Source organism: Perna viridis, chromosome 1 (genome assembly GCF_037379345.1).
Source record: "Perna viridis isolate PV_CMFRI_1.1 ecotype Kerala chromosome 1, ASM3737934v1, whole genome shotgun sequence".
Lineage (NCBI taxonomy): Eukaryota > Metazoa > Mollusca > Bivalvia > Mytilida > Mytilidae > Perna > Perna viridis.
In genome coordinates this window covers 30,847,301-30,906,994 of record NC_142445.1, presented here as the reverse complement: position 1 = coordinate 30,906,994, position 59,694 = coordinate 30,847,301, and the positions used below count along the sequence as shown (strand labels likewise).

At 31.3% G+C, this 59,694-nt stretch overlaps 5 protein-coding genes across 8 annotated transcripts; 2 read left to right on the top strand and 3 right to left on the bottom strand.

The window, feature by feature from the left end:
• Positions 1 to 5,011: 5,011 nt before the first annotated feature.
• LOC148628335 (uncharacterized) lies at positions 5,012 to 12,359 on the top strand. 3 transcript variants are annotated; one of them, XR_015922926.1, is made up of 9 exons: positions 5,012 to 5,127; positions 6,316 to 6,425; positions 6,726 to 6,813; positions 7,629 to 7,786; positions 8,507 to 8,546; positions 8,928 to 9,017; positions 9,414 to 9,461; positions 9,931 to 10,020; positions 12,099 to 12,359. XR_015922926.1 is itself a non-coding variant. In XM_088586059.1 (8 exons), the coding sequence occupies exons 1-8, from the start codon at positions 5,077 to 5,079 to the stop codon at positions 12,162 to 12,164; spliced, it is 651 nt and encodes a 216-aa protein (XP_088442185.1). In that variant the 5' UTR covers positions 5,012 to 5,076; the 3' UTR covers positions 12,165 to 12,359. The 3 variants fall into 3 exon arrangements, 2 of the variants coding, with proteins under 2 accessions (XP_088442185.1, XP_088442186.1); XM_088586059.1 differs by lacking the exon at positions 9,931 to 10,020; XM_088586060.1 differs by lacking the exon at positions 9,931 to 10,020 and having other exon boundaries at positions 5,014 to 5,131.
• A 7,070-nt stretch (positions 12,360 to 19,429) lies between these two features.
• Positions 19,430 to 30,700, bottom strand: LOC148628334 (uncharacterized). 2 transcript variants are annotated; one of them, XM_088564722.1, is made up of 10 exons: positions 30,653 to 30,700; positions 29,454 to 29,481; positions 27,815 to 27,892; positions 26,380 to 26,498; positions 24,293 to 24,548; positions 23,733 to 23,831; positions 22,924 to 23,019; positions 20,187 to 20,282; positions 19,835 to 19,897; positions 19,430 to 19,509 (listed from the first exon to the last, which is right to left on the bottom strand). In XM_088564722.1, the coding sequence occupies exons 3-9, from the start codon at positions 27,882 to 27,884 to the stop codon at positions 19,857 to 19,859; spliced, it is 777 nt and encodes a 258-aa protein (XP_088420848.1). In that variant the 5' UTR covers positions 27,885 to 27,892; positions 29,454 to 29,481; positions 30,653 to 30,700; the 3' UTR covers positions 19,430 to 19,509; positions 19,835 to 19,856. The 2 variants fall into 2 exon arrangements, with proteins under 2 accessions (XP_088420848.1, XP_088420850.1); XM_088564724.1 differs by lacking the exon at positions 30,653 to 30,700 and having other exon boundaries at positions 29,454 to 29,605.
• Positions 30,701 to 34,861: 4,161 nt separating this feature from the next.
• Positions 34,862 to 36,478, bottom strand: LOC148628333 (cholecystokinin receptor-like). The gene has a single exon (XM_088564721.1). The coding sequence runs from the start codon at positions 36,417 to 36,419 to the stop codon at positions 35,259 to 35,261; it is 1,161 nt and encodes a 386-aa protein (XP_088420847.1). The 5' UTR covers positions 36,420 to 36,478; the 3' UTR covers positions 34,862 to 35,258.
• Positions 36,479 to 39,127: 2,649 nt separating this feature from the next.
• LOC148628332 (uncharacterized) lies at positions 39,128 to 40,599 on the bottom strand. Its single transcript, XM_088565780.1, has 2 exons — positions 40,116 to 40,599; positions 39,128 to 39,713 (listed from the first exon to the last, which is right to left on the bottom strand). The coding sequence occupies exons 1-2, from the start codon at positions 40,449 to 40,451 to the stop codon at positions 39,390 to 39,392; spliced, it is 660 nt and encodes a 219-aa protein (XP_088421906.1). The 5' UTR covers positions 40,452 to 40,599; the 3' UTR covers positions 39,128 to 39,389.
• Positions 40,600 to 57,470: 16,871 nt separating this feature from the next.
• Positions 57,471 to 58,884, top strand: LOC148628331 (cholecystokinin receptor-like). Its single transcript, XM_088564720.1, has one exon. The coding sequence runs from the start codon at positions 57,596 to 57,598 to the stop codon at positions 58,763 to 58,765; it is 1,170 nt and encodes a 389-aa protein (XP_088420846.1). The 5' UTR covers positions 57,471 to 57,595; the 3' UTR covers positions 58,766 to 58,884.
• The last annotated feature ends 810 nt before the right edge of the window (positions 58,885 to 59,694 follow it).

Here is a 59,694-nt window from a genome sequence, read left to right as displayed (position 1 = left end):
GCATAAAATGACAGTTGGGATTTATGATCCTTGAAAAAACATTGCGGACATTACTGAAAATATAACTTAGGGGTCTGAAGGCAGTTTTTTGCAAATCCCGTATCTTAAGCGATATTATGGCGGAGGGTATTATTTTTCAGCATCAAAAGCCCGATCTATGCCGAAATTTCAAAACGATTTATCAACTGATGTTATTGCCCCTGAAACAGTTTTTTGGCATTTTTTGCATGTGAAACTTTTACAAAAACCATTTTACAAAATTCAATAAAAGTAGACATATTTGTTTCTCAGGATATCTTACGCAAATAACTTCGGATTTCTGATCTATGAAAAATCATGGCCCTGTTACTAAAAATAGAACATGGGGTCAGAAAGCAGTCTTTTTTTGGGCAAAAGTTGTTGCCTTTAGCATAATTCTCTCAAAAGTTGTTGCCTTAAGCATAATTCTGGAAGCATCATATTGTTCAGTGTAATGAGAAAAACTATGCCCAAGTTTTCAGAACGATTCATCATTTGATGCAGGAGTTACGCCCCCCTTTTTTTGCCATTTTTGCATGTACAACTTTAAAACTCCTCTTCTCAAAAACCATTTTACACAATGCAATTAAAATTGGCATATTTGCACCTTAAACTATTCCACAAAAAAATTTGATCTATGAAAAAACATGGCTGCCTTTACTTAAAATAGAACATAAGTGGTCGGAAGGCAGTTGATTTTTTTTGCAATTAACTCAAGAAGCGTTCCCTTTAGCGAAATTCTGACAAAGATATATAATTTATCATAATTAGATGGACATACGCTGAAATGTTCAAAATAATTCGTCGTCCGATGTAGGAGATATGGCCCCTGAAGAATTTTTTTCACATGTACGCCTTTGAAAATCTTTTTCTTAAATACCATTTAAGATCATTCAATGAAAATATTCTTAGTTGTTCTATAAGGTATGTGCTCAAAATGACTTTTATGCTTTTTAATCAATGAATAGATATAGCTACCATTACTAAAAATGGAACATAGGGGAATTTGTTTCTGTTTTTGTTTTTGTTTTTTTTTTTGTGGCAAATAATTCAAAAACTGTTGCCTTTAGCAGCAAATTGACATTGTTCAGCCACATGAGACGAACTTATGTTGAAATTACCAAAACAATAAATCGACTGAAATAGAATTTTCTGCCCTTGGAAGCATTACGGCAGAGGTTATCGTTGTTCAGAAATATGAGTCGGACGTATACAATGTATTAGGAATTAAAAATAAAGATTTGACAACCAACATAAGAGTTATGTCCTTGAAATTTGTTTTGTTGTTATCGTTTTATTCATTTGAAAATATTTGTATCTGAAACAATTTAAATTCATGAAATGAAAATTAGCCTATTTGTTCCTAAAACTTTCAGATGTAACAATAGTTTTTTCCATATCAATAGATAACATTCTTTTGACATTTAAAAATTTACATATCTGTAGTTTTGAAATTGTGTACAGTTGTGAAATTATTAAAAAAATTTGTACATATTCTGTATTGTTCAGATTCAAAGATTCCAGAATATATACCATTGTCATGATTATTTGTTCTTTCTGAAAGTATGACCATTAAACAGATTTAATATGTTCTAATCATAGAGCTTTTTCATATATTGAATAATGTAAGACAATGCCGGTTTTGTATCATTAATTCAGCAACTCCTTGTTTTCTTTATGTGCTGTTTATTTCCACTCTCTTTGATATCCCCTCTGGAAAGAACTTGCCAAATAATTTTACTGCACTGGTTCAGTTGATATTTCTTGACGAAAATTGCCCCGTGCAGGTCCGGGTGTTAAAAGAATAGGCCTGCAGCAGCGCTAGGCTTGTCGTAAAAGGCGACTAAATAGTGCTCAGAAACCTAGCCGGGGGCTAGGCGCTCTGCCCACAGAGCAACTGGGATGCGTGCCCCAGGAGGTGGAATGGGGTACCCCTGGCGTGTTACGTGCTGGGGTTGTCAGGCTGTAATGCGGGAAACCTGACCGCAAACCATAGTGGTGCACCATGTTGGGAAATATGCCACGTTCTTCGCACGTTAAAGAACCCTGCTGTGGTATTCGATAGGTGTAGGAACCTTTGCGCTCCGCCACAGGAGGCTAAATTGCCCGACCCTACCCATCCCTCCCTTTTATCTTGTGGCAATCAAAATTTGTCGACCCTTTGTCGACCCTATTATCCTTGTGTCCCATTCCTTTTTTCATTCCATCATCATCATTTCATGTTCATTATATCATCCCTTTCATGTTCATTGCCTGAATATAGCTGCAATATTGCTGCTCGGGCGTTAAACCCCAATAATCAATCAATCAATTAAACAATCTTGACGACAATTTTAAAAAAGTAAAGGGATGCCGCACCCTGTCCCTATGAAAATCATTTTCCTAATGCAATACGGAAGTACACATAGAATGTTTTACACCATCAGTGTCGAATCAGGCGAACTTTTGAAATGCAAAATAGGGAATTTATTGGGAACTTAAAATATTTTATAAGGGCATTAACATCGGGGTCGAAAGACAGTTTTTCTAAAAATTATTCAAAAACTGTTGCCAGTAGCAACATTCTGGTTTAAAAATGCTATGAAAACCAGTTCCTGAAATTGACTATTCATTCAATTTTAACGTAGCCTGTCTCATTCCTCAAATAGGCAAATGGAAAACAGGTGAACGATTCAGGCTCTCTTGAGCCTCCAGTTTTTTGGTCGTCATTATGAACCCATGGATCGTTGCGGTGTATCCATCTGCACCACGAAAACTGATTTTTTCAACGTGTCATAGGATTCCTCATTCCTTTCGCCTTCCCTGGACTTGACTTTTTATGAGCAACTCGGCGGATTTTTCTAGAAAAGCAGAGGACGCTTATCTTACCGGTGTACCTGGTCCATGCTCACAGTTATTAGTGGAGTCCGAGTTGCCTATTTGCTTTTGTTACTTTGTATGTATGATTTTAGTTACTTTATGTTCTTTGTTGTGTATGTCTGTTTTCCATGTTTGGTCTTTGTCCCTGGATTACATTCTTTTGATTACCGCTATAACCTTGGTTCTCTTGATTACTCTCTAACAGAAATTACAATTTTACAAGATGTAATGAGTCTTCAGTCTTGTAGAAACATAATCTCGTTATAAAAGCCTGATTGTACGAAATCTAGCGCGATACAAAAGTCTGCGTAGTTACGGCAAGCTCTGGCATAATATATGAGTTGTGAAATGAAAACGTCATACGCAGTTGCTTAAGAGATCTTGCCACAGAGATTAAAGGAAAGTTGACAATACTGAATGAAAAGTCATCGCATTTGTCGTATAGTTTTTTCAATAGTTTTCCTTTACTATCGATCTCTAAATGAAGGTCAAGATATGAGGCTGATTTCACAGTGTCTGTAGTATTCTTTTGGGGGAGATGCGATGTATCAAATCCCCGAAATTAGGATTGTATAACGATAATATATAGTGGAACCTGAGATTAAATGATCTAGATAAACCATGTTCCTCCTTTTGGATCAGATCAGTTATAAGTCAGCCTCATTAGATTGAAGAAATAGGTCAACAAGTAGAAGAGCACAATTACAAATGAAGTTCCCATTGGATTGCCGACCGTTTATTAAAAAGTATATTTGACATTTATTAGACCAATCTCAGAATATGATATTATCGATAATTGTGAATATAAGAATACTATTATGTAAATTCTAATATATTGGAAAACAAAACAACTGGAGGCATCTCGTATCAATGTTGTTCTATCTTCTTACGTTCGTATTGATTCAATCTATAAAAAGCTAGAAAAAAAATGACAGTCCAACGTCATGTTAGAAATGGTGTACTAATTGGCTCCCGATTACTTGTGTGTCTGCTATAATACATCAATTTCGATTCATCGAATATCTATTTATCAACATTTGTATTTTTCCATCAAGCATATCCTTGTGAAACTCTGTCGATATAGGCATACGTCAAAGCCTCTCATTATCTATATTAAACTAAAAAACATATTAGAAAATACTTTCATTTAAAGCACCACCAACATACCATAATTACGCTATTAGATCACGTATTAGTATACACGGAAGGTAACGGAACTAATATGGCATATTGAGTTATGATTAATATAAAGCAATCTTGATTCATAATGCTACAAGTGCATGTAAATTTAAAACTTAAAGTTCTGAGAACTTTTGTCTGATACTGTAAGAGATTTGATTTGCAAAGAAGAGATTTATTTAATTATTTGTTTTTTTAAGCTCCTGTAACTTTGAAATTATTGCTTTGTGGTCATGAACATCTCAGCATTGATGAAAATAAATTAATCTTTGAAGAAGTGTATATAAAAAGTACAAACAAGGTTTACTTTAAAATATAATTTATGTATTCTTAAGATGTAGTTTTTTTTTACATTACATTGATTAATTCCCACCTTATCTTTGTCACTGTAGGTGCATGTCGCCTCTTGTTGTATTTCGGGTTTAATCAATTGAATCATAACTAACAACCTTCTGTAAAAGTGAAGAGAAAAAAAGTTAATAAACTAACAATTACCTATAAATTTTACCATTCGAATGGCTTCTAGTATTCATTGTAGTAATGACTATTGTTTTGTTACAATTTTTTTTCATTTTCATTTTTTAATTTATTTGAGGGATAGGCCTTCACTAAGTAAAAGAAATATAAGTAGTATGCATGGTACACTGGTCACACTGACTGCTATTTAGTCAAAAACACAAAACAAAAGGAAACTATTAACAGAAAGCAAGTTCGTTTCAAAGGTTATTCAGTTGCAAAATTTGCAATTACGAAACGTTTTCAATATCTTAATAACGAATTCTTTTCAGATCAGATTGTGGTAAGTACTAAGTGAATATCAAATTCCAACACTTAAGATCTATAAATGTTTCTGTTTTCAACACACAATATGAATTTTACATGTGAACTATATTTACTTTTGAATATTTCAATGGTTTTAAATTGGACATGTTAGTGTAACTTGGTTATACAGATATCCCCCTGACTTAAATACACAATTTTATCTTTTGACAATGAAATCAATTTTTACTGATATTATTTATGTTAGGTCAATATGATATGATGGATTTAGTTTTGATATGGTTAACTTTTGTGAGTATGTATTTACAGATATTTTGTCTTAAAGATGATAAATACATTATTGCATTTCATTATATATTGCCATTTGTTTTATGGGCCTCCTTTATAAACTATCATCTCGGTAGTTTTGTTATAACCCTTCATTAAACCCAAAGATACGGATATCGGAAGGGAACATTTTTTGTGATAGTACACACTCGTTTTTTTCCTGACTAGCCGGTTGATTATATAGTATAAAATATTCTGTTCATTTACTTGATATCAGGAGCGGTCGGTATGAAAATATCAGACAATGTTTCATGCATATATAAAACCCACCGAATTCAATTTACTTTTTTTATTATAAACAGTTACAGAACACATAAAGTCATAGGTTTTCATTTCGTTTTGAAGATTATACAGATTGGTCATGAAATTGACACTTTGCAAGAGTTATCATTCTTGTTTTGGTTTAATTCAGTTGATATGAGTGAGATATGAATGTAAAGTTTTTTAAAGATGCAGATCTGATCTGAATACACAAACTATCGTTACGTAAAGATATAGCATATACACAGAAAAAGCATTATTTGTGCTTTGGGTTTTTCTACATAAATAATCACCTTTACCATACATGATGTCTAAATTTTATACTTATTGGTATTTAATATCTATAAAAATCAAAAAAACAAAGAAAAGGACTTAATCGGTATTTTAGCACGTCTCAGTTTATTGTTCAATTTATCAGTTAACCACTAATGATCTCTTGACCCAAAATAAGAAATTTGCAAAAAGGTAGCATTCTTTATCACGGTGATATCTAAATATACTTCTGCAAATAATGATTGAGTTCTATTCTTTTTATTTAACAAATTTATGTTTGTAATCTTCATACAAATCTTTGAAAACAAATATTTGTCTACAAACAACAAAGTATTAAATTGCAATGGTTGGTCAAGAAGAATCGAGGGCGTGTTTAATGCATGTGAAGAAGATATTTTTCTTCCAAATTTCACTATTCGAGATAAAAAAAGTAATAATAGATAATTTTAAAATGTTTACTATCATTCTGTTTGTTTGATTTTGTTTTCGATGTGGCACATTAAAAATAACTTTTGTAGAAGTTTTGTAATACAAACAGTATATTAATAACAACACATTCCACCTTATTCTGTTTGTTTATAAATAAAGAGAAAATTTGATCGTCATTCGTTTTTGTAGGTAGCCATGTCAACCAGTGCTCCCATGCTCCGATTTAAAGTCCGATCAGCGTATTGCCCAACGTCGTCGTCATGTGAAAACGTGACAATAGAATTATGTACAGCAAGTGGGTGAGGCAACTTTTCAGGATCAATTAAAATTACGGAAACAAGTTTAAGGCAATTTTATTATTTGATATAGAATGATTCATACTGACTAACTAGAGAAGTGGATATGATACAAATGTATATTATGGTGTTCAGCGGGGGGAGGGGGTATTTTTGTAAAACCAATATCATTCAAGTTTTTTTTTCTGGTTTCTGTTTTAATCATGCAGCTTTTTTATCTACAATATTAAGAATTATGTAGGAGGTTCGATTATGCTGTTTCAATTCAATTTAGTAATGAAACACCTATTTTATTTTGTGTAGATGTAATGCCAGTGTATTGAAATGTCATCAGCCTACGTTATATATGAAAGAAGCCGCTAACAAGTTTCAAGAATACAATTGTAATGATGTAAGTTTGTATGTTTGCTGTTGTCAACCTCCCTTTTATTTAATCGAAGTACCGCTCAATAAAAACATAAAAAATAGTTAAAATTTATCATCAGTCCAACGGCGATAATAGTAAAAAAACCTTAAATGCAAAGATATTCAAGCAAGTTCAGCCAACATTAGAATAAAAATCTAATTAAATTGGTATTGTTGACATCAATACATATTAATTTGTTGTTTTCTCTTTGGTTTGATTTGGGTTTTTTTGCTGTTAATTTTGTATGATAACAGATTCTTCCTGTTTTCCAAGTACATTAAAAAAAACAAAAGTCCACTCTCTAGTTGCTATCATATGTGTACCAAAAGAATAAAAGAGGTTTTAGATGTCTACAAAAAATGTTCATGGTGAAGAATTTTTTTTTTTTTTTTTTTTTTTTTGGGGGGGGGGGGGTTGTCATGATCACGTCAACATATTTTAACCCTGTCGCAATTTTTACACCTATCTCAAGTCAGAAATTGGTCTCTGTATTCTTTGTTTCATTTTCATTTTCAGTTTACTTTTTTGTTGCAGGAGTATATGGGTGAGACTATTTCGTTGTACCAGTGTATAATATTGATTTCAGGCAATCTGCTGCCTGCCCTTTGGTGTGAGGCTTTCCTCATCACTCATTGAAAACCAATGGGTGGCCTTGAGCTGACAGTTTTTGTCCCGTTTAAATTGTTGTCTTTTGACATATTTGCCACATTTGACACATTCTTGTAAAATAGGTATGAATGTATCCGTTAGACTTTATTTTTTTTTATTTTAAAACTGTATTGTACTAGTTTCTCATTTAGTTTCCTTCAGGGAATATAGTTATAGCAAATGTTTCCATTGAAAACACCACCCATACTCTATGTGAATCTGGAAGAAACGGAACAATGAATTGTCTTGTAAACCACAGTATACCATGTGAACTCAGTTACCTTTACAATGATAAAAGTGCTGATAATAAGTAAGTAATTGTGACTATAAATAGTGTTATGGGATTAAATAATCTGGAGAAAAATGAATTACGTTACACAAAATACTTTGATTGTCAAAGATATTTTAGTACGGTGGTAAAATGTAAAGATAGAAAACAAAGATTAATGTAGCAAAAAAGACCCAACAAAACCTTGACCAGTGAAGTATATTACCCTTTGCTTCATAAATGTATAAGACACTCATCTTCATGGTATTTTGTTTCAATCTTTATCACTGTATTTCAAAATATTAATTTACGGCAATTTCACTACATAGTATTAGTAATAAAATGACGAATGATGGCGAAAGAATTCTAAACCAATTGAAAAATGAATTTTGAATTAAATAAATATTTTCTTTTTTTCTTATCAATTTTCAACAATTTTATATAAATGCAAGTCATATCTATCAAAATGCAAGATTTGCTTATTAATGGCAACATTTGTTTTATTTATATCATAGACTTTTCATTGAATTATTCAAAAAGACCCTTTCCTGATTATCAATTCAAAAACATATCATTTCAATATAAATGAAATCTTGTGTCAATTTAGCGGAGTCTTAGTCATTCATTCTCTTTTTACGTGTTATTATGGTTATTTCATGCCTTTTGTTCAGAAGCAATATGGGTTATACTACGTAACAGATTATTATCATATATTTTTTTTACATCTAGTGCCGTTATAGATTATTTTTTGTATACTTTTAGTTACACTATTGTGCTCGACATAGACAAGTCATGCATTCAGGTGCGTTTCAAAACATTGGATTCCTTTTTTGGATCTATTGTATATATCCAATACTACACACATTTTTTTCAGTATACAATCATCAAATATTTTGATTAGTTCAATAACTTGGAATAAACAACTCATTAGTTATTTATTATTTTATGTTGAAGTATTAAAATATTGGAATTGTACTTCTTTATTATTACTTTGAATGTAGAAAATTTTGCTAAATTCTCGGCCACGAAATATCCGCTCAAATAAACCCACATGCAAAATGGCCTTATTCAATTTCTTTCAGCCATTACGACGTTTCGGGAAAAACACAAAGCTTCAAGGAAATCCCCATGTTTACAGTTAGATAAACAATGTGAAGCCTAAACAATATTTCTTTTTTTTCAGACAAAAACGAAAATAATGCAAATTGTCTTAACAATAATTGGAATAATAGCTCTGTTCCTTTTAGTTGTTATAGTTTGGATAAATGTTAAGGTATGTCGATTATATCATTTATATGAACATTTGTTTGCCTTACAAAGAGGTCTGGAATTCAAAATAGCAAAATTTCATTGGAATAAAAGAAAGTCCCAACTTCTTAGGCTATGAATAAACTTACATAGCATATTTATAACACAGTAATGAAAAAGTACTGTTGTAATGAAGCTGCTTACAAAAAACATGTATTCAAAATTCAAAGAAAATTCGTCATTTTAGTAAGTATGAAAATATGGTACAATGGTAATTTAAGTGAAACTGACGGTAACAAGCATCCGTATATTTAAAAACCATGAATATCTATTAAACTGTTCAAAACATTTTAATCGTAGCAGTTTTGTGTATAATTTGATTTAGGTATTTTTAATCTTTGTTTTCACATTTCCGCCTTAGATAATTAGCTTTATTAGATGTTGTGAACAGGACTTTCGATGTTATAAAGTAAGTATGACTTCAATATTAGATAAAATATTTAATTGTTTATAAGAATAATAGAGCACTCCATAAGGAAAAGTACAACTTGTATAACACTATGAACATTTTGCAAAGTTAATCTTGAGAGGCAAACTGGTTTGTTTTTCGATCAATTAATTATTTGTATACTGCTGAATGCATTTGTAAATATTTCTAATACAATGGTATTGACAAGAAAAATAATGCAGTGAAACGTGAATTTTTATAACATGTACCGAGTGTCTAGTAGAGATTTCCATTAATTTGACGGAACTCGCCGTAAACGTACGTAACTCAAATCAACTCGCCCTAACAGAACCTTATGCGACAGATAATGAAGGACGGGGGTAAATTATTTATAGTTAGTGCAGATGAAAATCGTGGGACCATTCATATCTATTTCATAGTTCACATCTTTATTAGAGATCAACAATATTAAATGTCATATTTTGTGCAGTTCTTCCGATAAGCAGACAATTGCGACAGTAGGGGCATTTCCAGTGATTAAGAAATGGAAGGATGAACGGGAGAAAAAGCGGGATACAAGGTCATTAATAGCTTGTTTTGTCTTAATTATGCATTAATTTAGCAAACCTTTCCTATAATAAAGGGTTTCCAAACTCCGGACTCCTTCCGACTCCGCCTCTGTGAAAGTAAATGCAAAATGCATATTTTAAGTCACATATATTTAGTTATAGTCTAGAATTAGCCATTTATCAACCCGAAGTATCGTTCTAATGCATACAGGCTTTAATGCGTTTCATATACACATAATTTATATAAATATCCAAGTTTTGGATAAGTGTCATAATTTAAAAGATTTTGTTGTTAATTGGTTATGCTGTATGGAATAAAAATCCCTTTTTATGAAGCACGGGATAATTTGTCCCATTCAGTGACCTTATTCAAATTCTAAATTGCCGTTAAATCAATTTACTTGTTGTATCACCTTTTAAACGTCCAATTGCAAGGCAATCGCCCAACATCATATCTTGAGATTTAAGATATAGTATTGAAAAATAAATGTTTGTCTAAAGTATTGTTTGTAATACATTTCAACAATAAGATTGGAATTGAAGTATGGTATTTTTACTGTTCCTGCATGTACAAAAAAAACCCACAAAATTATAATTTGACGTATGACAAAGTAAACGCACAATTAGCTAGCTCTCCCCAAAATCAAATGAACGTTCAATGCCATGTTTAAAGTGAAAACTATTCTATGTTTTGTTATTTGATTAACGGCGCTTTATGTTACACTATTTCCTCTTTACAGTTTTGTTTCATTTGCACTTGCTACTTTCCTATAAGTACGACATATACACGTTTGTTAGTATAAATTCCTAGTTTCCTAAATATTGTTTAAATGAAATGTTGTTTTTTGCAACTATTGTGCAAACAATAACAATTCACTGTTGATAAATTCAAAATAAATTTAGTTTATTTATTTTACTCTTGTTATGTAATAAAATAGAAGAAATATTATATTAATTTTAGTATAATTGAGGTCATTCAACATAATAAAACAGACGATCCCTATTAGTACGCCCGTTCGTTCGTCCATTTAATGGAAATCTCTAGTAGTGCAATCACGGGGAGAATGGTTATGAGTGTCCTTTTTTCATAAATACTTAAGTCGTATAATCCCGACAATATCTATAGATATTTGACGAGTTATGAATAAAGTTGGTAATTAGTGTATTCTTTTGGATTGTTCGTCAATGTCTGCTGTTTACAAAAATCTCACTGATAAAAAACAAAATGAAACGTGATATAAGCAAATAATGCATCAAATAATTTTCAGTATTTGTTAAAATTTGATGTTGGAAATTAAATATACTATCCTCAGACATGTAAAACCAATTAATGTTATTTTATGTGTGTAAATTTGCATCATATGCATATCTACAATTTGTCGAAGCAGATTGAAAATTAAATTAACATTTGCACTTACCGGAAACGTATCTAAGTTGGTTTTGCAAAATGTTATTTACATGTTGACGGAAAGTGTAATTTACACACATCCAATTTTCGAAAAAAAGTGCCAGAGTTCAACTTAGAATACACATACTAGTATTGAAAGGTAACTAAAGGAAACAAGGTTCTAACAAAAATTACAAAAATGTAGTCCAGTGACAAAGACCAAACATAGAAAACAAACAAACAGAACAAAGACTACAAAGTAACTAAAATAATACAAACAAAGTAACAAAAGTTAATGCGCTACTCGGACTCCACTAATAACTGGAAACATCGTCCAGGTCCACTGGTAGGGTAAGCGTCCTCTGCTTTTCTAGAAACACCCGCCAAGGTGCTCATAGAAGTCGTCATGGATAGACAAAAGAGGAAAGGAAAGAGACTAGAAAGCGGATGAAATATCTTTTCTGTCATCTGTGATGAGGCACAAAACCTGGATATATGAATTAAATACCAAATAATAGCAGTCAAACAATTGGTATTATTGACCGTAAATGTTCATTGGTTTATTTTATTTGTTCTGTATTTATATTATTTTTTGTATTTGTATTGTACTGATGTATATTACAATCTACATTTCATAGAAACGGGCGAAATGAAGCAAGCACATTTATTAGATTTTCTTTTTTATATATTTTCTTGCTTTAGAGAACAAATAGAACAAATCCAGTCAATAGAAACTACAATAGACGTATTGCCTGGGTGGAAAGATAAAGCAATTTGCCTTTGACAAACATTATCACCTGGGATTTTAAAATGCTAAAATACCCTGAAAATTATACTTGTATATTTCTCACTTTGAAATATATTCTTCTTTATTAATTATTACTATGATATTTAACATCATTCTATTATAACTTTTTACTCTTCAAAGACCATAAGCTATAATAAATTTGTGTTTCTTTCGTAGCATGATTTATTATTATTTGACTTTGCGTGATTGTTACAGATTCCAACACTTAATTATGAAGCAAATACAATAAGATTAGTTACATACAAACAACTGAAGATAGGATAAAAAAGACGTCATACAAACAAAAAATCCAAAAAAAAAAGCACTTGCGATATGAACATCCACATAAACCAGAAATGATAAAATATAGGAATGTCCCTTTCCGCCTCTGTCAAATTGAAAGTGTGTAAAATCCGGTAAGAGTCTGGCTTCAATAATGCAACTCCCAGCACGCTGTCAAGACAGCGTCAGATAGTGGTCCCATTATTAATTTCCCAATTTTGTCATTCCTTAGTTGAACATTTTCCTGCTTTTTTGCTCTAATGATATGAATTAGAATTGTTTTGTGGCATCAGATTGCACTATTTTAATAATGAACATTTACCCATGTAATTGAGTAAATATTATTGTCCAAAATTTTCCGAATTAAAACTTGAAACATCAAAAATTGAAAACAATTATATTGATTATAAAAAAAAGATACAGAATTTTCATAAAAACATCTCATGATTTAAAAATCTGATTTATCTCAGTGAAGATATTCCGTGTGTTTTCGAAAGAAATTTTGATATTTTTTTCAAAGATCGATAAAGCGTTGAAAAATTACGAACATTGAAATGTTTGTACTGTGTAATTGGCAGTTCCCTGAAAATGGATAAAAATCGTCTGCAAAAAGGGTTGACGATAAAGTAGGTTTTCAGTCATCTGGACATGATTTTTATGAGCTGGTGTTTTTAGAATAGAAAAATAGAAAAGCAGGTTACGCTTACCCTACCGGTGAACCTGATCCATGCTTCTAGTTTTTTTAGAAGTTCGAGTTGCTCATTTACGTTTGCGTTACTTTATATGTATTATTTTGGTTAATTTATGTTTTGTTGTGTGTGTGTGTGTGTGTGTGTATTTTCCATGACTATTTCAATAAAATAATTGGTAAACTGTAAAAAAAGAACCTGTCGGTTTGACGAAACGTCCATCGTTAGCCTGACATGCAATGTTCGGTATAAATGTATTTGTTGTCGTTTTATTCGGTTTCATATTTCAACTCAAATCAAATGGAATCATCGACTACATTTATAGTGTAGAAGCAATATACTAAATGATTTAGTCAGTAAAACAACTGATACTTTACAGCCATTAGAAACCAAATTATCTTTTTTATATTATTATAATAACAGTTTTTGAATAATTTATATCGAAAACTCGTCGACGAGTTTTAGAAAACGGACCTTCTCACTATAGACACAATCAGGATTCAAAGATGGTCAAAAACTTTGCTCAAGCTGTCACTAAACCTTTAGTAAACATAATATTTTGATCAATTAACACGCATTATATAACATTCGCGTTATTTACCTAGCGATATTTATCGATAATGAATATGTATGTGTATTCTTTATTATTAATAAAGTTATTGCTAAATAAGGATTCATACTAATGAAAACTCAATTTTTTTGTTTACACAATGATCGGGATTGTGTCAATTCATTATTCAGGTTGTACGGTCAGAAGTGTATGGAAACGACCATAAACAACTGATGACGACAAAAAAGCTTTACACAATATAATTATTTGACATTCCTGCACACAACATAAATACATGACTCAATAAACATAGATGTGGTATTGAAATTGCATTTTGTATGTAATTATCCCCTGTAATACAATAATGTAAGTTTTATAAAGCCAGTATTAACGCTGGAAAAGACAACGATAACTAGTATTTCAATTGTTTGAAAAAGAAAACACGCTGAGGCATTTTTTTTATATATAACAAGCCAACCTTTGACATTAAATTTATTTTTTAAACTTGATGATCTTTTTAAATACAATCAACGAGGTTTTATTTAACATAATTGCAGTGTTCACTAAATTACTTTTTGTTTGATATGAAGCAACACTACTTTTTACGCGTTGAGCATTTTTTTCGTTCATAAAACACAAATTCTTATTCGGTAAAATAAAATTGATATTTCGGATACACAAAGCCATAGAAGCCCTTTTAATTTTTGCTGTTATTGATCCCACGAAACACATTTTTTGAGGAACAAAACAAGCATATCTTGGAAGCTCGCTTCAGAAACTTTCATTTAATATGCGACAATCAAGCCTTCTGTTTCATACTTTCACTAAATGACCATCTCTTCACATGTATAGAATATTGAGTTTTCAAATGTGCTCATTTAGACATTCAAAATGTTATATCACAATGAACCCCTCCGACAAACTTTATAAAAATGATGAGATATCATTTCTATAAATAGGGACTTATAAATTAAACAAAATAATTGTAAAAAATTGATATTTTCAAACTATTGTAGTTGCCTTGTTTTTTTATGATTGGACCTCGGTATTGTGTTAACTTAATGTACTTAAGTAAATCTTTTATTAGGTGCATTTTGTTTGTATATCTGTTTTTAGATTTGAAATATATACCCCCGCTTTTCAATTTATATAAAATAAGACAACATATCTAAAATCTGTTAGAACAAGTTCAATAAAAAGATCAAGTGCAGGCAATTTCACAGCTCATTTTGGGTATAAGAAATGAAATATGATACAATTTCAAATTTAAGAACAAAAAGTTGTAATGACAAAGGACTATCATCATTCAAATCAAATTAACTTGACTTTGAAAAGGTAGCAAAGACAAGGTAACACAATAATGTCAATATCACAATAAGAATGCGTTAAACAATTAATTGGCCATAGGTTTTGAATAGACAGTCGGAGCTCAAAATGTATATCTTATCAAGAGGGTCTTTCTACGTTCTATTTTCTTTTGATTTTCCAAATATAAAAGCCATAAGTTAAGTTTCAATGGAAATTGTTCTTGCACTCTGTGTTCTTAGTCCTTGGTTGTAAATGAAAAGTCAATGGGAGCAAAAATTATTACTGAGAGTCCCATGTCTCTACGAAATATGGTTCTCGGAATAAAAATATTCAAATATTAAGTATATTTCAAGGGTTATTACTCCAAAAAATTTGATAACAACTGACATTTATATGTTTGTTGTTTCATGTGTTCTTGTATATACAACAATTTTCAGATTGATTCTTACTATAATGGATTTGACGATAGGGCAGTTAAAATCTTCTTCCCATGACAAATGTCATTTCATGGGATAGGGACCTTCACTGTTGACCTATGAACCTTATAATAAGTATAAGTATAAGTATCTCTCATCATCAGCACTTAAACTTCAACCTAAATTGTATTTAGAAAGTCCATGATTGTATCAATGATCTAAACCAAACATATCAAAATAGGAAGCAAAATCCAGCACGTAGAGTTTCTACGAAATGTATTACAAGGACAGCTTCGGTGTCTGAGGTATTTCGATTTTTGTGCTACTGCATACTACGGTATGTAGTCGATAATATATTTCGAGTCATATAAGTTTTTGAAAGACGAAGAAATAATTCAATTTTATCAACATTGAAAGCTATAGCAATCACAAAAATATCAATCGTAAGCAAAACAGCAAAATATAAATAACAAAAATACTTACATTTTAGAAAAATTATACGTAATCAATTATACAATGTTTTTTTGTACATGTGATAAACTTCCTTTTGCCCTATTGCTCATGCATCATTCGCCATGATCTATTTTTGAGAGGGGGATTATTGGCGTATTAAAATCCGTCAAAGTAGTTCCAATAAAATTTCAATCTGAAAACCGATATATTTCACTGCTTTTTGTCCTATTCAATCGTTACAGCATACAAGTACATACTTTTCGTCAATTGTCAATGGCCAACTAAAAACAAATGTGTAAAATTCCTTCTAGTTAACAAATACACACCATTCAATCAGTGCTGAGCTTCCATAGATCCGGATCGCATCTACATACACTACGAAGTCTTCTGTCACATTGTACCTTTTATGTGTAGATGATAATTTAAAAGATTTTAGCGGATAACAAAAGAATGTAATTCAGAGACAAAGACTTAATTTGTTTGCTCTATTGTACTGCCTGTATATACATATATAACATTTATTTTGTAGTTCTGAAGTAGTAAACAGTTCGAAGAGTAAGTGTCTTTTTGACTTAAGAATATATCAATGACAATAACGTTGATATAGATAAAAGTTTAATATCATATAAATAGTGAAAGAGGTAACATGAAAGTATAAAGTAGCATATGATTCTAGTTACAAAGTAATTTAATGCCTTTTACCAGTATGAAAAGTGAACCACATTACTGTTAGTTTTTTTTGTATAAAAGCGAAAATTTGTGTGTGCAAAAAAGTACATTATATGGTATATGTTCTTTTAAAAAGAAGCCAAGATGTAATGACCCAAATTTGTCCTCATGACCCCATTGTCTGCCACGTATGCCATTATTTAGTCGATCAATTCTAAAGTTACATATGTGTTTTATCTGGCAATTTAACATTTAATATTAAAAACTACTTGCTGGTTTTTATTAGTTGTACTGGCTTTTGACATGATAAACTTTAGATTTATGATAAATTTACATTTGTAATCACTGATCAGCTATTTAGACATCATTATATTAATCAAAATTGCCGTTATCATTAGTAAGTGTCATTTTATAAATTACTACAGTCGCGCTGTTAAAGCGTACCAACACAGTATCACTTAACAAAATGGTGCAATTTAGAAATTTATGTTTAAATTGTAAAGTTATATGTCGCGAAAATATGTATATTTACAACAGAATGCTTTCAATTATACATGGTCATTTCTGATAATCTCAAAAATTTTGTACAATAACCGGTTAAAGATAATCTAGCAACAGTGACAACTTCATTTATTGTAAAAATGATAATAGTAAAATATTGTTGTTGGTTTAAAAAAAATTGGAGTCATAATTTGTTTGTTTACTGTGTAATGTCTTTCTAATTTGAACTTAATTTATCATCTTTAAAATTCTATTCTTTTTATTCGTGTAAATGACTAGACAGAAGAAACATATGTGTGTATTATCTTATTTAAAGCTTTCAAGTTTAATTCAGTCATGATACTTGTACGGGTGTTAGAACATTTCAGGCATGTTTTACATGAACATTTCGGTAGAGTCGCGACTAAGTCTTTAAAGTTGGTAGACTTTGTATTTTCGAAAAGCACGTGGCATAGAGGATAAAGAGTAATGACTCATCTGATCGGAAACAGAATAATGTGTACGATTTAATCGAGTGGTGTTACGTGCTGAATAAACTGTGGACTGAACATTGGCCCTATGAGTTTGTACAATAAAACTCCGGTCCAACGTATCCACCAACCGTGTCAAACCCCTATCGCAGGTTTACGGTCCCAACGCCAGATTCGCGGTTTGTATAATGCCGGTTTTTGTTAATTTACGGTCATTTCCTAATATCATTTGCAAAGTAATTGGGTAGCCTAACTTATATGCTCTGATATGAATGACAATTTAATAAACAAAAATAAAAGAGCATCCCGGACAGTACTAAACACTGGGAACATGCAAGGTCGTTCGTAAATATACTGTAGAAGTTACTTCTTTTGTATGAGTAGTTATTGTTCACATCTTTATATTCAAACTTATTATAATTCTAAAATCTATTATAATTTACACGCTAATTAACTTTCAAGTGTATAGAGAAGAACATAACATTAAAATGAAATACAGATCTTTCTGCGAAGCACACTAATTTTGTAAAGAAATGTAAGTAAATAGTTGAAGACACTAATAGAAAGTACAATGCTATTTTTTTCATTATTTCCTAAACATTTTGCAAGATAAGGGTGCTTGCATTAATCTCTAGAAACGACATGTAAACTATAAGATCGAACTCCATATTATCTACGTCCAGTTCCCTCAAAAGCACCTACGCATAATTCCAAAATTTGCGCTAAGTAAGAACATTCACAAGATGTGTCCCTAATCGAAATACTAAGAATACTATTATATATATATTTTTTAAAAAGCTGCTAATATAACTTTATCCGATGAAAAAGAGTTTTTTAATTTTGAAATGAAATAAATGTGAAAACAAACTCAGAATACAGGTACAATAAAATCCAAATCTGCAAAGATTAAACATGTAACTTAGCACACATGTGGGTTTACAATCGATTCGAAATATAGATAACCATGATAGCATTATTTCTAACTTTTTTGTTTTTCCGTCTAGGAAAAATGTCTTTGGCTCGAGGTTTTGCTGTAAGACAGGCGACAGGATTTTCAATTTATTTTTTTCTCAAAACCACAACTTTTAACTTGGTGGTCTGAAGGAGGGTAGGGTAACCGGAAACACAACAATTTTTAGGCCTACATTTCAAGCCATTCTTTACCATTCAAAGAAAGAATGTTGTTTTAGACCTTCTTTCTAACTGTTAAACATATTCACTATCACAGTATACTCCATATTAGGCCATGTGTACAGCATTTACTGTACATAGTCTTTAAATATGAATTAAACATTGAAGCCTCGAAGTAAAAAAATGAAGTTAGTTCTTATATACCCATTATATTTACAATGTATGTAAGAAGTATATACAACGACCAAATAGAATTTTTGAATACGTGTTTAAGGAAATTAAAAACAAAAACAAAAACAAACTTAGGATTAGAAACGACAACTTTAACCATCCGTATATTCAGAAAAACCATATCTACCTCGATGAATATTATCCAAAAGGGTACCATGCGTGAAAGAATTTGATTCAGAATGAAAAGAATTTAATGGACATTGTTTCACAGTTACCGCGTAGTAACACATTCTTGGGCGGTTTAGTTTATTCTCACTTTGTTTCTTTAGTGTTTTGATCTTCTGCGATTGGATTTCATTGCATCAAAATGGTTCGTTTACGTACGACTGTGTGTTTCGGTTTCAGATACCCTTGTGTTATTAAATAAACTTCCTTTTTTTCTTTATCGGAACAGAGTTGTCTGTGTTGTTTAATAATCCTGTTTTGAAGTTTCATGTTAGACCCAAGAATTTGAGCTTTTGCCTTTATTCAACCATCTTGTTTTCCCATATAGCTGATGTGTGTTGTGTGTTTACTAAATATCGAAGGTTAATAATTGATATAACAATTTTGAACATTTATTCGAGATTATATAAGCCTACATTTTAAATGTTTCATCGTTTTCATGAACCTGTCAGATTCTTTAACTGAAAAAATATCAATAATATTACATTATTATAATCGTATGTAATGTTACTCTTTTAAACAATAGTTGATTTCTTTACATATTATAAAATGTTATATGTCACATTTGCAGTATTTCATAATTCATATCCCTTTTCCTCATACGCTTTTCTCTTTCTCTGAAGAATTTTCCTTTCGATGATTTATCTTAATTTTTTTTCCATATGAATACTTTGTGGGTATTGATATCAATATCAAAGTTTTTACTTATTTTAAGTGACTTGCGTAAGGTGAGGTACCCTGTTGTTGTCAATCGATATTTTGTTATGCATGTATAAAACAAATTACCTTTTAGTATGCTGACAAAACTCTACATAGCTTCAAGCAAACTTCTTCGTCCACGTGATCTTCCTGTCATCAATCATACATTAGATATAAGTAATTGTTAATGTAAATACATGGAATTGTATATCATATTTTTGCTACAGCTTGGTGGGTTAGTTTTGGCAGTTTGCAAAGTTTTCTAATACTTTGTTCAACAGTAGAGGTCCTAGTTGGCAAAATAATCCCTATCATGATTTATATCCATGATAAAATTAATGTTTCATAAACATGTCACCTGATTCATGGATAATGTAAGATGGCGGTCACTAAAATATTGTATATTTTAAATGTTTTTGTTGTAAAAAGATATACTTACTACAAAATATTCCATTTCCCCTATATCCTCTACGGCACTGACATCTACCATTTACACAACGAGCTTTGCTGTGGCATCTCTTGGAACAAGTCTTGGCTGATATGATAGAAAAGGCTAGATAATCTTTCAATTTCACCAAATAAATTTTGACTTTATAGTATGAATTAAATCATTAAAAAACAAAGATATGACTATTTCAGCATTTTTTTTTAGAAATGTAGAATGTTTCAAGAAGGTTGCTTTGTTTATACATAACAACATTTATTTTTGTCCCCATTACGTACAAAAAGGAAACAATGGCCTGCCTCGCTATATTTTGGTACACTTGTTCAATGTCAGGAATTTCTGGCCTCAGTCTTTTTTGTTTTCATTTTACATTTATTTTATATTGATGGAGTATATAAAAGAAACTGTGTCGATGTACTGGTGTATAATGTTGTTTTGGGGCCAGCTGCCGCCTGCTCAGTGGTATTAGGGTTTTTTCGTCGTTTATTGAAGACACATGGTTTGCTTTGAGCTAACATTTTGTATCCCGATTGACATGTCGCCTCTTTGACCTTCTCAACATACCCATTCTTGATACATAATAATGATTTTATTTTAAACTATCACTTATTTGAAGAAAAGAGAATTTTATTTCATGAACATCAGCATGACCCGAATATTCGCGGATATTTTAGATGGACCTTGCATAAAAATCTGGGTTTCGGTTTGCATACCTTTGTCCTGATAATGCAATGATGATAATCAACATGAGTAATGTGTCAAATACCTTTGAAAACAGGAAGACAAGAAAGAACATGAAATAATCAAATAAGACATTCAAAGTTAAAAAGCAACCCGGACTAAAATGAGGAGTGTGAAACATGTGCACCATTAGGGTAGGCGTTATCTGATAGTTTCTTTGAAAACTACTGAGTCACTATAGAATCCAAGATAAATTCATCTCTATTATTCAGTGAATGAATTGACATAATTGTGTAAACCAAATCTGCCTGTATTTATAAAAGCAAAAAGGACGAAATGTCTCTGTTTCCACAATTGTAAAAATGAGAGAAAATACAAATGTAAATGATCCATTATTCTGCAAGAATATGCAATTTCTGCAATTTCTGTAGATCAAATTTGTCGAATTTATCATATTTGACCTTTTAGAAAAAGGTATCTACTGACAGACACCATTTTGATGAACATTTGATTAAGATGATGGGAAAAGATCAGCGGAGATAGCTAAAAGAATAAAATTTAAGTATATAGGAAATTCAGCATTGGTACTTAAACAGATAAGTTGGAAATCATTAATGTTCCTGCGGTACACCAGCACGGAGACCACTATGTACGGAAGATGATATAATTATTTTGGACAGTAAAACAATGGTTCAAGTTAAGTGCAATATTTTGTATGAATCAGGCAAAATGTAAAAAACGTGAAGCATGTATGTCAAAACATATTCGTTCTGACAATATATAGGCACTCAAAGATGCATTCCTTCATTTGATTTCTGCATCACTGGATGTGTTCAGAAATTTGTCAATAGATTGTCAGATAAATGAGATTTTTGACGGAGTTGTCTGGGCTTTCATTGTACAATGGTTATTTTCAGCGCATTTCAATGACACTGTTACTCGAATTTTCATACAAAGTTTCACACATTGCATGATTCTTACAGAAACTGACACTTTATATTTGAAACAAAAAATTGTCTTCAGTAACACACTAAATCATATATTATTACAATATAAGTCAAATAATAGGTTTCGTCTTATGCAAAAAATTAACAGATGCTGCACCGAGCGGTCGTGGGCCTTAAATTTATATTACAAGCTGTATAAATGTTTTCTCTAAAAATAAAGTTCCCAAAAATACATTAAGTAAATGGAATTCTGTACACCTGAAATATACGACTTTATAGGTCATGATTCATTATTCTCCGGCATTACTCATAATCGATTGTTTTAATTTTTATCATTTTTGTACTGTTAAACGGTCTTTTTTGGACGACATGATTTTACGTCGCATTTCACCTAAATCTTATCAATGACGCCATCAATTGATAAGAAAGATACGTATCTTTAACAAATTAGCGAACTATTGATTGTCAGTTCCATTGGATTATGACACACTGTAATACATTGACTAATCATTTGGCAGTTTGTCTAAATGCATCTAATTCAGAAAACCTGCAATTCAAACGATGGGATTGTAGCATACGCTCTTTTAAAAATTGTAGTGAGACAAATACTTGTTCCATATGTAAGCGGGAATAAATCGCCAAGTATTATAAAAGCCGCTAAAGGATACTGTTCAAAGAATAAAACAAAATGTAGACATTAATGTAAACACAGAAGGGTTTGATGAGAAGGCTCCAAGGCGTAAAATCCGACAAAAATCACTGAATTAGACAGCACGCCTTTTGTGCCTCTATTGATGTAAGCAAATTTGTTATGCAAACGTTGCACTTGTATATATTTTGGCTTGGAAGGATTGGAATACTTGTCAGTTACACTAAACTACATTTGATACATGTACTTCCATGCTTACATTTTCTGCAAATGTGCATATATGAAATAGGGTGAAAACGTTTTTTTCTGTTGTATCAAAATAATTTAAAACGGCATTTAATCATATCAATGGTCAAAATTGAAGTAAAAACTAAGTAAATAAATTAAAAATGGAAGAAAGGAAGGAAGGAAGGAAGAAAGGAAAATAAAAATATTAGTATTACTGTTTACTTACTACAGCGTTGACCATTGCCTACGTATCCTGATCTACACCTACAATTTCCATTTAAGCAAAAAGCTTTACTGTGGCACCTTCTAGTACATCTCTTTACTTGAAAAAAAGATCATGAACAAATGAAGACTCTAGTTTTAAGTTAGACTTAGTAAAATTAAAAGAGAGTAATTTAAAATGAATATTGCTTAGAATGATAAGCGTAAGTACCATTGATACAACATTTTATGGTAAACTTACGAATCTTGGCAGCGAAATATTTAACTGATAATATTTATACATGACTGTTATTTTTGGTATGCTCGATTCCTTTATTAGGATGAAAAAATATTATTCACTTTATAGAATTTATCTCAAACGTGACACATTTTTGGGAACAAGAGTAAGATCATTTATGAAATAGATAATTCCTAAATTATTGGCATGAATGATATCATTTTATAAAATCCAAAGTAAGAACGTTTTCTGATTGATGTCTCATATGGTGAATGGATTGGTCAGAAACTATCATTTAAGTAATTGTTAGTAGTACTGTGTTCATTTACTTTGTAGTCAGACCTTACGTGAATTTGTTTTATGGTGCGTTAATGTGTATTTTGTTGTAGAATTTGCATCAAAACATCTTAAACTCAGCTGAATCTTCTCCTATTGTACATAGTCGAGAGTATCTATTATTTATATATCTTGAGGAATCTTGAATTTGTGTGTTATAAATGGCATGGGTATGGTGTAATGCCTGTTTTTGATTAATAATATATAGATTAAAACAAATGTCATATATCGTCGATTTTCAAATTAATGTTTTTACTTACAACACATTGTTCCGCTTCCAGAATACCCTGTTTTACATTTGCACATTCCAAGAGGTTGGGAACAGTAGGCATTCCTATGACACTTTAATATGCATTTGCCTGGAAGAAACATATTTTTTTTATAAAATCTAATTTCATTCTTGGGTATGTCGAATGTGAGCCAGTGGTATTTTTACACATGAAGTCTTTTGTTTTAGCACACATCTATTTTAAAATCTTATTTTCATATGTTTTAACTTCGATAACGCAGGCAAAAATATGCACCCTACATTACAATTCTTATTCAACAACCCGATGTTCTGCTGTTTAAAGCTGATTACATAGGTTAACAGCAAAGGAACAAAAAACAAAAACAAACAAACAAACAAACAAACAAACAAACAAAAAACAAAAAAAAAAACATTCAGAATTCACGATGTGCATTCTAAGTTTTAGAAAACTACATTTTTTTTTATATCAAACAGACAAAAAACAAACACACAAAACTGAATAATATGTTACTGTCTTATATGACAAACTGATACCGCTCGTTTAATATCTGATCACATCTTTAAACTTACGTTCGATTTTTGTTATTCCGATGATCTTTCCTTGCCAGGTCGTCATGCTTATACCCGGAACTTTTACCTGACATATGTAATTATCTTTATCACTATTTACAAGGTTTTTCAAAGATAATTCGTACTTTGTTCCACGCTCAACCTCAATTTTCTCTATCTCATACTTATCGTTGTCAACTGTTACATTCTCGTTGGTGGATAAAAGAAGCATTGGATGTCCGTTGCCTGTGTTACCGTGTGCTTTTAACCATTGTACCTGTCATGTATTAGGAAAATATCAAGAATTATGAAAAATATGATTCATGGTTGAAGGCCAACATATTTTTATTTTTGCTATTTTGTTCAAAATGAAATAATAAACAGAAATTAAAATGTGGCTATTTATATAATCCTTGTTCTTAAGAGATAAAAAAAATATATGGAATGTACTGTAGAGTTCAAATTTAAGGGATGTAAATATGTAGATTAATACAATACAAACTATTAAATTTCCAATGTTTATCATCTCCTTAAAATAATGAATAATTGCACATTTCATCGTATAGACCTATAAAGCAACTTAATAAAAAAATAAAAATATGTAACCTTTTTTGGGTGTATCAAATAGAATTTGCATCATTCTTACAAAGACTACTACTTAAATTGGATATAAGACATACAGTGAGTATAATAGTTGCAGCGAGTATTATAGTTAACTTAAAGAAACAATAATCGTCTTTAATAACAAACGCCTGATGAATTTCCATAGAAAGTTAACTATACAGTTGACAATAAGATTTAACGGTTCTATCAAACCTATAATAGTACTTATGACTTAAACTCCTTCTTTGAATATCCAGTTACCTGATGAATGTCTTTAAAGTGTAAACTGGACAAGTGATAGAAAAATGGAAACACACATTCTTATCGTACATAAATTCACATGCGGAATAAGTGAGATATCTTTAATATTGTACAGTTCACCATTCACGGCATTTCATCAGATGATTGTTATTCTATCAAGGGATGACAAACTGATTCCCCTGACTTTAACTGTTTTACTCGATGTGAATACTAATTAAAGTATATTCTTACAGAGCATTTCTAAATCCAATCGTACAAAAGTGTATCGCTTAATTTGTTTTTATGTGTTTGTTCGTTTGTTTGTCTTTGTGTGTTTTTTTGTTTGATTTTTGTTTTGATTTGTTCGGTTTTTTTTTTGTCATAGCCAGGCTATATCATATTTTGTTCACCTCCGGCAATTTTAATCATTGACATGGTTTGTTTATGTATGTATGTAACAGTTAGTGATACTTTTCATGTTCTATTATACACGTTATTTCAATAGAACAAAAACGAAACGTTAATGTTGGGATAATTACGATACATGAAAATCCAAGGTAAATAACAGTACATTGGGAAACAAAAACGATTTACATTCACAATGAATTCGGAGAGAAAAGAATAAAAATACAATTAATATAACAAGAGTGACATTAGTGCTCAAGAAAGAAGAGTGAGCATGTCCTCCTCCACCACAGCATTCGTCACTTACAAATTAGTATAATCTGTTAAGACTTTCGCTACAAAAATATAGCTCCCCAATCCAATGTCAATGCAGCGTCACAAAGATGTTCCAAAACCAACTGAGCGATTCACACTTCATTTAATAAAGTTTTAAATCGCAATCGTAAAAAACTGATTATTTCAATGACGTGTAATAAAAAATATTATTGTAATATTATACATGTGGGATTTTTGTTGGTGTAACCTTCTTCAGAGATCCTCAGGAATCTATATGAACTACACACTCAAAATAAATTCAAAGTCTATTTGTAATGGGTGTTTTAAAGAAAATAAAAATAATCTACTTTTTCCTCTGCAGCTGATATTCTACTTACTAAATTGTGAATGTTATGGTAAAAACTACATAGTTTATGTTTGTGAATACAATCATACAGTAATATATTGGCATAGGCGACAAAGTTTGAAGATAGTAAACAACTACATATAAAAAATCAAGTTGCTGAGCTTGTTCCAAAATTTATTTGATTTTGAAAATAAAAATATCACTATTTGCCATATATTTCTTTTTAAAAGAACATTACCTCAGCACCTGCAACTATATCTTGAAATGTGCATTGTAGCTTTACTGTCTCGCCGTAATATACAACGTTTGGATTTGCAGACCAGCTGACAATACGAGGCATGGCTGAGATACCTTTAACTAAACATAATAAAATAAACTGTAAATATAGCTCTATCAGACTATCTAAATGTGAATATATTATTAGAAGCACTAATTTTAACTAGGCCTCAAACTCTCGGAGCCCAATGAAAACAACGAAACTTAAGTTCAAGTTCTCCCAACCATTGTGTGCATCGTCATTTAACAAATATGATATCAATATCATCATCATGATCATCAATTGAAACACACAAAAAAATCAATATTTGTGCAACGTTTTGAGAAATGGTAAAAATAAGTGTGAGACTGGATAAAAACACCGATGAAATGAGCATTTTGATATATTAGAGATATTTATTTTAACTAATTGAGAAACTATCCGATATTTCCAAAAATCTATGTAATGGAACATTTTAAGCACGTTTTTTTTTTTATTTTTTGCATTGTTTTCATGACGTGACGTTTATAACGAATTGCAAGAAAATCTGCTCAATCAATTTCTATATTAGCACCTTGACCCTTATAAATTCGCGCCGAAGGTGTAAATTATCTTCACAAAATAGTATATGGGTAAAATTACAAAGAATCAGGCAGGTTGAAAACAATTTGAGGTTTATTGAAAGTTTATTGAATGTTTTAGCTTTAGGTTTTACAAGTTATTCTTTATCCAAAATGCAAAGTTACACAAGGGAAGTCTGTTTTTGAAAATGGAATGGGACAAGAGAGGCACTGATAGTAAGGTCTTTATATGCTTTATATTGCAAGAGCAATCTCCCCTTAAAATACAGTTTATCTAACAATTATCTATTATGATCCGAGAGATATATAGAAAGCAATATCAGGGTAATTGTTTTTGTTCTTATATAAATGAAAAACTGCAATGACATTTCCTCGGTTTCTTTCATGAATCCTCTGGTTCTCTCAGAAAGCTGTACTCAAATGTTATCAAATAAAACTGACCTTTTAACAAATCAGAGCTACTCGGCCATTTCTTCTTTTTAAAATGACCTTCGTATTCGGAAAGGAGGATTTCTTTTTCGAATAATTTGCCGGACAGAAGTGTTTCCACCCACCGGTCAGCGGTACGAATTTCAGTAAGAATTTACTAAAATATTTACTAAAAATAAGAAACAAAACATTATTTTTTGCGGAAATAGAAGAGACAGGAAAAAAGTATTTGGGTATTCAACCAGTTTAGCAATACTTTTAGAATCTGCTCGGATAAATTTTGAATAGATTCTTCCGTCTTGTGCATCAGAAGTTTTTCTCCCGAGTAACGAGAAAAGGATAAGTAGTTCTGATTGATATTTTAACAAATATAGAGCCTATCAAAGAATCAAGTATAGAAAACTTACTTGTGAAACATGTTGCTATAATTACCGATACTGAAATATTCATTATCGTCATTGTTTTTGCTAACACCATTACAAATCCTTAAAAAAAAACAAACACAAACAGAAATATGTTATTACTTGACATTTTATACGGTGACTGCCCATATTTAAATTATATTTTTTTTTGTTGATAGAGTTAATATATATAAGTTATCGTCTAGACAAGATATGATGTTGATATTTGAATACATTACGAATCCTGTTTAAATTTTCAATACTGAAATGTCATATGTATCGTTTATTCAGAAATATGGCATCGAATGTTTTATAAATGAGACTTATACCGGTAGGGTAAGCGTCCACTGCTTTTCTAGAAACACCCGCCTAGTTGCTCATAAAAAGTCGAGTCGGGGGTAGACGAAAGAGGAAAGGAAAACTATGACACGTTGAACAAATCAGTTTTCATGGCGCAGATGGGTACACCATAACGATCCACGAGACATGATGTAGATATATTATGATAACGGTACGTTCATAATATAGTTAACGCATGAACGATTTACTTATCTGGCCAAGTGATATGTTCTTATATACTATGCTATGTACTTTGTTCTAGTTCATAGCTATTCATGGCATACTTATTTTCCTTTCGCAAATGTACTTGATGTTATTTGATTTGGTATTTCAAGTACCATTTCGCATAAGAATAAAGCAATGAATGGCACATCATAATTCTCAATTTGGTTATGTTGCCTCCAATTATTCTAAAAAAAAAAACAACAGAAAAACTATTTAAATTTACCCTGAAGCGTCCCAGATGTAAATATTTTTTGACTGCTTATACGAGGAAAAGTTTGGGGAAATTTTCCCCTGTTTCAAATTGCATTTCAACTCAAATTGATATTCAATATCTTGAAGAAAAAAAACCAAAAAACAAATAATACAAAAATTTTGATGGTTATTTCTGGAGGTTATCAGGAATAAAGACTTGATTAATGCATCAAAATATGTGTGTTATTTTCCTTCATGTGCCACACCTTATACCTTTGCCTGATTCATAGACGGAGAAGTACTTAAACAAAAACATATTTGTTGTGCAAATCAATATTTTCCGTTGCGAATCTTTAAGAGGTATATAGGTTGTCGATTGGGTATAGCCTACTCATACAAACAACCAGAATAGCGTACAATTTACATGTACGCCTTATCCAAATAAAGAACCCAGAATATTTGAAATCAATTGGGGTTGATATAATTTGACCAAAATTCAGACGAATTGAATAACGGACATCTAGTCGGCAATGTGATTCCGATAAATATGTATTACATGTACGAATCAAAGACTATTATCATAGTTAAATGCCAAAGCAGGACAATCAACGATAGCTACATGAAACAAAGTATACTTCAGGTTTAACCAAATACTTAACCACGGTGTCAAACAATGTAGAATCAAGAAACAATGTATAATATTTAGTATAATAACAAAACCTATTTGCAATCAAAATACTGAAAAAAATGAAATAAAAATTTGTCAATTCTCCCAAATAAGCAAAATAAAGGAAAACTAAACAAACAACACATAGTTTATGAAAATGATAATAAAAATATATGTAATATAATCAATTTAAAAGGTAGAAAATGTCAATATTAAACAAACCTTTATGCTATTTTCTCGTTGGTTAACCCTAAAATAATTTAAAAGTTCATATATATCCTATTGCAGTTTAATACGCCTGACCAGAAGGCGTGAACAGTAATTTTCAAAGTGTTCCTCTGGAAATGTTGTTATTGGTTATTGGAAAAGGCTCTTTTCAGTTTGATTAAATATTTCGAGAGTCCAATTACAATTTGTCACTTGGTGTTATATCAAGCTGTTAGGTGATATATGCTTTATTGATAAACGAGTTGCTTTTGATTGTGTGACAGTATCCCTTTGGCACAGCAACATTATGTAAATGGAAAATCCATAGGAATGATTCAAGTTCACAGTTACACAAAATGTAGGGTAAACTGATAATTTGTTTCAAATATGATACTGATTTGAAATAAAATTAATAGGTATAAGTAAAACAGGTTATTGAAATATATGTACACTAAAATATTCTAGAAAATTTGATTAAACATGAAAATCACGAGGTAATAAGCATATGCGATGACTTTTCGTTCGTATTGTCAACTTTCCTTTTATCTGTGGCAACATTCCTTCTGCACCTACGTATGGAGTTTTCATATCACAACTCACATATGCCAGAGCTTGCCGTAACTATGCAGGCTTTTTGAATCGCGCTAAAAATTAGGCTTCTGGAACAAGTTAATGTTACTACCAGACTGAAGTCATCACTACAAAAGTTTTATGGTCGTCATCATGAACACGTAGACCGTTACGGTGTATCCATCTGCACCATGAACATGGATTGTTCAACGTTTCATGGTTTTCCTTTCCTCATTCGTCTACCCCAGGTGGGTGCTTGTTGAAAAGCAGGGAACGCTTACTCTTCCGGTGCATCTGGTCATGCTTCCAGTTTTTTGTGGAGTCCGATTTGCTTATTTTCTTGCGTTACATTATGTGTATTATGTTGGTTATGTTCTTTGTTGTGTGTGTCTGTTTTCCATGTCTAGTCGTCGTCCCTGGATCGAATTCTTTTGATTTTCGATGGAATCTTGGTTCACTTGATTACTCTTTCAATGTTCCAAAAAGAATTATAGATAATCAAATTAGCCCAAATTACTACTTACTAGTTAAATCATACTCATTGAGTATTTATTCTAATGTTAAAGATATTTTTTTAAATGTCATCTTCGATGTATTTATCTCATGATAATGGCCCGAAAATTAACCTTTAAAGAAAATCTTACCTTACGTTTAGATAATTCTGTGTTTTGTGCACAAACGACCAGGTGAAGTCGGTCTTCAGAAGACAAGTGATTTTTATATAATAAAATTAAGTTTAAATGAAGTGTAACGGTTTGTTTTTCATTAAAAGATATTTGCATCAATTTGATGCTTTTGGCAGATAAAAGTCACAGCAAAAATAGAGAAATTAAAATTTGAAATGCACTTCGTCAAATATCGTTTGATCACAAATTTAATGTCAGGTAACAGTTTGCTTCTTCGTTTAACGTTAATATACCAATTTAATATTCTATTAAGATACGGACACTATCGTGTAATTGTAAGACTAAGAGCCCATAGGATAACGTAGCGTCTTCTCAAAAATTAAAAAATATATCCCCAATCATAATATAATTCAAGCATTTCCAGTATGAGACCCAACAATGCTGTTAAATTTCCACGTAACTCAATCTTACACATTTCGGATTAAGAATTAAAACAAATCAACTAAAGCCTAATCTAAATAAATGTGCAGATTTTTTAAAACGCTTAAAATGTTAATGTGTAGCGGATGTTTTCTTAAGTATGAATAAGGACGGACATGCGATAAGTAATTACTTGAACTGCTTTCAATAAGTATACAAAAAGATAAAAACAAAAACAAAAACAAAATTTGAAACATGATGTTTTAAATGTGTGACCAAGAAACTCATGAATATACAAAGGATATTAAAGCGACTACGACAAGACCATGAAAATACACTATATACCCAAAAGGAACCACATACAGAAATTAATGGATCAATACAAAAAACACTCTGATAAAAGTAGGGGTTAGGAACAGGTGTACTGGTACGACAGGTAAGCGTCTGATTTTTTTAAAAAATAACCCTCGAGTTTATCGTATAATAACTAAGGTTGAAATTTAGGAACTTCGATACTGTTTGAGATGACCAGAGATGATCACAACAATGGAATTTATGATATTGAAACTTTAAAGTGATGACTTTAGCCTTGTGGCAACACAAACCGGTTTCAATTACTTATTGGTAAGCAGTTAAGCACCTGATAAAACTCTGTGCAGATGCGTCATGCTCTGAAATGTAACACACACAAAAAAAAAAGATACACATTATCTGATAGAAGGTTGCCACGCCAAAATCAATAATAAACCCGGAAATTGATCCTGACTTGACATTCACAAAATTTTTCAAACTCTCAAATTCAAGGATTAATATGTGCGGGTATCTTTCAGTATTTGTATTATGGCAATATTGTACACAAAACAGGGGATGCTCGATACTTGGCCAATAAGATAACTATACCCTGGAATAGGCTCAATCGTACGGAATATAGTTATTGTTGTCAAATCCTTAAGGATAACATTTTGTGGTATTGACATTAATTTGATCATAGGGTATTTACATAGAAAATAAACATTATATTTAAAATCAGTTTTTGGCATGAAATGGGTTGTTTCCTTATTGTATGACGAGAGGGACATAATTCATTGTAGATTTAAACTGGTCTAGATCAGGAGCATACGTGTCAGTTAACTGCTAGTAGTCTTAGGTTTGTACATTTGTGTAATCTGTATTCCGTATCTTTATTCCCGTTGTCACAAGGGACTGTAGTTTATTTTTATATCATTTCAGTATATAGGGGCCATTCATTAGCTTTACCTGTGTAAAATAATGTTTTTGTGTCACCTTTAGTTTTCCCTGTGGTGTAAGGATTTTCTCGTCGTTCATTGAAGACTGCTGGCTGGCCTTGATTTGAAATTTTTATCCATACGGTGTTGTTATCTCCTTGACATTTTCACCACGCCTATTCTCGATATTTTTTTATTTTGTTTTAATCAAAATGATTTCCCGTTTGATTATTTGCCTTGACGAAAATATAAATTTAACAAAGTATTGACGGAAACATTCAATGCATGAAAAACTGAAAAGAACTATACACAAAAGTCATTGAAACGTCATTACAAACGTTATTATGTTTTATCTTAATCGTGCTATTGTTCATGTTCTTTGTGTAACGTTTAAATATCATATTCTTTCACTATGACACCAAGAATTTAATGGACAATTATCTCCATGGATAAAAGTAAACTCAGAATAAAAATTAATAATGTTCAATCTCGGCATCGTCTACGTGTAATGGAAAAAGAAGCCATATCGAGCGTTTAACCCCTTATTGCTTTATTAAATAACCAAACGCTCGTTTATTATTGCTAAGAGGGATTTGTTCTTCTTCTGTTATGTCATGCCAGTGTTAACCACAACTATATCGTTAGAATGACATTCAGTATGCTCGGCTTTTTCATCTTTTTTTTCCGGTAACGCTATTCGAAAAAAAAAGTTGCATAGAAACTTTCAACTGTAGTCAGTGAAATAAAAATGAAATTGTGAGGCGTAGTTTTCCTCAGCTTTACACTGAAAATTTTGTAAACCGAACCCTGTGAAAACCGAATTTTGCTCCAAACCAAACTAATTTCAAAGACCCGTATTATTTTATATTCAAACTTTAGTAATTTTACCTGTCTATATCGAATCCTATCAATTTCAAATTCAGGACTCTTTCTGTATCCCTTCCCTAACTAATAAGTGTATAAACCGACCTCTACCATTCAAATATCAATTGTTTTGTTAATTGATTATCGACACCTCTGATATTATAATTTGGGCCGATTGATCACTAACCTGTAATTAATGATCTACTAACAGTTAAGTACATTGTGGGTGAATGAATGAATGAAAACATTAATTAAAGTTTAATCTATTGTAAAATTGTTTGTAAATCATTTAATTGTCTAAAAGAGCATCATAAATTAATCTCTGCCAATGCGGTTGATTGATTACACATGCGTACTTCATTTTTATCTCTCTACCTTACAATACAGTTTAAATAATATTTCAATCTTTTAATTTCTTCTTCTTACATGTCTTATCTGTCATGTATTGCCAATTCAGTTTACAATCACAACAAAGTGGCTGTAAATCTATTTACTAATAATATTGTATTAGAATCTTTTGGAAACTTCTGGTTTGATAGGCAGACATATTTTATTAACAAATTGTCAATCAAATCTTCAGGCGAACAGTTTGAATTTGTCGTAACATTATAAACAAAAACAGAGAATCTTGGTCTATTTGCAGTATAAACTCCTGCCAGTTATCACTTTCAACCATAAAAGACCGAAGAAGAAAACGCTGTCTGGTTGTCAGTAACACTGAGAAAACCGAACACCTGTCTAAACCGAATGGAACCTTAAGTCCCCCTGTGTTTGGATGGACAAGTTTCACTGTTTAACCTCCCAGTTTTTTTTGTGAAGTCAGAGTTGCTCATTTGCTTTTTGTTACTTTGTATGTATGGTTTTAGTTACTTTAGGTTCTTTGTGTCTGTTTTCCATGTCTGGTCTTTGTCCCTGGATTACATTCTTTTGATTACCGCTATAACCTTGGTTCTCTTGATTACTCCTCCATTCGTAAGAAAAACTGTATCTGTCTAATTTGACGGAGTTGAGAAAGATCGCAACAAAACTAATAAATGCTTGTTTTTTTATATTTATTGTGGTAAAATTGTTTTGTTTGGAATGTCACAAGGAATTGAATTAGAAACTACTCTATGATGGTATTTTAGACGTAAGTGATTAAAGGTGTCATTAGAATATCTTTAATCAACTCAATTTAAGGAAGTGTAAAAGCATAGAATTTGCGTGCAGGTCCTTACAGTGGAACATTTATTTACGATTATGAATTCGCAAGTGTTTGTCTAACACTATTTATTCTTGTTACAAATGATATGTCAGCTGTTTTATTGTGTATTCGCCGAAAAACAATTAGCAATGTGTCGTTGTCATGGTTGTAAGGAATGACTCGTAACGCTTCACTTTCTGGAAATTCTTCCAGTAAGCGAGTTTATGTTTTGAGCCCAGAAAACGTATGCATCATTTCCATTTCCCCGACCTTTTGGGAAATCGGGAATCGCATTTGTGATAAATGATAACTTTTTTTGCGTTATTTGTATTACACATAAACTTGATTTTCATCAAATATAGTCACTAAGCTTTGAAGTTCGCGACTTTACGATGATTATCTAATTTTCACTGTACTGATATTTGTTTTTTGAGTCCGGGGTTTTTGTCATGTATAACTATTTACATTGAATTGTATAACCTTAATTATTGATTGATGATATAATTATCCATTGGATGGATATTTTTCAAACATGTTTTATTGATATTCTATTATTTTGCAAGTTGAAATAGTGAAATTGTTCATTGAGATTTCAATATTGTGTAAATGTATTGTTGAGTACAAATGCTTTTTATTTCTACATTATTTTGTCAAATATATAGCCACCAGATTTTGATCATTTAACAGCTCAGATCTATAGTGTAACACGCATTTACGCAACATGTATAACGTTCCGCCAAAACAAAGCTTCCCTTTGGGGAAATTATATGTTGATTGGATTTAATTTGATTAACGTACGAACTACATTATTATGTATTGAGCGAAATGTCTTTTTTTCTCTGACCACAAAATATGATATCCACCAAAATAAATGATACCACTGTATTTACTTAAAACTTGTCCTCGTACAGGCATTACTGTGTTCTTACAATCAAAACACGTTTTTCAGCAACATCCTTGCTTCCTTTCTAAATCTTGTGTCCATAACAACATAAATAAAAGGATTAACAATGTTATTCAAAATATGAATTTGATACAGAAACATGAAAACTGGTCTTTCGTCGTCGGAAAGTTTCTCCCAAAAGTCCTTGTTTACACTATTTACGGCTAGCACTATAACCTTTGGCATGAAGCTTATACAAAATACCACGGTAATTACAAGAAAAACCAAAGCTAGTTTGTAAGTTATTCGGCGATTTGTGTTACTCAATTTGCTTTTCTCCACTCCCGACTGTACTGTCATAGAAGCCTGCAACTGACTGAATGGATCGCGTTCTCTGTGGGACGGTTTTGTTCTATGATTTTTTGAATAATTACTGTTCTGTATTTTGATGAATGCATCGTCTGTGTTGTCAATAGAAGTCCTGTTTGTATTATTCATTCGATAGCCACCTTTACATTTGCTCATCTGAACTATGGTTTTGTAGTTCGTAAAAACGGCTACTCCGATTTTGGAATAAAAGAATATTAGCACTGTGAAAACAGTAAAAACTATAATGCCCAATACAATAGAATAAATTATCCCAACCTTAGAAGTTCCTTTCGTCACCAAGGTACACTGACTCCCTGTTATATTAAGCTTTGCATTTGTGAAAGGAGAGGTACCAAAGATAAATCCTAAAGGCATTGCAAGTAAAAAAGCTACAAGTATGCAGAGTGCCACTAAACTCCGTTTCCATGCTTTACTCAAAGCTGTTTTCTTAGGCATACAAAGACGAACATATCGTTGGGCTGAAATCAATACCAATAACAGAATAGGAATATAAGTAAAAAAGCCGACAAAGAATACTAGAGACTTACACGCTCCATCATTCTGGAATGTAACGTTGTTGAAACATTGATAGATCATATAACTGCTGCAATAAGTTGCAGTAATAAGGTCAAAAACCGACAATATTGGTATGTAATATCTCTCCTCAGTATTTTTCTTCATACGAAATATGTAAACTAACACTACGAAAACGTTCCCAAATATTGCTAGTATAAGAAAAAATACTAAAATTATAATATTTACGATCAATGAGTTGGTTATTCGGTTGTTCCACTGGGAAATAATTATATTCGTAATAGCAGTTTCATTATAGCGGTACATTATTATACACTGCAAAGCACATGGGTTGTCCAAAAAGCGGTCTTTACTGCTGACACGATAAAAGCTGTTCTAGAAACTTGGGCGTTTTTCATTATTTAATCTATACTGTAAAAGATCTTCCCATTTCCTCCACAAGTACCAGGTGTGGATATTGATATATTGTTTGATACACTTAATATTTGAACTTTGATAGTCAGATAGTGTTTGTCCATAGTGCACACTCAGACGGTAATTAGATTATGCCTGATCATATACGTTAACACATATTGATATAACTTCCTTGAACAATGCAAAAAAGGGTTTTATCCTGGAATAAAGAAAAATAATATTCAAACTTATATTGCACACAGCAAATGTAATCATTCCAATAATATTGTACACATCATTTGCAATCATTCAAATATCATTATTTGATGGTTTAACTTTTTGAATATACTGAAATATTTAAACATAATAATGCTATAGCAAAAGAGCATTTAAAAAAAAACCGATCTGTTTGGCCAAAACTCCACACATTAATCAAAAACAATAGTTAAAATAAGGTGAGTCCACAAATGAAACTTTAGATCAAAGCCAGATTAAAACCAAGGGCAATGGTTATGACTTAATGCGGGGAAGTGTTGTGTTATGAAGTTAGAGGTCCTGTCCTTATTATACGGGTTATTCTCTAAATTTTGATTTTTTTTATATGAATTTAATATTTTTGGGGGTTTGCTATTGAACGGATGGCGTTCTCTGAAAAAAGTATTTTTGCCATTGATGTGGATTAACATCTAAAAAGAGATGAACAATGGGAATAAGCAATACAAATTATGTGAAATGTTATTTAAACTACATAGCATAACACGGCAATATTTGAAAATGGAGACATGTGGGTACCCATCTCATACCCGTTACTTCTCCTACACTACTGAATGGAATTGAATTTAACCTTCGAGGAATCTTCTTTTATTACTGAATATATGTATATATATTTTTTTCAAATTTGATCTACATTTGTTTTATGTCTCACATCAGTCATTATGGACAGCATCATTCTCCAACGCGGGGTACCCATCACTCATCCAAAACTCATGATGCTAAAAGTTCATCTAATGGAAATCAATTTATCAAAGGGTCATCACTTTACATAAGAAGCGATTGACTGACATAGGGCAGTGGTTAAAATTGATCAAACACTGTTATATGCAAACACTTTCGATCAAACAGCTAAAAATTATTTTTTGTTACATAACAAGTATTGTATAGAAAGGTCAATACTAGTAAAATCTTGAAAAGACTAGAAATTACTTTTTGAAATAGGTGAGAACTAAACTAATGTTGGACAGAACTACAAATTGCAAAATCTTCAACTCCACTCAAAAGGAGTTTGAGAAAAATTTGCATAATAACATTTGCCCTTCATTTTGTGTTATTCTGTTGTCAAAGATGATTAGCAGTACATTGCCGTCACAAACATATTTCTTTGTTGAGGTAATTACTTATAAACAGTATACATCTACAACATTTTGTGAAGTCGATGTCTTTCAAGGCGACTCATATTATTATTGGGTCTGTGGCAAACAGGTAGAAATGGACGGTTTATGTACCTGGAAGGCACACGAGATGTTCAGAATCTTTTTTTAAGAAAAATATCATGTTGAATTGCATAAGTAGTCCGTGTTTGGATATTCAAGACCCATCGAGTCAAGGTCATGATCCTAAAAGACAATTCTCTAAGTCTTTTTCTTTATTCTTATTTAATATTTTCTATGAAGTGAGGTATTTAAATATGATTTTAACATGCTTCGTTGTTCATTAATTCCATCATTCGTTGTATAACAAATTATTATTATATATGTAGGTGTTTTGTTCTCAACATATGATAGATTTGTAACCAATTGGAACGTCATCAAAACAAGCTGTTGCTCTATGTTGCCAAACTTTACGTGACCTATACTTACAAACAGAGGTATAAAAGCCAAATCCAAATAAGTGGTAATGAAAAAATTAAGTCTTCTTTGTTCAATTTCATTTGATTACACAAATCGACGTACACAGTGTTCAAGGTATTTAAAATTTGATGTCAAGTAAAACTTGGCTTTTTCATTTAAGGTAAATATATCAATGTGATGAACATGTATTTGTATTAAGATACAAAAAAGCATTTTCGTTTTATTGTTAGACTTAAAAATATAGTCAAGGGAGCCAAGATTCTAGCGGAAATCAAAAGTATGCTATCCATGATAAAGAAAACAGGCAAACACAACCAAGATCATTAAATAACCAAAATAATACAAATAAAGTAATAAAACTATAAATGAGCAACTCGCACTGAAAAATCGGCGCATGGACCAGGTGCCCTGTTGGGTAAACGGCTTCTGCTTTTCTAGAAACACTGGCCGAGTTGGTTATAAAAAGTCGTGTACAGGGAAGACGGAAGGGGAAGGGAAAACTATTATATACGTTGAACAAATCAGTTTTCATGGTGAAAATGGATACACTGTAACGATTCACGGGATCATGAGGACGACCATAAAACGATTGTATAGTTACGGCCATCTCTGGCATAACGTATGAGTTGTGATATGAACACTCCATACTCAGGTACTGAAGGGATGTTGTCAGATGAAAGGAAAGTTGACAATACGGAATGAAAAGTAATCACATTTTCTTGATCGTAAAATGTGGTCAGTGGTTTTCCTTCATTATCGATCTCTAGGTGTAGGTCAAGATATGAGGCTGACTTTACAGTGTCTGTAGTATCTTTATTTCATGTTCTTTTTGGTAGATTTCAGAATTTTGAAAACATCTTCTTCTGTATATTCGGAAGATGAGTTTGAATTGTTTTAAATAATTGACCCACAAACCACAAACAACAAATTGAAATATTGCAACGTAACATATTTTGTCCTGTTAATCCGAAACACAAAAATAAAGAATCCATAGTATGAATTTAAAACATGTCCTTGCAAATGCATTACTATGTTATTACAATCGAAACACGTTTTTCAGCAACATCCTTGCTTCCTTTCTAAATCTACTGTCCATTACGACATAAATTAAAGGATTAACAATGTAATTTAAAATAAAGATTTGATACAGAAACATGTAAACCGGTCTTTCGGTATCGGAAAGGTTCTCCCAAAACTCTTTGTTTACACTTTCCACGGCCATCATTATGACCTTTGACACGAAGCTTGTGAAAAATACCACAGTAATAACAAAAAAGACAAAAGCTAGTTTGTAAGCGAGTCGGCGATTCTTGTAAATCAATTTGTTAGTATGCATTCCCGACTGTTTTGACACAGAAACCTGCTGAATTGATCACGATCCTTGTGTGCAGCTTTTGTCTGGGGATCTATTGAACATCTACGATTCAGTATTTTAATGAAAGATTTGTCTGCTCTGTCAATGTAGTTTTCTCTTTTATAAGTCAATACATGATCACTTTTGCATTTGTTCATCTTAATTGTATTTTTTGTAACTGGCTGCTCCAATTTTAAAATAAGAGAATATCAGCACTGTAGATAAAATAAAAAAAACACTGGCCAACACAATCGAATAAATTTCTCCAATCGTAGACGTTCCCGTCTTTACTTTGGTACATTGATTTCCTGTTATATTCAGATTTGCACTTTTGAATGGAAAGGTACCAAAAATGAATACTAAAGGTATAGCAATCACAAATGCCACAAGAATGCATATTGCCACTTAAGTCCGTTTCAATGTTACAGTCAAAGCTGGTTTTGTAGGCAAACAAAGACGAAGATACCGTTGAGTTGAAATCACTACTAATAACAGAATAGGAATATAAGTGAAAAGGCCGACAAAGAAAACTAACGCCTTGCAAACTGGTTCGTTCTGGAATGTTACATAGTTATAACATTGATAGATCATAAAACTGTTGCAAACTGTTGCAGCTATAACGTCAAAAAATGACAATATTGGTATATGATATCTCTCCTCAACATTTTTCTTCATACGAAATATATAAACTAACATTACGAAAATGTTTCCAATTAGTGCTAGTATTAGAAAAGTTACTAACATGATAATGTTCAGTAGCAATGAGTGTGCTAGTCGGTCGTTCCATTCTGAGATAGTTATATTCGTGAGAGTAGTGTATCGTAGCGATACATTATAATGCCCTGCAAAAAACAGAAGTTGTCCAAAAAGCGGCCTTAACCGCTGACACAATAAAAGCTGTTCTAGAAACTATGACGCTTTTCATTTGTATATATCTATAAAGATATTAAACTTCCCCGTTTCTTTACAAGTACCGAGTGTGCATATATTGTTTTATGAACTTTGATTAACAAATATTGTTTGATAACAATTAGATGGTTATGAAATTATGGTCATACACGTTAAGCTATAAACAGTTTGAACAAAGTTGAAAAGGATCTTGACAAACAATCAAACTTGTATTGTACAAAGCATATTTGATAATATAAGTGGTCAATATTTGATACTTCTACTTTCTTTAAGTATAAATTTAATATTTAAACACGATAATACAATTACAAAGAACAATTACACAATTACCAATCTGTATAAGGCTAAAACTCCAGACAATAGTCAAAAACAGTAGTCAAAATAGGGAAAGTCCACATGACAAATGATTTTATCAGATCAAAAACCGGTAATTTGGAACCAATGACAATTTGTATTGACCTAGTACGGGCATTTCCAATGGAAGTGATGTGTAATGAAGTTACATGGTCTGCCATTATAATACGGTTATTCTCTACATCATGTTTATTAGATGAGTTGATTAATTTTTAGGGGTTTGCTATTGAACAAATGGCGTTCTACGAGGAAAGTATTCTTGCAATTGAAGTTGATCAACATCTAAAAAGGAGATGAACAGGGGAGTATGTAATAAATAAAACTATTCATTAAACTACATAGTATAACATGAACGTTGCCAAATTTGAATATGGAGACATTGGGGTACCAATTTCATTTCCTTGTTTCTACTACACTACTGAATGAAATCAAATTTAACTTCCAAAGAAAATGTTTTGTTATTGAATATATGTATATTTTTTTTTTAAATATCTGATGTGGTTTTGTATCTCACATCATGGACTGCATCATTCCTCAATCTAGTGACCATTGCTCACAGTGTTTTTTTTTTTTTTTATAGTATATTACTCTTTCAACATTTAAATACCAGTCCATATGAAATTCAGACACTTCTAATGGTAAAGTGCTCCATGGTGATGAAAAACCCACCAAACACACGATAATGTTTCAGTCAACATATGTAATACTTTCACATAACGTTAAGCTTTTCTGCATTCAGATCTGTACTTTTTAGAATATTAACTAAATGTAGCCTAATCAAGAACGATAACTCTTGCAAAGATAGATTAAATGTACAATCTATATATATAAGTGCAACAACCAAATGAAAAAACTATGACTGGTTATGTGGTCTGTAACTGATTCTGAATAAAAAAAATAAAACTGAATTCAATGGGTTTTTGACATTCATGAATCACCTCCTGTCTGATTTTCAGAAAGACTGATACTTAAATAATTTCAACATTTTACTTCCTAGATCTCAAAATGCTTTATTACACTGCAAACATTTTCATTTTTTGCTTTTTTTTACATTTTTATCATGTAGAACTATTTGTTTGTATTCCTAGGTTCCCTTGATTACTCCTTTAAAACAAAGTCGAAATAGAAAGCAAACCTATCATAGCATAAACACTTTGTATAGGTAGTTTTATTTATCTGTATAAATTTTCATTTTTTTTTGTCAAGGGTGTGTAAGTCTCGTTTTTGTTTTATTTTCTTTTCCGGATGTTTTGATGTAGACCGTATTGAAATCCGTTGATCGATCAGCATTTACTTCCGCGATCTCGACACTCTTCATTACACTGAAAACATGTCTATTTTTGCTTTTCCTAACATTTTGTTATCATGTAGATCTAGATATTTGTCATTTCCTATTGGTATTTTCACATAAAAAAAAGTGTTTTGCTTTTAATACTGAACTCGGCATTAATTGAAAAAACTCGGTTGGTGTTTCTAGAAAAGCAGAGGACACTTACCCATGCTCCAAATTTTTAGTGGAGTCTGCGTTGCTCATTTGCTTTTGTCACTTTGTATGTACTATTTTAGTAACTTTATGTTCTTTGTTGTGTATCTCTGTTTTCCATGTATAGTCTTACATTCTTTTAATTACCGCTAGAACATTGGTTCCCTTGATTACTTTTTTACATGTGAATTAAATATCAGCGCTTCATCATTTTCATCATTTTAATATTATTCAATTAAATGGAATTGTTTAGCATTTCCACAATAATAGATGAAACGCAGCTAGCATAGTTTTCCTTTCCAAAAGAATGTAGAAAAAAGTTGATACTAATTATTATTGGCATTAATGTTTTAAGTAAGTCATGAGCAATATGAAAGGCTAAAACTAAGAAGTTCACAATCACTCTAGCAAGTAACTATCTGTTTCAAAATAAAATAATTACTTTACATGGACATTTTTAATTTATCATATGTACTTTTCCAAATAGTAAATAAAAACACATCTAATATATTGTATACCTTTTTTTTACCAGAATGCTTACCCTGAAACTTTTTCTCCAGAGGATGATAAAGCAGAAAAACACTTTTTCGAAAAGACAAGAACCCAATAGTATCACAATTACTGCACACTCATATATGTTTAGGTAAAAAACACAAAAATATCAAAACATGAAGTTTTGGAATATACATATAAGTTCCTATACATGATCCTTTTGAAAGAATTATTAAAGCTAAGTCAGCTGTCAACACCGTATGTGTTGATTTACATAAAATTATTTTTTTGAGTCAAACATTTTAGTGAAGCATTTTATCGAAAATAAAGACCAGTGTTTTTTTTCACAAAAAATCGTAAGTGTAAAATTAGTCGTAAGTTATGATGTCACAATACTTATATTTACTATGACGTCATAACTTACGACTAATTTTACACAACAATTTTTTTGTGAAAAAGACCATTTCTTAACAGAATATTGATTTCAGCGTATGTGCAGCAAATCAGTCTAATCCTACATCTTAGTTTCACGACTTACTTTTTAGACACACTTATTTTGTTCTGTCAAAAATAAAAAAGTAATTGTTGTATGTCTTTTTTCCATTTTGTACATTTGTGACTGGATGTCATCTAATGAATGAATGGTTTGCACGAGTCCTTCATTTATTGTGAGCTGCCCTTGTGTTAAAGTATGACTCTTAAATTAAAACTGCATTCTATATATTTGTTGGAATTGTTTGAATATTCATATTTATGACAGACCCTGTAATTTGAGGGTCTTAACTATTTTCTTCCTCTACACAGATGTGTGTGTGTGTGTGTGTGTTTAATAATAATAAAATATCAACAATTACAGCAAAAACAAGGTCGAGAGTTTATTAAAGATAATACATCTGTTTCGATTTGTTTCGTTTAATTATGTTTTTATTACGATTTGATTCATTTTATCGAATTGTTTCGTTTCCATTCTTGGGGCGATTTGCTATTGAACAGACGGCGTGCTATTAGAAAAGTAATTTTGTAATTAACTTGGATCAACATTCAAACGAAAGAAGTACACAATGGGACTATGTCATAAAAATTCTGTGAAATAATTCATCAAACTACATGTACAGACATAATGAACTTTGCCCTTTTTGAATATGGTAACATATGTGTACCCATCTCTTATCCGTTACTTCTAATACACCACTAAATGGAATTTAATTTAGCTTTCAAAGAATCTGTATTTATGTTTGAATATGTGTATCTTTTTTAGAATTCTTTCTTAAGTCCTTTACATTTTGTAGATCTCATGTCAGCAAGCATGTATTTCATCATTCGCCGTAAAGGGTTACGCATATCATTGTACATAAATGAATGGAATTTAATGAAACCTTCACAAAATATATATTAAATGTTACAATTGTTCACCATCTTTTCACATTTTAACTCAAAAGGTGTATATCTTCAAATGAATGAGAGGGGTAACAATTTGATGGCCATTGTTCACAATTTTTTTTCTAGTTTTTTACTATTTCAACTTTTAAAAACAAAGTCGAAACTGAAAGCATAACACTTAGTTCAGTTGGTTTGATTTGTCCGTATCAATATCTGTTGTTTGCAATATAAACACGTGTTTATACGATATATTTGTATTCTTTTTAAATTAAGTATCCATGACGAAATATATACGTATCGATAAACAAAAGCTAATTTTATGCATGGTACTTGTAAAATGCATCTTACAGGTTAAATGGAAGAAAATATGAAATGTCGAAATTTCCCGTTTTTATGAAAAACGCATTATTGTCACATAGGAACTAATAAACACGCACCCGCGTTGAGCAGATATGTTGAATACATCGATAATTTAAAAAATGCCTTCTTTACATTGATTACAAATTAACATTAGAAATTAACATTTGGGTTTATGTTCAGGTATTTTTTCATTGGTATGAGTTGCAAATTTTCACCTAATTGGACTTGAAAAAGTTCAAATATTAATTACTCGAGCTCATTAGAAAGCTAATACTCTACTAAATTGCATTTTAGCATACGGATGCTTGTTTGAAGTACGGTATTTGAAAAAAAAGTGCAGGTGAAATGGAATAAAATATAAAATTCCGAAAGAATCATTATTGTCATATTGAAAGGGAGTAATACGCACCTGAAATGAGTATATAGGTTGGATACGTTTATAATCAAAACAATAATACTCAACACGTCTACTGTACACCATTTATAAGCTAACAACATTTGGGTTCATGTAGAGGTATTTTTCCATGGGTAGAAGGGACAAATTTTCACCTAACTTGACTTGGAAAAGTTCAAATATTTATTACTTGGGCTTGTTCGAAAGCCAAGACATAAATGTACTGTATCACACAAAAGCTTGTTTAAACTTCAGTATTTTGACAGAAGATAACATTAACGGGCGATATAGACAATTCTGACATTCTGAAAATTCCCCTCTTTACGATTTTATAGCAATTGTAACCCAAAAAGGGAGTCTAAGCGCCTGAATTAATTAGATATGATAGTTACATCATTATATATTTTATGAATGCCTAAAATATGAGTTTTACACTGTATGGTATGCTCTGAATGAGAATTCTGTTTAATATTGAATCAAGTTTTCTTGGTGTAGGGAAAAAGTTTTTAACATTTGTTTGATAATTCTTTCTAGAAAATTAGTTTTTAGGTCTATTTATGTTAATAGACATTTATGATAATTAAATCATTTAACGTTTGATACCAAATTTGAGACGTTTTAGTTCAGCAATAATTTGTAGAGTCAAACTTACGCGACATTTTACGGAAAAATCGGAAATCATACTTTTAGCATTTTTGATAAATTCTGACAACGAAAACTACCACAAATATTCAAAAGAACATCAGAAGTATCAATTCTGACAATAATAAACAGAAAATACCAAATAAGCCATTTTCACCCAGGAGCATCAATACTCTTTGGGTTTTGACATTGATAAATATGTCAATTTAAGCGATTTGTCGGTGGGGTAGGGGTATATTGTTTCATTCTGCTCCAACATCTTAAGTGTTATTACAAAATGTTTGATACCATTATAAAAGCTAAGAAATTGGGCTACGCGTTGATACGTATAAGTTCGAAGAATAAAGAAAATTTTTGCCGCAACCAAGAATAAAAAGTAGGAAAAAAAAATTTAAAAAATGTTTCAGTTAATTTTTTTTTCTCGAAAAAATGATTCGTTAAAGGGAGGTGTAAGGATAGCTGAAAATCATATTTTGTTAATGAGTGGTGGGGAAGGGGTGCACGGTGTTTATCTCAACTCACGCACTATACCTTTTATATATATTTCTTGTAATCACCGTTGTATTTGTCATAAGCTTCATACCAAAGGTTTAAATCCTTCCAGTAGGAAGTTGTAGAAGTTAAAACAAAGGAATCTTTATTAAAATAACAGACAGTCTATATGGTTCTGTATCATATTTTTACTTCAAACACCATCATTAATCCTTTTACTTATATCAGTATGGACACTACATTTAGAAAGGAAGCAAAATATTGTGAAAAATAGGATTCGTTTAATTTGCAATTACACACTCAGGACGTAAGCCAGTATTTGGGTTGAAACTAAAGAACGACACACAAAGAACGTTTGAACGTTTATAGTAGAAACAATAAAGATGCGAGTGTTCGAAGTTTAAAGTGACCTGTTTAATAATTTAGTTTGTTTTTCAGTTTGTTTTTTGTTTTTTGTTTTTATTTTTTTTTTGTTTTTTTTTAACTTGTTTATTTTAATCTTGCGAGTGGTTTGTTCATACATTCTGTTATTTGTTATTCAATATCTTTGTTTTTTAGCGTGAGTACTTGTACTTTTAAAAGCAAAGCAAGCAAAATTTTAAATATTTGTAAAACAAAAAAAGACAAAAAACAACAAACAAACATGCCAAAAACCAAAGGCACATAACTATATTGGAGGAAATCCAAATCTATTAAGGCTACGTTTTGCGGCAATTCTGTGTTCTGTACACAGACAATATAATGTATACTGTAAACAGCCAACAAACAATTGTATATTTCAGAAAACATACGTTTGTAAAGTAAATTAAGTAGTACTAAAGCAGCGAATCATGCAAATTCTGTAATATATGATACACCTCAAAAAGGCTACACATTTTTATTTTTTTATTAAGTTGCTCTATAGGTTTTTATGATGAAATGCATAATAATTTATTCCAATCTATCTGCTCTTAGGAGATAATTCCCATTGATAATCCAATGGTTTCTACTGTATTTGAGTGTTATTTACAGAGTTGTCTTCCTTTATTTTGAATTTTACAGTACATTCTAGATAATTTATATCTCTTATGGGTAAGGGTTCTATGAAAATTCACATATTATTTTTCGGTTTACTTGCATGATTCTTAGCTGGAGTGCTACTTACACATAATAGTTATTTGCGTTAATTTTTATTCAGTATTTTCTGTTAGTCTTCCACTGATTCCTTTCTGTATACAATTGTTGGTATAGATTTACCTATTTTTTAATTATGGCAGGAAGACCGCACACAAAACTAACAAAACTAAATAATATATGCAGTATCATATGAATTATTATTGCAATAGATTTAACGATTTGTAGCTGCTGTAGCTATTCTAAGTATTTGATTAGAATATAAAAAATCCACAAAAATCAATTCATACAATGTTTCATAGCTGGATCTGCAAAACGTTCTACCAAGTTTCTTTCGAAAATTTTCCTCTCGGAACTTACAGATGCTAAAGAAGCTCGCCAGCTTTACCACCACACTTTTAACCCAGTAGTAGTATCAATGCAATATGGATCCTGAAAATTTGACAAAATCTCCTGGAAGCCTTCACAGCTTGTTAAGTACCATTCTGTGTAAAAATTAGGCAATTAGTGGCACATCATTTTTCTCAAGTTGGTCTTTTCTGCCTCAAACATATTCAAATACATCTAGAAAACAACTAAAAAGCTATTTAAATTTATCCTGAAGCATTGGTGACGTAAATATATTTTGAGTGCTTATATAAGGAAAAGGCCAATTTCCATAGTGCATGTCAATTAAATTTGACCTATCAATATCTTAAAAAGACGAACTTTACAAACACTTTGATAGTAATTTCTTGAAGTTACCGGGTATAAATACTGGGATAATACAAAAAAACATCTCTGTGTATTTTTTATCTTTAAGTGCCACACCTTATACACATTTTGCCTGATTTGACTAAATTATAAATATAGAAATATAATAGCATCAAGCATACTACTTTTCCCCATACTCAGTTGAAATCCCGACTCAAAAGCATGAAGCATCGTTGTTTGTTTCTCTTAAAGGATTCTTAGTAATTTATTGTAAAAAAAGACAACAAATAGTTTCTTGTGTCAGTAGCCTCTTAAATTTCTAGCCTTGGTGGAGAAATAAGCGAAAGCCATTCTCAAAATTAAGGATTATTAACGGAAAAGAAACTAAAATTGAAAATGTATGGACACTTTGATATGATTCGTTACTTTTTGATAAAGTATTTACTTATTTGTTGTATATGCTATAAACAAAACAATTACTCAAGTCGTAACGCTTTTCATTCGGAATGTGCAAATGTTTTTTTTTATTTAGGATTTAATAATTGTATATATGTTATATGCAATGATACGCCATTATATTTTTTCATCTTCTGTCGTGTGACTACCTTTACATTAAAAATACATGAAGCAATATGGCATTCAAAAATGTATGATATTCTTTCTGTTTTCTGTTTTGTAATTTGCAAGAATACAAAAAATAGAATTTTGATAATTCTAGATATTTAATGTATTTTCGGTACAAATAGTTTCCATAACATAGCACAATTGTTGAGGATATAAATAATTGGTCATTGTTCTTTCAAATATGTTAAGGGCCTTCCGCCAAACTACTTATAAAACATTTTCCGCCATACAATTTGTTGATGACTCTAATTCGGAAGCTTCAAATTGCTATGAACATATCAAGATTGTATGCAAATGAATAAAACTGCGAATATATTTTAATAACGGTTGTGTGGATTCATGGATAACAAAAGAACAATGCACAAATTATTTGAATAAGAAAAAATAAACAATGGTTTTAAACTAAACATGCTGCTTGTACTTACCTAAACTATTCTCTTATCTTTCATGTGAAATTTCACACGTTGAAATTAGTTTCAATTAGTTATCATCAGTTAATTTATGTGACGTGTTCTTTGGAAGAAATTAAATCTAAACGACGTTTCTTCATTACTAAAATGTTTAATGTTAAATATTCGAAATACCGTTTGCAAAGTTGATATTTTAACTTTTTTATTTGATTAAGGTACAATTTACAAAGTTAAAACAAAACTATAGAACAAATGAATCAAAAAAAAAATTAAGTTGCAAAATAAAGATCTAAGAAAGGTTTATTTGTACCTAAAGAAGTATATCCAGAAAGATCATGCTTACAAGCATCATCCAGTATTTTGCGGTATCTTTAATTAAAAAAAAATATCAACTATCGTATATATCTGGACTATTGTATATATGCCTGGACATATCCCCAAAAGACCTAGTACCTAGTACAATCGAGTATTTTGCATTATCCGTTGTTCTGTCCAATATTTATTTGGTTAGTTCACTTCACTAAAACAAATTCCAGTTTTTTTTTTTCAAAGATTATATCGGGTACTTTCAATAATACAGTTCGTTCTATGTGGACCACAGATTCGTGTTCCATTTTTGGTTTGTTCCACGTAGATCGTCTCAGACCACAAAACAGACGAACCGGAAGTAGAATTAGAGAAAGTTGGTTCGTACCTTTAAATGGAAAACAAACCAATATTGATATTTCTTTACAATATGTTTTTTGTTTTAAAACAAAATGTTCGCTTTTTGTGCGAAGCTTACGCTATTAAGCAAGTTCAACAATAATGACACATAGCTTGGAATATGTACAACTTTTAAAGACAAACTTTTCCTATTATTCTCACCTTTATATTATATGAACAAACCTTGTTTATCATCTAGATATTGAGCCTACAATATCTACTTCTTTTTTCTTAGTGTTAAGGTATTTGTTTGCAATTTTCTAAAGTTACTTTAAAGAATGAGTTTATGTTGGTTATGTTTTAATATATATAAAACATATAAAACGAATTATTTCAATATAATTAAATGAATGCGAAACATTGAATTAAACTCAATTACATTCATTTGAGAATTGTGTCTATTGTACAAGTTCTCTGTATAGTTCTATTCGTCAATTTTCCGAAAGTTACTGAAGATATTCGTCGTGACATTGCCTCTTATTTATTTATTTTTTTTATCTAAGTAATTGTTTTAGGAAAAACCTTGGCCTCCTTTCTAAATTTTGTATCCATATAGACATAGACAAAAGGATTAATTATGTTATTTAGAATAAAAACTTGATGAATAAACTTGCCAGTTGGTCTTTCGTCGTCAGTGATTTCTTCCGGAAACTTCTTATTTATACTTTGAACAATTATAATAGAAACCTTTGGTATGAAACTTATAAAAAAATACTGCAGTTATAACAATAAACATCAAAGCTAGCTTGAATGTCAAACAGCGATTAGTTTCAATCGATTTGTTAATATTCTTTACTCTGTGCTTTAAATTTTTTGTTTGCATTGGTTTGGATGGTATACCATTGATACCTTGCCAATTTATGTTTGAATCTTCTGATTTCTTCACATCCTACACAGTTAGTTTAAATGTACCTTTTCTGTTCATAGGAATATTCTTGCCTTCAGCTAGTCTTTTATTACGTTTACACTTGCACTTTCCGATTTTATTTTTGTAATTCTTATATACAATTTTCTATTTTAGAATATAAAACGATTAATAATGTTAATATAATAAAAGTAAGAATACCTAACCCCATTGATTAAATAACAACCACCACGGAAGTTTCCCTTTTGACCATAGCACATTTTCTACATGAAACATTCAGGTGAATATAATTTACTGAATCCGTTCCATAAACAAACCCTAAAGGTATCGCTAAACAGGAGTATAAGTAAAAAGGCCGATCATAAATATTAGTGTCCTGCAACCTACATCATCGTCGAATGTCACGAGATGAAAACATTTATAGATCAATATACTGACACAAACAGTTGCAGCATCGATATCACATGCTCACAATATCGGTATGTAATATCTCTCCATAAACGTATTTCTTTATCCAAAAGGTGTAGAGTACCAATACCAAAACATTTCCATATATTGCCAATACAATGAAAAGTGACAAAATGATAACGTTTGGTATCAAAGTTTATGATAGTCTGTTATTCCATTCCAAAATAGTAATATTGGTCAAATTGCGACTATTCATTTCCGTACTCATTCCAAAATGATGCCAAATTCAATGTTAATCCAATGGCTTCCTACATTGATACTAACTTTTGACTAACTACTCACTATTTTATCTTAATTTGTATTTTTACGTTAATGCGGAAATATATCACATGCTGGAAAATGGGTACTGTTTTTTTTTCGAAAGATCACAATTGAAAACTTAGAATTTAGACTTTTTTTTAGACAAATGACGACTATTGTACCACATGTTATGAACTCATTTTCTTACAAAGTTTAGTCACAGACTTATGACGATCGTTTTGATTTTTAATATAACATGCAGAAAAGGGAAAGGGACATTAACTATTTTTCTTATTTCCTGTAATGACACAAATGTTCAAGCATGAAGAAACAAATTATATATTGAATTAATTTCAGTACTATTTGCCAAGAAAGAAGAGTAAAGTACCATTTAAATATTTAACGACGCGCTTTTGTTCTTTAACTGGATTTGTACTTCTAATGTAAAAAAGGTGATAAAATCTTTCCACTTTTGACGTCCTCATCGTTACCTATATTGTAATCCAACAAATAGATGATACAGGAAAATCTATCATGGAATGCTATTCAGTATAACTATGGTTGAGCGTAACAAACAAAATAACAACAGTATTCTAACCAAAGAAGACAGAACAAAATAGACATAATTCTGAATAAGCAATTTGAATTCTATTATTATTTAAAAACATTAACCTATGTATTGTTAGATAAACCGTTTTATTTATTTTTCTAAAGTTCAACCCATTCGATTTAATCTTATCGTTAAAATACAATAAGATATTACTTAACAATATACAGTTAGTGTCTTAATGCAGATATCATACATTATTGCACAGAATAATCTATTAATTAAAAATAAATATAGGTATGAAAACTGCACTCGTAGGAGCAAATGGAAATTACTAGAAAATGATACTTGAACTAACAAAGTGAGTTTTTTTTTTATCTTCTTTCTAGTGTTTATCGAAGTTAAAGTAGACTTTAGAAGTTATGTATTTGTCACACGTTAAATCTAGCACCTACATAAACATAGTTCTTGGTCTTTCACAACGTAAGTCATATTGTCCTACTCCCATTTAAACAGTTTAAATCAATAAAAAGATTTTTTTTAATGGAAAGTGTATGGACATAACAGTATTTGATAAATTTTCCCCACATCTTTATTTTGTCAACCGCTTTAAATGTCCAGTCATGACCCTTTGACAATTTGATATCATTTAAAAGAAATTACAACATCATATAAATTATATACATAACATGTTAGTTTATGTTGAGGTATATTTTTGCATGGGAAGGGGTGGCAAGTTTCCACCTAACTTGACTTGAAAAAGTTCAAACATTCATTACTTGGGCTTGTTCGAAAGCCAAGACATAAATGTACTGTATCATACAAAAGCTTGTTTAAACCATGGTATTTTGAAGAAAAAAAATGACAAAAACGGATGATATACAAGAAATTTTGTAATTCTGAAAATTCCTCTTTTTACGATTTTTCAAGTAATTGTAACACCCAACACCCCCTCCCCCACCTACATAACAATTTAAGCGCCTTATTGATTAGAAAAGGTTGGGTACACCCTACTCTTAATTGTGCATACCTAATATCTGAGTTTTACAGTGTCGGTACGCTGTGAAAGAGAATTCTGTATGATATTGAGCCAATTTTTTAAGGGTATGGGTAATATTTTTAACACTTTTTTTTTAAATTCTTTCTTGAACATTATTTTTTCGTGGTTCATTTATGTAGAAATTAGAAATATGTATCAAGTGATACCAAATTCGAGACGTTTTAGTCGATCAAAAAGTCCAGGAGTCGATTTTGTTCGGGAGAATCGAAAATCCCATTTTTGCATTTTTTGATAAATTCTGACTATGAAAATCGCCATAAGTCATCAAAAGACCTCAAAAGTATTAATTATGATCATACTAAACAGAAAATAGGAAAATGAACAATTTTTACTGAAGCAATAATACTCTAGCGGATTTGACATTGATAAATTTGTCAATTTAAGCGATTTTTCGGTGGAGTAGGGGTATCTTGTTTCTTCATTTTACTCAACATGACTAGGTGTTACCGTAACATCCTGGATACCATTGTATAGCTTTGTTATTGGGCTACATGATGATACCTATATGTATTTAGAACAGAACAAAGGAATGCTATGTCAATATATAACTATGAAGATATCAAACTTCCTTGTTCGTTCAAACGAATCAAATATTCACATATTGTTTTATACACTTAATCATTTACCTTCGGAACTTAAATATTGTTCATTGTCGAATATGCACAAAGTGCTTTCAAATAAAAAAAAACATGAGTCGGGCACGTCATGCTAAGCTGCCAACACTTTAATCAATGCGGAAAAGATCTTATTCATGAAAAACAATCAACCTTGCATTTTACTGATTACTTCTAATTTAAGTATAACGTGGCGTTATTAGCATTCGTTTCAGTATATAAGTGTATTGTTCAGTAGTGAGTTCGATGACAAGTGTTTCAAAGGTTTATAAAATTGTACAGAAATTTGTCCACTATTATAACTTTTAGATTTGAATATATTAATAACAATATTTGAAAACAATCTTTAACCATTCTTTATCATGGTAATAATTGTTTCATTTGGAAATAAGTGGTCTTTTCTGCTGACAAAATTAAGCTATTCTAGAAAATAGGCCGCTTTTCATTTTGTATAACAATGAAAAAGTTAAACTGTTCTGTGCTTCCACAAGTACCAGGTGTGCATATATTGTGTTATGTTATTAATCGTTTTACTTAGAAACTCAAATATTGTTTTTGAAATGGGCCGACGCAGATGGTTAAAAAACAATGAATGACGTACAAAAAATTAAACCCCATAACAGTTTGCACAATGCAGAAACGCTATAACTGTGAAACTACTTTAGTTTCTGGGTACCAATAAAAAAGACAACAAAAGTCTATTACTGTGAAAACACTATTGTTCGTGGGGTACAATTTTTGTGGTTTTCTTGGGTTGGCGAAACCACGAAGTTTGGTTCCCAACGAAAAGGAGATTTCCATTAATGTGTATATCGAGAACCATAACACCACAAATTCAAGAATTCACGAACATCTGTTTCTTTCATTATTGGGAACATTGGTATCCACCAATTGAAAAACTTTCACAACGTATTTGATTTAAAAAAAATATCGCAAAAAATACCGAAACATCAGCAATAGTATGATTTATGTATGTAAAATCTAAAATCATGGCCTAAACGTGAACATAAAAAACAAACACCATTAACATGCGCAATGTAGCGAATCGAATACATACAAGATATTGCACACAAAAAATATTATAAGAGAAATAAGATGTCATCCAAAAAATTTAAGCACTAGCAATATGAACCCCAACAAGAAATTGGGAGTGGCAACAGGTGGTCCGAAAATGTAAGTATGTCCTCCTCCGCCAACGGCCCCGTGGAGGTCCGGGCTAGGGCGCTCTGCCCACAGAGCAACTGGGATGTGTGCCCCAGGTGGTGGAATGGGGGTACCCCTGGCGTGTTACATGCTGGGGTTGTCTGGCTATAATACGGAAAACCTGACCGCAAACCATAGTAGTGCACCGTGTTGGGAAAGATGCCACGTTCCTCGCACGTTAAAGAACCTTACTGTGGTATTCTCCCGGAGTAGGAACCATAGGGCTCCGCCACAGGAGGCTAAATTGCCCCACCCTACCCATCTCTCCCTATTTCCAGTGGCAATCAAAGTTTGTCGGCCCCGTTGTCCTTGTGTCCCATCCCTTTTTCATTTCATCATCATTTCATGTTCATTTTGTCATCAATTTCATGTTCATCGTCTGAATATAGCTGAAATATTGCTGCACGGACGTTAAACCCCAACAACCAAAACCTCAGCCAACGGCACCTGCCATATTGAACTTGAATATAATTCAGTTGTAAAAGAGCAATAAGAACGCAGCTCTGCGATACGTGTAAAACACTATTTACAAAGGGCAAAATCATTAATTTTAACTAAGTATCATGATGTATTCGTATTAGATAAGTTGAAAATAGTTGGGAAAATATCCGAATTTGACAAACACTGTATGTTCAGGAAAGCATTTGCTTGCTGTTTGAGCGACATTTAAGGTTATCAATATACAACCTTCTGCGTAAAAAATATCGTATTGCAGCCGCATGCATTCACAGTATTGCTATATGTAGACTTAAGTAGCAGTCTTTCAAGAATCAGACAGACAGTGATTCATGGATGTCAAAAACCCACCGAATTTGGTTTTATATCTCATTTAAAAAAACAGTTACTGATCATATAACCAATCTTTTTTGTTATTCGGTTGTTGCGCTTTTCAGATAAAAATCATAATGTGTTTGTACATGAAATTGGTACCTTGCTAAAAGTTGTCGTTTTTTATTTAGTTTCATTTGGTTGATTGTAGTTGGAAATAAATGTATTATTTTCTAAAAATTGCATATGTGAATGATGTTGTTATGTGAAAGTATGACATATATATACATGTATGACTGAAAAGCAACGTTTGTTTAGTGTTTAAAATTTTGAGATCATATATAATATAAACAAAAAACATATCTAGTAAACTTGTTCATACGTCACTACAACCGCAACACGGTTTTAAGCAACATCTTTGCTTCTTTTCTAAATCTAGTGTCCATGACGACATACACGTATGGATTTACCACATTATTAAGAAGAAACATGCGATACATAAACATGTAACCTGGTCTTTCGTGGTCGACAAGTTCCTCCCAGAACTCCTTGTTTACACTTTCTAAGTCAAGAATCGAAACCTTTGGTATGAAGCTGATAAAAAACACAACGTTGATGACAAGAAATACTAAAGCTAGCTTGTAAGTTAGTCTTCGCTTTGCTGTACTCAGTTTTACTGTCTGCTTAATAAATTGAATTGACGCAGGAACCTGAACTTGTTCGAATTTAGTGTGATCTTTGCATGGTGAATTTGTGTCGGAATCATTTGTATATACACTGTTCAGTATTGTTAGAACAGAGTCTTAACTGTTAACAAACTTCTTACAACTTTTAGTTGATGTACTTTTGCACATTTTAACCGTAATCTTGGAGTGTTTATAAACTACAACACCAATTTTAGAATATAAACAGATCAACACAGTAAATATGATCAAAGCAATAATAACCAATACCACTGAATAAATTGTCCCAAGAATAGAAGTCCCCGTCTTGACTTTCGTACACTGGCGTCCTGTTATATTTAAGTTTGCATTTTTGAATGGAACTGTACCAAAGATGAATCCTAATGGTATGGCCAAAACAAATGCTACAAAAACACAAAGTGCCACTATACTTCGTTTCATTGTTATACTTAAGGCTGGTGACGGAGGCTTACAAAGACGTACATATCTTTGGCCTGAAATCACTACCAACAGAAAAAGAGGAATATAAGTGAAAAAACCGACAAAGAATACTGATGATTTGCACGCTGTATCATTCTGGAATGTCACATGGTTAAAACATTGATATATCATAAAACTACTACAGTACGTTGCAGCAATGAGGTCGAAAATCGATAAAATTGCTATATAATATCTTTCCTCAACATTTCCCTTCATGCGATAAATGTAAACTAACATAACGAAAATGTTCCAAAATTGTGATATTATTAAAAACGTGACTAAAATAATAATGTTTGGGAATAAAGAGTGCACTATTTTGTCATTCCACTCGGAAATAGTTAAATTCTTGATAACTGCTTCATCGTGCATTTTAAAACACTCCAAAACACTGCCTTGCTTTCGGTTTTTGTCGCTTACAAAATAAAACCTGTCATGGACAACAGGCGTTTTTCATATGTGACTTTAAAAAAGCTTTAACTTCCTAATCAAGAAACAAGTACCAGATGTATGTTAAACAATTCATGTACTTGGACTTGAATCCGGAAAAAATAATAATAAAATTTCCTGCCGGAATTGTTTTAAAATATGAAAAAAATCTGAAGTGACACATGTTTGAAAGGGAAATATTATCAAAATAGATGATAAATCGGACACCTTCATTATTCTTCCTCAAAACAAATAATATAAATAAATCCTACCGGAAAACATGTGACTGGCTCTATGTTTAGAATAATTTGTATTTTAACAATAAAGTTTGCACAATAATTTCATTGTTCCTAAAATTGAAATGTCTTATAAATGTGATTAAATACACATTGTAAGAAATAACAGGAAACAGATGTAGTCAGCTTCCTTTTATACTGTATAAGAGGGAACTTATTGTCATACGCGTTTGAGGGGTGAACGAAAATGAATAGCTACAGTGTGATAAATATCACTATTTTAGAATGGAATAACATAATATTACAGACGTTGGTACCGAACGTTATCACTTTGGCAATTTTTATAGTACTAGCGGTTTTTGGAAATGTTTTGGTGCTGCTAGTTTACATCTTTCGGATGAAGGAAAATATGGAAGAGAGGTATTACATACCTATTTTATCAGCTTTTGATCTCATTGCTGCCGCTAGCTGCGGAGGAATAATGATCTATGAATGCTTTCATCAAGTTACATTCCAGAACGATACAGTTTGTAGGATTATATCATTTTTCGTGGGTTTTCTGACTTTCATTCCTGTCTACCTGTTGGTTATAATTTCTGTCCAGCGGTATTTACGTGTTTGTAGACCAACGACATCACCACTGAACGTAGGGGTCAAACGAGGTTTAGTGGTCCTTTGCATCGTTGCATCATTTATTTCGGCTTGCCCGTTAGGTTTTACGTTTGGCACTGTTCCATTTAAAAGTTCACATTTCAATTTAACTGGGAGTCAATGTTCAGAAGTCAAGAAAGGAACTTCCTTGGTAGCAACTATTTATTCGTTAGTATTGTGTTTTCTTGTTTTTGTAATATTCACAGTATTGATCTGTATGTATTCCAAAATTGGAATGGTCGTCTATAAAAACTATAAAAACTCAATTAAAAGTAGTAAATACCTACAAAGGGGCGGATTAACTAACGGAAGTAAAAATTCTATGGACAGTATGGATGAGCTTTCACCAAGATTATACGCCAGAGGATATTCAAAATATTCTGACACAAAATACGAAAACATGGATACCGTTCAATTCAACCAAATTCAGTTTCCAGTGTCGATGACGTCTGTTAAACAAAAGAGTAAACTGAGTAAGACGAATCGTAGATTAACCTACAAACTTGCGTTAATATTTCTTGGCATAACCATTGTATTTTTTGTAAGTTTTATACCGAAGGTCTCGATTTTGACAATTGAAAGTGTGAATTCGAAGTTTTGGGAAGAACTTTCTGACGTCAAAAGACCAGGTGTCATGTTTCTTTATCAAATGTTTATTTTAAATAATGTAGTTAATCCCTTCTTCTATTTCTTTATGGACACAAAATTTCGAAAGGAAGCAGAAATCTTCCTTAAAAACGTGTTCAGATTTAAAATTTTAAATTGATATTTGAGTGCACGTGAAACCTAAACAGTTATACAAGGATATTACTGGGATGAACTTTATATGCATTAATTAAAAATTACCTTATTCAGCTTCATTTTGTTGATGTTTATGTAATAAAATGTCTTTTATATATTATCTAATATTCTTACATGTAGTAAATAAACGAGTAAATCAATACTAACAAAAATTAAAATATGTCTTTAATATCAAATATCAAACACCATAAAAACCCAACACAAAAACAAACCAAACGAACAAATAGGGGAAAGTAATAAAAGCACGCGCCAATACAATAGATAATACAGATATGCATCAATAAATATCAAATTTCAAACTAATTTCAGACGTTGTACCTGCATTACCTTTCACTACACACAGAGATTGAGCTATTAACAAAAAACATTGATCTAATGTATCACTTGCAAAACTTTCATAATCAATTTAATAGTAACAAATATTACTCTAAAGGGAATAGCATTATAGCATTAAAGATAGATCAAATTAAGCAAAACATAGAAATAATGTGTTTTCAAAAACGTTCTCCATATTTTGATTTGGAGTTTTCTCCTCTCTTCTACTCTAAGGTTACAATGGTCACTAACACATTGAAACTTCGGTTCAATTTAACAAAATTCTGTACATATGAAACTATACAACGATCCTGTCATTGATATGGTTAATAATGTTAGGTTTATGACCCTTCTCAATTTTATATACAATGTTGAAATCATATTAGTATAAAAAATCAAAATAAAATCGTAAAAACTACTCCTATCAAACAAATTCCAGTCATGATTATCTACACCCAATTCATGACCATAGTCCCTTACCCTACATGACTTCTAACGGAACTGTACTACGAAATAATGATAGCATGAAAAATCCAACTTTCGAATATAGTTGGGCAAAATCGCTTTCTCACTGTAACA

Coding starts and splice junctions, on each gene's coding strand:
- LOC148628333 (XM_088564721.1), bottom strand. CDS start 36,419: ATGTACCGCTATAATGAAACTGCTATTACGAATATAATTATTTCCCAG.
- LOC148628331 (XM_088564720.1), top strand. CDS start 57,596: ATGAATAGCTACAGTGTGATAAATATCACTATTTTAGAATGGAATAAC.
- LOC148628334 (XM_088564722.1), bottom strand. CDS start 27,884: ATGGTGTTAGCAAAAACAATGACGATAATGAATATTTCAGTATCGGTA. Junction 26,499..27,814: donor TATAGCAACATGTTTCACAA/GTAAGTTTTCTA, acceptor TATTATGTTTAG/TTAAAGGTATCTCAGCCATG. Junction 23,832..24,292: donor CGGAATAACAAAAATCGAAC/GTAAGTTTAAAG, acceptor TGTTTCTTCCAG/GCAAATGCATATTAAAGTGT.
- LOC148628332 (XM_088565780.1), bottom strand. CDS start 40,451: ATGTTAGTAACTTTTCTAATACTAGCACTAATTGGAAACATTTTCGTA. Junction 39,714..40,115: donor CTGTAACATTGAAACGGACT/TAAGTGGCAATA, acceptor TCAATTCAGCAG/GTTTCTGTGTCAAAACAGTC.
- LOC148628335 (XM_088586059.1), top strand. CDS start 5,077: ATGTTAGGTCAATATGATATGATGGATTTAGTTTTGATATGGTTAACT. Junction 8,547..8,927: donor TAGACAAGTCATGCATTCAG/GTGCGTTTCAAA, acceptor CTTTTTTTTCAG/ACAAAAACGAAAATAATGCA. Junction 9,018..9,413: donor TAGTTTGGATAAATGTTAAG/GTATGTCGATTA, acceptor TTTCCGCCTTAG/ATAATTAGCTTTATTAGATG.